General features: G+C 45.5%; 2 protein-coding genes across 2 annotated transcripts; one reads left to right on the top strand and one right to left on the bottom strand.

The window, feature by feature from the left end:
• Nucleotides 1-933: 933 nt before the first annotated feature.
• Nucleotides 934-24,219, bottom strand: SCNN1D (sodium channel epithelial 1 subunit delta). The gene is made up of 12 exons (XM_032232193.1): nt 23,888-24,219; nt 22,455-22,668; nt 18,155-18,348; nt 14,311-14,414; nt 9,821-9,984; nt 7,871-7,969; nt 6,544-6,661; nt 4,890-4,968; nt 3,342-3,399; nt 2,530-2,588; nt 1,476-1,551; nt 934-1,350 (listed from the first exon to the last, which is right to left on the bottom strand). Exons 1-12 carry the CDS (start codon nt 24,217-24,219, stop codon nt 934-936), a joined length of 1,914 nt encoding a protein of 637 aa, XP_032088084.1.
• A 28,302-nt stretch (nt 24,220-52,521) lies between these two features.
• On the top strand, nt 52,522-59,865 carry UBE2J2 (ubiquitin conjugating enzyme E2 J2). The gene is given in 13 exon segments (XM_032232249.1): nt 52,522-52,644; nt 53,786-53,825; nt 54,807-54,863; nt 54,866-54,908; nt 56,110-56,184; nt 56,186-56,246; nt 56,423-56,503; nt 58,801-58,833; nt 58,835-58,894; nt 58,897-58,986; nt 58,988-59,014; nt 59,016-59,033; nt 59,035-59,865. Coding segments are annotated over 12 exon segments (666 nt in total). The 5' UTR covers nt 52,522-52,644; nt 53,786-53,809; the 3' UTR covers nt 59,140-59,865.
• Nucleotides 59,866-64,257: the final 4,392 nt, after the last annotated feature.

Below are 64,257 nucleotides of genomic sequence, written 5' to 3' on the forward strand. Positions count from 1 at the left end.
GCGGATGACGGTTATCGCATCCTCTAAAGAACCCGGAGTTCCTGTTAATGCAGACGATATAGAATGTTTCCTTGAGGTATTTTTAGCGGGGGGGAACATTTGAGTGGTTTAACATTTAACCTGAGCACATCTGTGAAATGTCGTGGATCCAATTTATTCTAGTTGACGGTGCCGGGCTGAATCTGGTTTTCTCGGGAGAACTTTGAGTCAAAACTAAGATATACATACATACATACATACATACATACATACATACATACATACATACATTCATTTACGGAACAGCTCAAAATAATAATAATAATTAAAAAAAAACCTTGATTATCTGTAGGACAAATATTGCAACAGAAATAACAGAAGAAAAAAGAAACATGTTCAAGTCAACTCAGGAATTCATCAGCACACGGTGTGTCAACTGCCTAGTCTGTGGGGGAAAAGGGTGGGAGGGTGGTTGACCTCCGTGACTTTCATGAGCTCATTGAAGAAGTCCTGTCTTTCACTTCCAGACATAGTCACTGATCTGCCATGAGGGGCATCTGGAGAACCTGGAAGAGGACAATCCCCCATTCCACCACCAGGTGTTGAACGGCCAATCCCTTAGGTCCTATCCTTTGGGGCTTTGACATTTCCAACTGGGGAGAATTCACCCAGTGGTGAAATTCAGGTTTTTTTTACTACCAGTTCTGTGGGTGTGGCTCGGTGGGCGTGGCTCGGTGGGCATCGCAGGGGAAGGATACTGCCAAAATCTCCATTCCCACCCTGCTCTGGGGCCAGCCACAGACGGTATTTGCCGGTTCAACGAACTACTCAAAATTTCCGCTACTGGTTCTCCAGGACCTGTCAGAACCTGCAGGATTTCACCTCTGAATTCACCGCTCCCTTCGCAAGCTGCACTTCCTCCGCAGAGGAACTCTGAAAATGGCTTCGTGGCTGTTAACTCTTGGGAGGATCTTGGTGTGTCCCTTGATCTTCTTGGTGCTTGAATCGGTGAAGAACCACAGGAGGATATAGCTCCGGCATCTGATACTTGTTGTGTTTGGAATACGGAGGGAGTCCCTCGTCGGGAACGAAGGATGGGTTCTCATAGCTGGCCTGAGACTTCTCTGCATCTTGGTCCGCGGCCAGACCTTCTTCGATGCAGCGGTATTTCTCCAAGGTCAAACTCACACTTGGCACCTTAGGGGGCCTTGACATCTTGTGCCTCCTCTTGGCTGTCAGCCGCCGATAGAAGAAGATGAGAGATAAGATGGTGACGTCCACGAGGAACTCAAACATCTCGACCACCGAGAGGACAGAGGATCCAAACCAAAGACTCCACTGGCTTCCCATGTTGGACATCACCAGAGTCACCTGAACCCCAAATAAAAAAAATATGAATCATACAGTTAGCGGCTTCGAATGTTGTCGTCTTCCTGGCATAAAGCAGGTACATGAAAGAGGATTTCTCCTCCTCCCTCCCCTCCTGGCCAACTTACGTTATATTCTGGAGACTCATCCCAAGAGTAGTAATCTAATTGCTCATAGAAAATATTCACCTTGGCAATATCCTTGCTGAAATGGAGGGAAAGAAAATGTGAGCAAACCAAATTTCTCTAGCATAAGGTTTGTCCTTGAATCTGAGAGCCCTGATTAAAAACGTAAAAAAATTCGTAAGTCCCCGAAGGAAAGTAATGTTATTCCTATCAGCAAAACTCTGTCAAGGACCCAGAAGTAGTCATCTCAAACAATCTAAGCCCCAGAGCTCACTGCAACAGCATTGCCAAAAAGGCATTATTATTGTCAACCTAATTTTGCAAACCTTCTTCTCCGGTAACATTGTACCGCTAACTAGGGCATACAAAACCTTTGCCAGACCAATCCTCGAATACAGCTCGCCTGCCTGAAATCCACACTGTATAATGGACATTAACACGATTGAGCGGGTCCAGAGGTATTTCACAAGAAGAGTCCCCCACTCCTCTGCTCGCAACAGAATCCCTTATGCCACCGAAATTGTGAGTTTGGACAACCTGGAACGATGCTGCCTAAGGTCTGACCTAAGCGTAGTACACAAAATTGTCTGCTACAATGTCCTGCCTGTCAACAACTACTTCAGCTTCAACCGCAATAATACACGGGCAAACAATAGGTGCAAACTCAAGGTAAACCGTTCCAAACTTGATTGCAGAAAAATACGACTTCAGCAACAGAGTGGTCAATGCCTGGAATGCTCTACCTGACTCTGTTGTTACATCCTCAAACCCCCACAGCTTCAACCTTAAACTGTCTACTGTGGACCTCAAGCCATTCCTAAGAGGTCCATAAAGGGCGTGTGCATAAGCGCACCAGCATGCCTATCGTCCCTGTCTTACTGTCCCCATTTATTTGTACTTACTGCCTTTGTTCATGTCCATGTTTATACTTATACACATTAGTTTGTACATGTTTGAAAAGCTAAATAAATAAAAAAACAGCAAACAAGCCACATACCACCTGCAAATCACGGGTAGGATTTCTCCAGCTAAGGGACAAGAAAATCCCGTAACTCACCGGTTCATTGTGGTAATGTTGTGCCTGCGGTCTGCCTGCAGGGCTCTGTGAATCCATTTCTGAAAGAGAAATGCAGGGACTGAAATTAAAATCTGAAAGGGAAGACATGGGAAGGCACAAACCTGCACATTTAGTTGGGGAGAACTGGCAGGAATAGGGAGTTCAGCCAAGAATTCGGACTGGTCTCAGAATGATGACATGGGAACGGTTGCCGATGATTTTTTTTAAAAAAATCATTATTCTAACTGAGGCTTCCCAAGAGCTTGAAGCAAACTCCTCGTCCCAACAAAAAAACCCTTTTATTAATTGACTGTGAATTCTGCTCATTCACATCCAGCAAAGTCCTTCAATGGAGGATTTACGGTCACAGACCTTATCTGGCTTGGAGAGCTGCCAGGCTGATATTGGCAGAGCCTGGCAAGGAGTTTCGGAGAGTCACGAGTTCCTTGTGTGTCCAATCATACTTGGCCAATAAAGTTCTATTCTATTCTATTCTATTCTATTCTATTCTATTCTATTCCTGATTCTTCATTCTGTTCTGTTCTTATTCTTATTTCTGTGCTGTGCTGCGTTTTCCTCTCCTCTCCTATCGGGAGCTGTTTAGCCCTGTCTGTGCCCTGTCTGTTCTCAGCCTTCCAAGATCAGGAGGAGCATGGACAGCTTCCGAATCCTTTCAAGAACGGTGGGATAGAAGCAACTCCATAGGAGTACTTTTAATTGTTATGCTGTCCACTGTAAGTCATTATTACGTTCCCCTCTCCCCCGCCCCAGTTCCCAGTCTGTGCATAAAAAGAAAAAAAGCATTGCTTTACCTCAGATTTAGTTGATGGCCAGTTAGCATATCCCGCGGAGAGCTTATACCAAGTTTCCCTGCCAATGACATAGGAGTTGGCTGTTAATTCCATACCAATCCCGCAAGCTTGCATTCATATTGGCCTCAAACATTTTGCAATATTGTCAAGCCCTCCCCAAAGATTTGGGATTGCTGTAATTCTGTAAGGTGATGAAAAAGGAACTGGTTGCGTACAAATCTTTCTCAAACATCTGTATGTGGGGGAATTTTTTTTCCTCCTGCAAGATTATCTTCTTTTTACGTCACATCTGGAGCAACCAATACATTTATTTCTGAATTTCTTGTTTAATTACTCATATATATATATATATATATATATATATATATATATATATATATATATATATATATATATATATTGTCCTCCCACTGTATCACCTTCTTTAATGAAGATTTCCACCCCTCCCAGGTATCTTGCAAGATGGCACTCATTCACAGGATGTGGGGAAAGTTAGTGGTGTTGGTCTGGGCTCTGATTTCTGCTGGAAGCTAACAGAACATGTCACCCCACTATAAAAAGGGACTTGGACTAGCTCAGGGGGTCTCCAACCTTTTGGACCTCAGGGACCACTAAATACATAATTTTATATCCCGCGGACCACTAATATGATCTGCCTAATGACCGGCTGGATGGGTGTGGCTAGGTGGGCATGTGACTGGGTGGGCATGGCCAACTCAATGTCACTCATGTCAAGGGGTGCCTTGCCAGTCTCTACTCGCCATTCCTCACCTGCCCGCCAGGGCTCCTTAGTGCCCTAACAGGAAGCAGTTGCTGGAGCTAAGCAGCCACCAGGAGAAAGAGTTGGCAAAACAGCTCAGTTCAAATTGGATCTGACTGAGAAGGAGGCTCAGCAGAAGCACCTCACTGAGGACTACCAGCATAGGCTTTCCAAGCAGAGGGAAGACCTGCGGGAGTGCAAGGCCAGGTACTGGTGCCTGGAGGCTCAGCAGGCTGAGATGGTCAGCCAGTTCCAGGCCATGATGCAGCCCCACTGGAACGAGGCCCTCCGGCTCTTCACCACTAGCGGCGCTTCCCTCCAGCCTTCACCCAAAGCCCCCACCAGGAGCAGACCCCAAATTGGAATTTCTGCTCCCCTCCAACCCTCACAAAAAGACCCCGAAGGGGGAGACTCTCTGCAGAAACATACATTGCACATATCCATCCCAGGGGCTGTAGTTTGAGGACCCCTGATTTAGTGCAATATAAAAAATGCAAATAATTTTTCTGCAAACCCCCAAATTTTTCTCACGGACCACCAGTTGGTGACCGCTGGACTAGATGACCTGAAGGTCCCTTCCATCTCTGTTCACCTGAAATGTCCCTGAGGTGGAGAAAGGTGGCCCAGGGGAAGATTCCAGCCTGCAAACAGCTTATAGGTCTGCATGTACGCTTGGAGGATTTGAAGCATGGGGGGAGAGGAGATTTCACAAGACAGGGACCAGCAGAAAACGAGGGGAGGTAAACCTGTTATCGCTCCATCCACATGAACCTTCCCCTGCTACTCACTTGCACAGCTTGGGGCACTGCCTAAAGCAGATTAACTGGTGGTCGGTGAGCTCTTTGTACAGCAGATAGAAGCAGTGACCTGGGGAAGAGAGGAATGAGGTCAATAGGAGGCAACCACCACAGGTAAAACTGTCACTCGAAAACTCAAGAGCTGGGAGATCCCCAAAGGGGCCGAGCTGGGGCTCCGAGAAACCCGCGTTTCCTCTTTTCCAGATGAATACAGCTGGCCTGTCGCTTCCTATTTACAGAGCGGCAGCGTCTGGCTTTCCCTTCCCGTTTCCAACTGAATAACTTTGGGCCAGGCTGCTGTCCAAATGCTAAACGCACACGTGGGCGTCTCCACCGAGGCTTTGAAAGGACAGATTACGGAACTGTCCTGTAGCAGCTCTAAGAACCAAGCAAAGGTTACCGCAACCTCCCCTATTTTTCTCAGAATTAAACCCACGTCGATTTCTCAGTAAATGCATCGGCCCTTTGATAAATGCCCAGATGAGGAACCAAAACTAGGAGGACTAACACAACTTTTGTTGTAAGGTTGCAGCAATAGGATCTTGCGGGTCTTGAAGGAGGTCGCATTTCTGCTGCCTTTATGTTTCAGAGAACTAGGGAGAGCGAGGCTTCCCAAGGGCCCGAAACAAACTCCTTGTCCCGACAAAAAAAGCCAATTTTATTAATTGACTGTGAATTCTGTTCCTTCACATCCAGCAAAGTCTTTCAAGGGAGGATTTACGGTCACAGACCTTATCTGGCTTGGAGAGCTGCCAGGCCGATATCTGCAAAACTTGGCAAGGAGTCTCGGAGAGTCATGAACCAATGAAGCGAACTAATGGTCTCTTGCAAACTCCACTCCCCTTTCGCTCCTCTTTTATTTCCTCTGGGAGGGGCCATTCACCGTCCACCTATGGCCTTCCTCCCAAGTCGACCCCTGTTCTTTAGCTGCTCTCTTCCTCTGGCAACTCTGTGCATGGACACACTGGGAACAGGCTCCAGCTGTTCTTCTGCCTCACTGATGTCTGACGCTGAAGGCAGCTGATGACTGGCATATGGCCTTGGCCCCCTCTCTGCCTCCAATGCAGAGCCCTCATCAGAGCCTTCCCCAGACTCCAGGACTGGCCCATGTTCCACCCCAACCTCCTCACTGTCTGAATCTGCTGCCAGCTCCACTGGCCGCTGGTGGGCCACAACAGGTTCCTTCTGAGATGTTTCCTCCACCCCATTCCTTCTGTGTGCTGAGATATCTCTTGTCAAACCGTTGCTGCTGCTGCTTTTCCTCCCATCTCCCCCAAGGTTATTCTCACAGCCCATTACGGAACGGCAAAATAAACAGGAATTTGTAGAGGGAGATGTCCTCCCTTATCAAACTGTACTGTACCCTTGCAAAACAAAGGAGAGTATCAAAGCTCTTAAAATGTATAGTGTAAAAACTCATTTCAGCGTCAAATGGCACTGCCAAATGGAGACGGCGCAAAGAAAAGGTGGCTCAAAAGGGTGGCAGAGGCAATAATGTACTGTAGCCTAGAGTGGGAGGTTTGGCCATCTCCCTGCCCCCAAATCTGGCTAAAATACAGTGAAGCAAAGACATCGAACAAGCTTAGGGAGAAAGATGCGAAGGGAGCCAACCGGATCCATTTCCTTGTCCGTCTTGATTCCTTACCCCAGGCGGGATGTTTATTGTAGTTGCAATACTCGGCTCCAGAAGGTAAGGGGTAAAAATAATATCCACAGCCACAGTTCTTAACCATATGATGCTGGAAGCAGGAATGCAAACAGGCCTGCAAGAAGACAAGGTGAAATGGCAACGTTGGTGGGAGAGCAAAACAAAGGGGTGAGGGTGGGGTGAGTTCCTTTCATTGCGCTGAACTTGCAAGCTCAGATTCACTAGATTGCATGGGGAACATGGGTTAAGAGGAACAGCGAGGGTTAAATCCAAGCGGGGAACACGCATATGGTACTGCTCTGGGAGTGAGCAGGGAAAAGATCTGTTGACAAGAGGATAAGGTGCTGTTCTGAGCGAGGCTTCCCAAGAGCATGAAGCAAACTCCTTGTCCCGACAAAAAAAACCCTCTTATTAATTGACTGTGAATTCTGCTCCTTCACATCCAGCCAAGTCTTTTAAGGGAGGATTTACAGTCACAGACCTTATCCGGCTTGGAGAGCTGCCAGGCCGATATCTGCAGAACTTGGCAAGGCGCCTCAGAGAGTCATGAATTAATTAAGCAAACTAATGGTCTCCTGCAAACTCCACTCCCCTGTCGCTCCTCTTTTATTTCCTCTTTGAGGGGCCATTCGTCATCCACCTGTGGCCTTCCTCCCAAGTTGACCTCTGTTCCTTAGCCGTTCCCTTTATCTGGCAGCTCTGCACATGCACATACTGGGAACAGGCTCCAGCTGTTCTTCTGCCTCACTGATGTCTGACTCTGAAGGCAGCTGATAACTGTCAGACAGCTCTGGCCCACTCTCTGCCTCCAACACAGAGCCCTCCTCAGAGCCTTCCCCAGACTCCAGAACTGGCCCATCTTCCTCCCCAACCTCCTCACTCTCAAAATCTGCTGGCGGGCCACGACAGATGCTGAATTTCAGACCAGGACTACAATTAGCTTCAAAGCCTGGGCATTGGGAGGGTTGGGCCTGGATATTGTTTGAATGGGTCACACGTGTTAAATATATGCTGTGTATTTATACAGGGTAGTGATAGCTGCCAACTGGGAAGACTTGAAAAAAGAGGGACTAGACAAATGAATGGGCGAGATCATAATAACTGTACGGCATTGGACACTGTAAACTGATCAATATCATTTCCTAAGGAGTTTGGTGACTAAAAGGATGCAGCCACCTCTGGACTTTCCAAGAGAAAGTCTAGGAACTTTGAACTTCTTTTCTCGGTCGTAACCATGGCCAGGTTCAGCGGAGATGGGCCGGGATTCAAAGATGAGACACAAAGAGATAAATGAGGGACCGCACCCTCTTCGCTTTCTCCATACCTGCAGTGTATAAGTGCTGTTGTAGACTAATTTGATGTTGACATCTTCCCCGTTATGGGTACATACGCTGTAATTCCCACCCAAGCGTGATACCTCATCCTATGCCATTGGGAGAGAAGAAAACAGTGTTTTATTGCAAAATCCATTGTCTCCAAACCCAGCTGGTAGCTGCAATACTTCCTCTACACATGTCTATTTGGGAATGTGCTTTGTCTGCTTGCCTTGACTGGTTGTTTGGGAGAGTACATATAGTCAATAGCAGAGTTGGAAGGGACCCTGGAGGTCTTCTAGTCCAACCCCCTGCCTAGGCAGGAAACGCTACACCACTTCAGACAAATGGCTATCCAACCTCTTCTTAAAGACTTCCAGTGTTGGGGCATTCACAACTTCTGGAGGCAAATTCTGTTCCACTGATTAATTGTTCTAACTGTTAGGAAATTTCTCCTCAGTTCTAAGTTTCTTCTCTCCTTGACTAGTTTCTGCCCATTGCCGCTTGTTCTACCCTCAGGTGCCTTGGAGAATAGTTTGATTCCCTCGTCTTTGTGGCAACCCCTGAGATATTGGAACGCTGCTAACATGTCTCCCCTAGTCCTTCTTTTCATTAAACTAGACATACTCAGTTCCTGAAACCGTTCTTCATATGCTTTAGTCTCCAGGCCCCTAATCATCTCTGTTGCTCTTAGGGGATCGAAGGCTAAAACATATGAAGAACAGTTGCAGAAACTGGGTATGTCTAGTTTAATGAAAAGAAGGACCAGGGGAGACAGGAGAGCAGCCTTCCAATATACGTAGAGAACAGTCTACTGCTCTTAGGAGTAATGGGGTTCATTAGAGTCAACACTTGAAGGTTAAAACATACGATGAACGGTTGCAGGAACTGGGCCTGGCTAGTCTAGTGAAGAGAAGGACCAGGGGAGACAGGAGAGCAGTCTTCCAATATTTGAGGGTCTGCTACAGAGAGGAGGGGGGCAATCTGTTTTCCAAAGCCCCTGAAGGGCAGAGAAGGAATAATGGATGGAAACTGAACCAGGAGAGTTTCAACCTGGAAATAGGGGAGAAATATTCCGACAGTGAGAACCAAAGGAACAGAAGTGACCTTCAGAAGTTGTGGGAGCTTCATCACTGAAGACTTTCGAGAAAAGACTGGGCTGCCATTTGTCAGGAATGGTGTAGGGTCTCCTGCTTGTGCGGAGGGTTGGACTAGATGACCTACAAGGTCCCTTCCAACTGTTAACCTGTAAAGGTAGTCCTCAACTTACAGCCATTCATTTGGTGACCATTCGGAATCACAACAGCACTGAAAAAAAGTGTTTTTCACACTTAACAACAGTTCAGACGATCAAAATCCGGACATTTGGCAACTGGCATGTAATTATGATGGTTGCAGTGTCCCAGGGTTATATGATCGCATTTTGAAGCAAAGTCAATGGGGAAGCCAGATTCCCTTAACAACTGTGTTACTAACTTAACAACTGGAGTGATTCACTTAAACAACTGTGGCCAGGAAGGTCATAAAATGGGGCAAAACTCCCTTAAGAGCTGTTTTGCTTAGCAATGGAAGCGAGGGGCTCCATTGTAGCCCTAGGTAGAGGACTACCTGTCAATCACCTGCCAGGCATCCTATAGACCAGGGGTCGTCAAGCTTAAACTCTCACAGAGCCACAAAGGTCCTAACCGGAAGCTCCCCGTTCAATTCTGGAGCCGACCGGAAGTCTGGTTCCCCCACCATAGAGTCTCCTCCTAGAGCGGTGTCCTTTTTCCTCTACCTGTCCTAACTGAAAGCCCTGTCTATACTGGAACCCAGCAGCGATAGGGAGCCACAGCAAAGGGACGAAAGAGCCACATGCAGCTCCGGAGCCGCAAGTTCCCGACCCCTGCTATAGACCTGAGGATCTCCCTGCCAGCATTTCCAGTTCTTGAAAGTCATCTTTGAGAAACCGGCAATCCCACCTGTTTGATTCCAATGGTACTTTTAGTTCCCGGCCTGATGTCAAAACCTTCGTGCTCTAAAAAGGGAGTTTGGTTGTGACGGTGAATCATGACTCTCACGCCCGCCGTGGTGGACAGCAGAGGGATGTGGTCTTTTTGCTCCACTTTGAGAATGAGGGATAGGCCTGTATCGGGAAGCAGGAGGTTGGGGAAAGAGAAACGGGGAAGACTGTTTAAAATCAGGATTCGGCAGAGGAGGAGGGCATGGTTTGTTTCTATCGTGCTGGTGAGGAGGCTGATAGAAACCGAATCTTCCCTGCACGTGGCTTGCCTCTGATGTTGTGATTAGCAAGTGTGGGAGCAACACTGGCTGTGTGTGGGTTGTGTTTCGCTGGTGAATTATTCACGGTGACTCTGCAGCCTCCCCTGTCAATAGAGGAGGGTGTATCTGCCTTGAGGAGGATGCAGTGATACATGCGCTTCTGTGTTCTCCTGTACACATCATGGAAGTTCACAGATTTCAAATAGGTTAGGGGTGTGAGGAAATGTCTGTTCACATTTAGTGTAATTTTATCATCATTTGTACCATCCACACATTGACCTCGACTGAAAAGTTATTATTCTGCAATATATATTTTTCTGACCACTTCTATATCAAAAGGGCAGATCTTTTAACTTGTGTGTGTGTGTGAGAGAGAGAGAGAGACATATTATGGGGAGGGAGAAGAAAAGAGAAAAGAGAGGAGGAAGGAAGAAGGTAGAGAAGGGAGGTTGGGAGGACGGAAGAAGTAGTAGGGTTGTTGTAAAATAAGATGGATGTACGGAGTGGCAGGAAAGCGACCCCGATTATATTTTTAATTTATATAAATGGATTGTGATAAATGTTAAAGGATAACATATAAATATCAATAGCACTTATGAGAATGTATATTTGTGAATGTATATATGAGAAAGAAAAATAAAACTTTTTATTTTTAAAAAAACGATGTTTTTGGTCTCCCTAAATTCTGAGTTTTTTTATTTTTGGCTCTTTAGTGGTGAACATTAAATTGTGCAAAAGAATCCTGTTCCTCCTTTTGCTTTTAATGTTTCCATTGTAGTTCCCCTGAAGCTGCCTCTCTTATTAATATCGCTGGTGTTTCTTTCCCCAAAAATAAGACAGGGTCTTATTTTCTTTTGATCCCCGAAATAAGCGCTTGGGCTTATTTTCGGGGAGGTCTTATTATTTTTGAGGTGCAGGAGATGGCGAGCGTGGCCACCTCATGGCTGCTGCTGGGTTGCAATATTTTCAGGGAGGGCTTGTTTTCAGGGAAGGGCTTATATTTTAGCGCATGCGCTCAAAAGCCCGATTGGGCTTATTATCCGGGGAGGTCTTATTTGGGGGGAAACTGGATAACAAGTGCATCTTATATTGTTTTAAGCTCACTTCATATGGTTTGCTCTACTTTATTGTTTTACTGCCTTTAAAAAAAAAATATTCTCACCAGTTCTACCGGGCATCTTTTGTCAATCGGCAAAAATAATACAGCGATGGTTTTCTCTCTCTAGGGCTTGTAAAAACAAAAGCTCTGAAAGGCTCAGGGGAGATTTCATGCGCGATCTGCACTGAGATGGGAAAATCTCTGTGACTCACCCTATCCTCTTTCTTCGGCTCTCCCTAGAGTAACATGTTAGTTCTTAAAACAGTGTGAGCGGCGTCTCATAAACTTGCTGTCTGCCTGTTTAAACACATCCTGTCTATCTTATAGCTGCTATGCTCGGAGAAACCTGTACCTGGAATTGTGATTTCCCCAAATGGCTGCCCAGGTCTGTAAGCGCTGCTTTCATTCTATCTGCCTTGCCCTCCAGATTTTTTTTTTCTCATTGCTTCTCACTTTCTCTGTTCTTTATCATTAAGGTGACATGAGGTCATAGGATTCTGCTTCTCCAGTTACCCTTTCCTTGTTTAAAACCAGTCTTCAGTTTTACAGACACACACCCAGACACACATTTCCTCAAAAATAAGACTGGGTCATAATATTGTTTTGCTCCAAATGGACGCATTAGGGCTTATATTCCTATTAGGTCTTTTTTTCAGGGAAATATGGTACTAAATGCGTCCATTTGGTGGGCAACTGGGGCTTAATTTTGGCTTATATTATGAGCATTCTGAAAAACGCTGTTGGGAGGCAGGTACGTTAGCAGCATGCCCACTTGACCCCCAGGATCCAACCTCACCAGCAAGGACTCGCACCCAACAAGCTCCGGAGCAGGGGTCCTACGAGGAACTAACGACTCTCGGATAACAACGGCCACTCCCCCACCCCTTCTCTGGGGTCACGGCTGGTGAAGCACCTGAAAACCCTCTGGGCACATTTCGGTGAGGGGGACTCCTCCCTCCGGGCCCAGCCAGGTTTCAGTAATACATGCCAGGTCTGCCCCCTCGTCTAAAATTAAGTCCCGGACGAGGGGAGCCTTGTGAACCACAGGCCTGGCATTTAGCAACAGCAGCCTGAGACCAGGGCCCTGACTACTCGCGCCATCTGGCCTTGGAGTGGGACTAATAGGGCTGGAAGGAAAGATCTCTGTAACATAGCGAACCCTCCTTCCCCGGTAATGGCTCGCCCTAAAGTCCCCGCCATAACTGCCCCTCCCAGTTAGGACTGTAATGCTCCGGCCCACTCCCGCGTCCATAAGGCCCCCACCCTCCCCTTCAGCGATCGACATCCCTGGCAAGCCCTTCGAACCATACATTCTAAGGCTGGGGGTTGAACCAGGCCCCCCTAACACTTCTGCAGAGCACTCAGTGTAGGAGGTACCCGGTTATAGTCACAGCCCTCTCAGGCGTATACAATCATACAACAGACACTCCCCCACAAGAATTTAAAAACACAAATACAACTATATAATAAAAAGTGGGCACATACATACAACACAGTCATACCCACAATCATACCCCAAGCACTCACCATACATTAAAATGTATGGAGCACTGCGCAAGTGCGTTAACAAGCAATAATATAAAGAGGAGAGAGAACTGCTCCGTTCCTCTCTCTCCTCTATGTCCCGGCGAGACGTCCTCAGCCACCAGATCAAAAGTCAGTGGTGTATAAGGCGGCCGTACGTTGGCAAGGATAAGATGTAAAAGTCTAGTGTTCATAAGCGGCAACCGTTCAGTCTCACCCTTCCAAAGAAGGTCAGCGGGCCGTGTGCCTAAAAGTCTCCTTCCTGAAGCTGAAGGGCCCCAATCTGGGGGGCCAAAGTCTGGAACTGGCCTGAGCCACTCCAGTAGAGGAGGAGGAGAGCGCTGATGTTTTCGAAACCCAGTCCTTGCCGCTGTGGCCGCCATCCTCTATCGCTCCCACTCCCAACCCTAGCCCAGCCCTAACTCCACCTCAAGGCCCGACCCTAGCCCTACTTCCTGCCACTATCAATCTCCTCCGCACCCTCGGGTGCAACCAACCGCTGCCCTCGTAACTATTTCTAAATATCTAACTATAACAAGGTGGCGCAGTGGTTAAATGCAGCACTGCAGGCTACTGCTAGATCAGCAGTTCAGCGGTTCAAATCTCATCAGGCTCAAGGTTGACTCAGCCTTCCATCCTTCCGAGGTGGGTAAAATGAGGACCCAGATTGTTGGGGGCAATATGCTGACTCTCTGTAAACCGCTTAGAGAGGGCTGAAAGCCCTATGAAGCGGTATATAAGTCTACTGCTATTGCTATTGCTATAACTACTTATACCTATAACTAACTATATCTAACTATGCCTATCTTACCTAAATCTATAACTAACCAGAGCAACGGCAGGCAGCAGACGGGAGGGGAAGAGCAGATGTTACAGGCAGGACATCAGGCCCAGGCCAAGGCAGAAGGGAGTCAAAGCGGCTAGGGAGATGGCAAAGGGTTTCTAATGGCTGGGGCGGGAGGCAAGGAGCAATGTCCGGAATGAGCAATGGAAAATAAGACCTCCCCCAATAATAAGTCCAATCAGGCTTTTGAGCGCTTGGGCTAAAATAAGCCCTCCCCTGAAAATAAGCCCTTCCCTAAAATATTTAAACACATGCGCAGCTGGTCCTTGCCATTTCCTGGGGGGGGGAGGTAAGAAGATGCCCCACATGCACCTGCCATCCACGTGGAATGGCCTCACAGAAGCTGCTCCCGAACACCCTAGTTACTGCGCCCCTTCTCTTAGTGGTAGCAGGCCAGCGACGCTAGGGCGGGCAAGAGTGTGCCAGAGACAGAACTTCCAGAGCTCTCTGGATCAGCTGATCTGCGGGCCGAGGTTAAGGGGCCTCCTGCACCTCAAAAATAATAAGACCCTCCCTGAAGATAAGGCCAAGCGCTTATTTGGGGAGTCAAAAGAAAATAAGACGCTTTCTTACTTTCGGGGAAACGCGGTGCCTTGTTTTCCCCCAATGACCAATCAAATCCTGTAAAAAAGGAAGCACAGCAACCCCCAGCCACTGGCATTTTAATCTAATTTTGCATGATTTGGATTAATCTGCTTATTTTGGGGGGGATCTGTACATACCATAAACAATTCCTGGCTTGAAAGCTTTCCAGAACTTATCCGTTCCATTCTTGTTCAGGGTGAAGCAGTTCCCGTAGACTGGGTGGTGAAAATGTTCGTGATCGCTGTTGTGAAAAGACATCACAGAAGGAAAGGAGCATGAAAATAGGAGCCCAGAATAAATTTGAATTGATATATAGACATTTTTCTGGCCATGGTGATTGATAACAGTAGACCAGTTTTTTTCCAAATTGGGCAGGGTTTTATGTTTCATTTGCTCTAGTTGTAGTAAATGGGATAAACTAGAGTTCCTCGACTTTTGCAGCATGGAGGGATGGGAGGAGGTGGTTCCACATGAGAGGCAGACAAGTTCACACATACCCACCTCCATTGGCACAAGTACCCACCACTCATGAATATGGAGCTATGCAGGAATGCTCGGCGCTTCTGCGGCCCAGTTCTGAACAGGCCACAGCCTGGTACTGGGTCACGACCTGGGGGTTTAGATACCCCTGCTATAAACAGCCCTTTTTCATAGAAGATGGTCTCACCCCATATATGCCCTGCAGCAATTCATAAGCTGGGCTAGGAAAGCCACTGGCCTCATTGTACCGCTAACTAGGGCATACAAAACCTTTGCAAGACCAATCCTCGAATACAGCTCGTCTGCCTGGAATCCACACTGTATATGGGACATTAACACGATTGAGGGAGTCCAGAGGTATTTTACGAGAAGAGTCCTCCACTCCTCTGCTCACAATAGAATCCCTTACACCACCAGGCTTGAAATTTTGGGCTTGGACAACCCGGAACTATGCCACCTACGGTCTGACCAAAGCATAGTACACAAAATTGTCTGTTACAACGTCCTACCTGTTCATGACTACTTCAGCTTCACTGCAATAATACTCGGGCATGGATACAATGGATACAAACTCAAGGTAAACTGCTCCAAACTTGATTGCAGAAAATATAACTTCAGCAACAGAGTGGTCAACATCTGGGATGCTCTACCTGACTCAGTTGTTACATCCTCAAACCCCCACAGCTTCAACCTTAAACTGTGAACTGTGGACCTCAACCCATTCCTAAGAGGTCCGTAAAGGGGCATGCATAAGCGCACCAGCATTCCTACTGTCCCCATTCATTTGTACTCATTTTCCCTTGTCCATGTTTATACTTATACTTATTATCTTGTACATGTTTGACAAACTAAATTAAAAAAAATTAAAAAAACCCTGGAAGACAGAGCTAGCTAGAGGTTTGGTCAAAATCTTGCTTAGCACACAGATATAGCATATATTTCAAGATTTGTGGATGGAATGGAAAAGTCTTGGGTGCAATGCCAGGAGAGACTTTAAAAAAAACCAATTAGCAAACTTTTTTTTTATTTGCCACACTTCATGTGCAAATTTATCTAAATCGAGACCCCTCAATCTTGGCAACTTTAAGACACGTGGACCTCAACTCCCAGAATCCCCCAGCCAGCCCTCTGAGGAATGGGCTAGATCAGAATTGGCTGCAGTTTTCTGGGTTGAAATAAGCCACAGGTGGGCTCTGAGAGACATGATGGTATTGGGTCTCCACCCCACCCATTGTGGTGGGTTCCTGCCAGTTCTAACCTCTTCTATAGAAGAGGTTCCACAAATCTACAGTGTCGTTTAGGGTTCCAGCTCCCTCCCCCCGCCCGTCCGCACATCATCAAGATGAAGAACGAGAGGAGGAATTCTGGGAGTTGAAGTCCACAAGTCTTAAAGCTGTCAAGTTTGAACACCCCTGGGGTTTTTTTTTTCTCTAAAGGGTCAGGGGCGCAAGGGTCTTGTAACTTGACAGCTTTAAGACTTGCACACTTCAATGCCATAGTTCCTGAGCCAACATGACCGGAGGAGGAATTCTGGGAGTTGAAGTCCACAAGTCTTAAAGCTGTCAAGTTTGAACACTCCTGGTTTTTTTTTTTCTAAAGGCTTAGGGGTGCAAGGGTCTTGTAACTTGACAGCTTTAAGATTTGCGTGTTTCAAATGCCAGAGTTTCTGAGCCAACATTTTGGTTGCTAAGCAAGAGCGTTGTTAAGTGAGTTTCACCACATTTTACAAGTTACCAGTCACATGGCCAGCAAGCCACCCTGTCACATAGCTGGCAAGCCACTCCCACAAAGCAGGCCACACAGACAGAAGAGGTTCTAAAATGTTTTGAAACCCACCACTGGCTACATTGCAAGGAGAAACATGGTGGAGTCAGGAGAAAGATAAAAAACCTGGACTGCATCAATGCCTAATTCTGAATTACAATGGACATAGCTGTTCACCTGATTATTATCCAAGCATGCAGCTCAGCATTTCCCCTTTCTGACAGGTTAAATATTAAAAATTTCCCTTTTCTGACGGGTTAAACATCTATAGATATGGGTATCTATAGATATCTCAAATAAATAGAGAAACCTATCACTTATTTGTGCAATCCGACTTGCTTTGGGCTGGGTGGCTTCGCAATATGGCAAAAAAAAAAGGGGGGGTTAGCAAAGGTGGAAAATTGTACCTTTTGCCTTTCTTTCTTCCCCAGGTGAGTTGCAAAGGCTCTCTGCAATGTCCCCAGGACAATGTTCGGGGCAAGTGTCAGGAGAAGTTATTTAACCAGGTGTGGGCAGGTGCGCAATGGTTTTTATCAGATTGTTCTCAACCCAACAAGCCTTTGCGTTGGAATGGAAAAGCTAACGTGAGCATTGGGTGGTGCTCAGAACAGCTTCAGCCTCGAGAGATGAAGGAAACGGAGGGAGTTTTGGAGCAAGGGAAGGATGTCTCCCCTTCAGTGCCCTGGATTTCTCTCCCCCCCCCCCCCAGGAGAAAGCGATCAACGCACAAGTCATCAGAAATGACTTGGTGCCTGTGAAATTGGGGGGGGGTGGTAAATAAGTGGGGTGCGCTTGACAGATGGGATTAGAAGGGAAGACATAAAGAGACCCTGTGTTGTGGCCCGACAGCGGCCAGGGGAGCTGGCAGCAGATTCGGACAGTGAGGAGGTTGTGGAGGAAGATGGGCCAGTCCTGGAGTCTGGAGGAAGCTCTGATAAGGGCTCTGTGTCGGAGGCAGAGAGAGGACCAAATTTGTGTTTTGTGTTTTAAATGTTGGAAAAGGTAATAAATACTGTAGGAAGTTATCACTCAGCCCTCTCCCAGAAAAAATGAAATATCCTAGGAAATATTGAAAAGGCAGAATATTACAATTCCCTGGATGTGAAAAGGGAGATGCATGTTTTAAAGACAGAATAGCTCCCTGCAGCTTCCTGCCCCTACCCCCCCTTGTCAATGGGCCATTAAGATGCCCAAGCCAGTCCCTTTACATAATAAAGAGTTCTCCCCTTCAGCTCCAGGGAGATGGGATTAAGGCATGATTAGCCTTTACCCATTCACCACATGGCATCTGAGAACTCAACCAAACCTGGATTCAAAACGCAGCCTAGAGAGTTGCCCCTGCATGGCCCCATGGGAGCCTGACAACCAATCAGAAGACAAGCTCAAGATCAAAGGCCAGAGAGGGCCTAAAACCAGGGACTTTCAGTATCTCAGCCCTTTTTTCTTCTCTTCTTCTCCACCCAACATTGAAGCATGTGATCACCTTCTCTATTCAGGACTCAAGCCATTGGAAAGATGGTTTAATGTTCACCATTAAAACCATCTTTCCAAGCAGCCTCCATGTCTCCAGTGTCTTTTTCCCCACTTGGAGCTGAACCCAGAAGGACGTTTCTTTCAACAATTATATTTCACACAAAAAAAGCCCAGAAAGTTGAACAGGGGAAGCAATTCCATATTGGGGAGGTGGAAATCTTCTCTCCCTCCCCCCCGTCCATCGGAGACGCAGATGTTAATTACCTCGTCCGGCATGGCTCCCCATCATATTGGCAAGAATAGATCAAGTTTTTGATGTGATCTTCATTTTGGGACATTTTGATAATGGACGGGATCTGTGACATAATATTCATGTAATGGAAACGGTACCACTCTTGGACAGCGTTCACTCCAGAAATGTACACCTTGTTGTAACAATTTCCACCTGTTCTGTTGCACTTTGGAGCAGAAAAAAAAAGGGGGAAAAAGGAGGAGGATAAATAGGCTGAGATTCTAAGAAACTGTAATACGGGATAATTCTTGACTTATGACCGCAACGGAACGCCGCCTTTCTGTTGCTATGTGGGTTTTGCCCCATTTTTACGACCTTTCTGGACACAGTTGTTCAGTGAAAGACTGCCATCGTTAAGTTAGTAACACGGTTGCTAAGTGAATCCGGCTTCCCCCCCATCCCCTCCTGGATTTTGTCTGTCAGAAGGGATGTCGTGACCCTGGGACACTGCAACCGTTGTAAATATGAGTCAGTTGCCAAGGGGCTGAATTTTGATCACATGGCCATGGGGATGCTGCAAGGTCAGCAGTCGTGAGTCGCTTTGTTCAGCACTGTTGTAACTTTGAAACGGTCACTAAACAAACTGTCATAAGTCGAGGACTGCCTGTATAAGGTTTTGATAGATGCTACTGCTTTCTTGGACACTGCTTCCTACAATAGAGAGCCACAAATGGGACATAAGGGGCATTTGCCCTGTGATTAGTGGATTATTTGTTCCTCTCTGGCCTACCTTTTCTCCTATAGTAAATATTAGTATTATTTTATTATTATTATACTATAATTTTCCTCCTTTTAAATGACTTCTCTTGGTGCAAGCACAAGGCAGCGACGTTAACACTGCTGCCACTAATATGATATTAAAATTAAACATACATGGTAAAGGTTCCCCTCGCACATCTGTGCTAGTCGTTTCCGACTCTAGGGGGCGGTGCTCAGTTCTGCTTCAAAGCCGAAGAGCCAGCGCTGTCCGAAGACGTCTCCGTGGTCATGTGGCCGGCAGGACTCAACGCCAAAGGCACACGGAACGCTGTTTCCCTTCCCACCAAAGGTGGCTCCTATTTTTTTACTTGCATTTTTTAACGTGCTTTCGAATTGCTAGGTTGGCAGAAGCTGGGACAAGTCACGGGAGCTCCCTCCGTTACGCGGCGCTAGGGATTCAAACCACCAAACGGCCGACCTTTCTGATCGACAAGCTCGGCGTCTTAAGCCACTGAGTCACCGCGTCTCTGTTATGGACCACATAGCCACCCATAAATCTTGAATCCGGACGTCAAGATACTAATAGGATCTTCTCACTGAGCTGGTATCTCATGAGTTGTTCCATGGAAGCTCTGAGCAATACGCTTCTTGCCTTCCTTAAGCTATCCTTAATTGCCGGGTTTGTTGTTGGGGTTTAACAATAACACATGCCTTAAACCCTTGATTATTATTTATTTTACAGGTACAAAAGAAGGGAGGCGGTTGTGGGAGAGGCAAGAACTGTGCTGGGGGAAGAAGTGCCTGGCGCTGGACTGAGTCAAGGTTTTTTTTTTGTTTTTTTAAAAAGCTCCCATCATCGTGATAATCCCACACTAGTAAAAGCTTGCCTCACTTCCTGCAGATTGGATGGCCTGGGATTTCTATCACTCCCAACCCAGGGAGTAAAATCCTCCCAGTTTGGCCCAGTTCAGCCGAACCGGTAGGGAAGATTGTCGTTGTTTCTGCGAATTGTTAGGTTTTTTTTTTTAAAAAAGGCTTCCGAGGATCGCACGGATCAGCTGTTTTTCACTTTTTAAAGCATTTTTTTCCCTTGCCGGTTCGGGCAAATAGGCAGGAAAAATATGCTTTATAAAGCGGGGTGGTGGTGGTGGTATTGTATACTCTATGGATGATCAATATTAGCGGTAACGTGAACACATAATGCTCAATGATAATGATGTATTTAGTCATGTTTGATGGATAACCAGTGATGTTATTTTTAATTGCAAAAACTGATGCACAAAAGTTTGTAACCAAATGACATGCTTGACGAAATTGAGGAAAGTTTTTTATATGTGTTGTTTTGTTTTTGTTGGATTTAAAAATAAAAAATATATTTTAAAAAAGTGGGGGGGGGGGGAAGCTTCTGACGATTGCGCGGCTCACAGCTGATTGTCGGAAACTTCCCCCCTCCACACTTTTAAAAGCATTTTTTTCCTGCCGGTTAGGGTGAATAGGCAGGAAAAATATGCTTTATAAAGTGGGGGGGGGGGGGAGGAAGCTTCTGACGATTGCGCGGCTCACAGCTGATCATTGGAAGCTTTTTTTTCCTTTCACTTTTTTTGTTTTAGTATATTTTATTTTCATTTTCATTTTCATACACTCACATGTATATACCATACAGTATTAAACACTTTTTAAAGCATATTTTCCCTGCCGGTTTGGGCAAATAGGCAAGAAATAAAATGCTTTAGAGAAAGTAGGAGAGGAAGAAGAAGTGTGGAGGAGAGGTAAGGGAAGAAGAAAGAGGTAAGGGAAGGTGGGCAGAAGGGAGAGAAAAAGAAGAAGAGGAGGGAAGAAGAGAAAGAAAGAGAAGGAGAGAAGGAAGGAAGGAGAAGAAAAAGGGTAGGAGTAGGGAAGAGGTAAGGGTAGGAAGAAGGGGACGGAGAGGAGGAAGGAAGGAAGTAGAGAAGGAAGGGAGGGAGAAAAGAAAAGCAAGAGAAAACGAGGTGGTGTCTTAGCAGGTGCGAAGGATGGTAAACAAAGCATTTTAAACTATACCTTATAACCTTCCAAATGGAATAATAATAATATAAGAATTGCAAAGAAAAAGAATAATTATGTGAATGTATATCTATAATCTGTATGTAAGAGAATAAATGACAGTAAAAATATAAAGCATAATATAGGTAAATAATATTTGATCATAAGTAGCTAAGTTTAAATAAATAAAGAAATGTACATAAAAATGGATAACGAATAAGGAGATTATGAATGAAAGATAGAAATGTATAGTAGGAAAAACACTAACTGCAAAGAAACCAATTCGGAACTGCAGTATGATATACGATGGAACTTATTGTTCCTATGTTGTTTTTAAGTTATGTATTTGTTTTTGTTGATGTGCTTATGTGTTTAAAATAAAAAAAATTATCACAAAAAAATAAAAATAAAAAGTGGATGGGTGGGAACCTTCCGACAATCACACAGGATCAGCTGTGAGTGGCGTGATCATGGGAACCTTCCCCCGCTTTTAAAGCAATTTTTTTCCTGCAGGAAAAAAAAGCTTTAAAAAGAGAAAAAAGAGTTGGCCATGCCCATTCAGTCACATGACCCCCACCCCACCAGCAAGCCACGCCCACAGAATCAGTGCCAAAAAAAAAATTACATTTCACCACTGCTCCCAACTGACTGATTGACAATAGAAGCTCTTACCCAAGTGGGAGTTATCTCCTTGTGATAAAAGGTTATTTAATCAGGGAATTAAGAAAGTTAAGAAAGATAGCAAGGTTACTAGGCATAAGTTCTTTCTCTTTTCCAGATCAATGCACCGGGAACCCTGACTTAACGACCGTTCATTTATTGGCCATTCAAAGTTACAACGGCGTTCAAAAAAAATGCAACCTATGACCATTTTTCCCCGCAGTGACGACCTTTGCAGCATCTCCATGATGACGTGATCAAAATTAAGACACAGCTGCCTCATTTTTATGACGGTCGCAGTGCCCCGGAGTCACGAGATTCCTCTTTTGCGACCTTCTGAACAAGCAAAGTCAACGGGGAAGCCGGATTCACTTAACAACCAGGTTGCTAACTTATCGACTGCGGTGATTCAGTTGACAACTGTGGCAAGAACGGTCGTAAAAGGGGGCAAAACCCAGTTCACAAACGTCTCCCTCAACGAAAGAAACATTGGGCTCAATTGTGGTCGTAAGACAAGGACTGCCTGTACGTTCTCATCAGGGGTGGGTTTCTACCGGCATTATGGCAGGCAAAAAAATGTGTGCGCATTTACACCTAAAAAGGGCAGAACGTTAGAAAAGGGGGGGAAATTACATTTCTGCAATGGAGATTGTTCTGCGCATGCGCAGAACCAAAAATCAAGATGGCACCGCCAAGAATAGAACCGGTTCGGGTACGTGGGTGGCCGAGTTAGTAGCTACTCGGCCAAACCTGTCCGATCCAGGAGGAACCCACCTCTGTTTCTCATTGATCTTTTATTCAGAGGATGATTTTTTTAAAAAAAAAAAAGTCTAGTGGTCCATAAAGGAAGGGGTTACAATTGAGGGTGGGGAGAGGAGCTGTTCCACTTACCAGCCGGAACCCCACTTTGCCGTCCATCTTCAATAGGGCGATGTTACGATCCAGATGAAACGTGGAGCCGTTGACCTGGCCAGGATTCTCTTCCGAAAAGTCGATGCCGACGTCTTCCTTAGTGTTCTTAGGAATGCGGAAGCCATATAAATTGAATAAGGTTTCCCTCGCCAGATTATCCAGTTTAGCGATATCTTGATTGACTGGGCTGATCCTGGGAAGATGGGCAGACATGACAAAAGGATTATTAAAGCCAGGGGAAAATTTTTCCGAGATCTTGTTTGGGAGGAAATAGGCTCCTATTCCCTAAACACTAGAGTATGCTGGGTTGTGCTAATTATCCCATTAATTACGTTTGATTAATCTCCAGGAACTTTTGTACTCAACAGTCAACAGTTCAGCTGTCAATAGCCATGGCGTTGGCCTAATTACTCTCTGATCCCTCATTGGCTACGACACCCATATAAATCATTTGATTCGTTTATTCATCCAATTTGTAAGCTGTTTCAGTTCTCCCAGGGACGATAAGAGGTGAACAATACAGTGTTTTCCCAAAAATAAGACCCTCTCTTATATTAGGGTTAGGGTTAGTTCTCCCAGGGACGATAAGAGGTGAACAATACAGTGTTTTCCCAAAAATAAGACCCTGTCTTATATTAGGGTTAGGGATAGTTCTCCCAGGGACGATAAGAAGTGAACAATACCGTGTTTCCCCCCAAAATAAAGCCCTGTCTTATATTAGGGTTTAGGGTTAGTTTTCCCAGGGATGATAAGAAGCGAACAATACTATGCTTCCCCAAAAATAAAGCCCTGTCTTATATTAGGGTAGGGTTAGTTCTCCCAGGGATGATAAGTAGCGAACAATACCATGTTTCCCCCAAAATAAAGCCCTGTCTTATATTAGGGTTAGGGTTAGTTCTCCCAGGGACGATAAGAGGTGAACAATACCGTGTTTCCCCCAAAATAAAACCCTGTTTTATATTAGAGTTAGGGTTAGTTCTCCCAGGGATGATAAGAGGCGAACAATATCATGTTTCCCTCAAAATAAGACCCTGTGTCAGCCTGCCATGCCCCCGAACTGGTTCTATCGGTGGCAGCGCCATCTTGATTTTTGCTTCTGCACAGAACAATCTTCATTGCAAAAATGTAAATCCGCCCCCCTTTTCTAACATTCTGCGCATGCGCAGACTTTTTTAGCTGCAAATTTTTTCATGCACTGAATCGGCAGTAATGCCGGTAGCAAGCCACCCCTGGCACCGCCCCCTAGAGTCGGGAACGACTAGCACACATGTGCGAGGGGGAACCTTTACTTTTACCTTGAAAGAATAATATCCTTGGAACAATTATAACCATTAAGATGGTGAGGAGCTTTTGCGGAGTAAGGGAAACAACTTGGGTTCAATTTCCCAAAATTCAGAAGCGGGGAAACTTACCTATAAGGATTCAAACTGCAAAGAGTGATGGCGGGGAACATCTTCGGTTCTGAGTGAACTGACATTGACATGACAACTGGGTAGGCCCAGTACTGGTTGAAGATGAGTGCAAACTGCCAGTAGAGCATAGCAAAGCTGGATAGGAAGAGCAGCGCCCAGAAGGCTGTTTTCATCCTATTACCGCCCGAGCAGACCAAGCGAATGGTGCCATGGATTGTGGTGTTTAAGCAGAAGAACTCAAAGAGGTCCCTGAAAGAGCTGTAGAATTCAATCAGGGCAGCGTCCTCCTCCTTGGCTGCCTCTTCCGTTTCTTTGGGCAAAACCTCCCCCATTCTGTCAATCTGGAACAGAAGTTTGGGATTAGGAATTAGGGCAACCCAGAGGATAAAATACCAGAGTCAGGCCCTTTTCAGGGCTTTATAATCCTTCACTCCTCCTCTTTCTCCCCCCCCCCCCGCACTTTCCTCTCCAAGTTTGAGAATTCCCGAGAAGCATGATTAATCCATTCTACTTTGATGCCTGTCACAATTCCTCATTCTTACAAACCTTAAATAGGTCTCCAGGTCCAATAATTGTCCAAGAAAAGGAGGGAGGAATTTAAATCACAGGATACAACTTTCAGAAGTATTGCTCTATTTCCCAGATTTCAACACGGGCTGGTTACATGTGTCAGCCCCAGTTACGAATGGCAGAGTTCCACGAGTGGGTGGGCTGGGTAGAATTTTATTTTATTTTTATTTTGAAAGACTTGTCTAATCTACAAAGGGAATATAGCAGGCAGTCTGGAGAGAACAGCTGTTTCTTCACTCTGGGATCCAATGCTAAAATCGGGTGAGGCAAGATTTGTTTGTTTTTAATTATCATTTTAATACAGCTTTTTTTTTAAGCAGTGACAGCTGAGCTACAAAGATGAGACATCTATTTCGGAGGAATCCTGACAACAACTAAAAAAAAAATAACCGGAGCGAAGTCTTTATAAGATACTGCTCTCTGCTGGTTGCGACCAAAGAAAGCCGAATGCGTACCAGATGCTAGATTAAGCAGAATGAGGAACAATATTCAGGTACATATTTTCAAGGTCTTCCACAAAAAATGTTTCACGTCAGGACAAATTTGGGAGTTTCAGACTTGTAGGACGAAAGATTTTCAGGGGATTGTTCTAAAAATCTGCCCCCTCTGTGAGCATGCATGCTGTTGCCCGAGCACAGTTCCATTGTATTTCTTCCACAGGGGGGAGAGAGAGGGGGGGAAGGGAAGTGAGAGAGAGAAAGAGAGAGGGGGAAAGAAAGAGAGGGAGGGAAAGAGAGGGAGAAAGAGAAGGAGGGAGAGGGAGAAAGAAAGAGAGGGAGAAAGAGAGTGGGGGAAAGAAAGAGATGGAGGGAAAGAGAGGGAGAAAGAGAAGGAGGGAGAGGGAAAAAGAAAGAGAGGGAGGAAAAGAGAGGGAGAAAGAGATAGGGGGAAAGAAAGAGAGGGATGGAAAGAGAGAGGGAAAGAAAGAAAGAGATGGAGGGAAAGAGAGAGAGAAAGAGAGAGGGAGAGAAAGAGAGAGGGAAAGAGAGGGAGAAAGAAAGAGAGGGAGGGAAAGAGAGAGAGGGAGAAAGAAAGAGAGGGAGGGAAAGAGAGAAGGAGAAAGAGAAAGAGAGAAAGAAAGAGAGAGGGATGGAAAGAGAGAGAGAAGGAAGGAAAGAGAAAGAGAGGAAGGAAAAAAGAGAGAGAGAATAAAAGAGGGAGAAGAAAGAGAGAGGGATGGAAAAAGAGAAATGATATTACAAAAGTTTTTCCTTTTTATTGTTGCTAAACGTGATATTTCAAAAGCAGGGGGAAAATGAAGGGGCACAAAGGTGCATTTATCACGTTTTTCTTAGAACAATTAGCTGGACTCTGCCTTGTTTATCATTATTTTAGGTAGTAAAATCTCATTATTCAGGTTAAATTGCCGTGTGACACTTTGCTAAATAAGTGGGTTTTGGGTTGCTGTTTGGGCACTCGCTCTCTAAAAGGTTTGCCATCACTGTTATAAGGACAAGAACAGGAGAAGCATCTGCCTTTTACAGATGTGTCTGTAAGGAAATGCATTTTTGGATGTGGTTTTGCAGAAACGTCTATATCTGGACGGCAGTTCCTAAATTCATCCCGTTTCCATTTGCAGTTATCATTCTTTCTATGCTGACAGCCAGCAAAGCAAAACTGAACAAAAAGAAGAAGCTTTTTTTCTTGGTTTTGTGAGTGAGCAGAATTACAATTAATTCCTTGCAGAGAAAATCACTGCAATCAAATAATCAGTTGCTATATTTGTCTTGGGTGTGTGTGTGTGAGCAATATACACAAGAAGAGTGTGTCTTTGTAAGAGTCCTGGGACATAATTTTGAACGGCAGAGAAGTTACTTGAATTCACACCAAGTCGGCATCCTAATTCCAAACTCGGATTTCACTATGGTTCTCCTTTTGGGTAGTGGTGAAATTCAAAAAATTTTTACTACTGATTCTCTGGGCATGGCCAGGGAAGGATAGTGCAAAATCCCCATTCCCATCCCACTCCAGGGGAAGGATACCGCAAAATCCCCATTCCCTCCCCACTCCAAAGGAAGGATAATGCAAAATTCCCATTCCCATCCCACTCCAGGGGAAGGATACTGCAAAATCCCCATTCCCTCCCCACTCCAAAGGAAGGATAGTGCAAAATCCACATTCCCTCCCCACTCCAAAGGAAGGATAGTGCAAAATCCCCATTCCCTCCCCACTCCAAAGGAAGGATAATGCAAAATCCCCATTCCCTCCCCACTCTAGGGCCAGACAGAGGTGGTATTTGCTGGTTCTTCGTTCTCCAAACTATTCAAAATTTCCGCTACCGGTTCTCCAGAACCTGTCAGAACCTGCTGAATTTCACCCCTGCTTTTGGGCTTCCCCTCTCAGAAATGCTCACCTTTTCGGTGTTATAAAAAATTCAGACTTCTGCTCCTGCTCTACCCTGTTCCCCTGAAAATAAGATTTCCCCGGATAATAAACCCAATTGGGCTTTTGAGCGCATTGTGCTAAAATAAGCCCTCCCTGAAAATATTGCAGCACAGCAGCCCACCTTGAGGTGACCACGCTCGCCACCTCCTGCACCTCAAAAATAATAAGACCTCCCCGAAAATAAGGCCAAGCGCTTATTTTGGGGGTCAAAAGAAAATAAGATTCTGTCTTTTTTTCGGTGAAACACGGTGCCTCTTCCCATTTGACTTCTGATAATCAGAAGCTATTTACATTTCTGTTTTTACTCAGTAGAAAAGTTAAGCCGAATTCCAGGCAAAAAAAGAGTTACGTAACTGTTATATGATGCAAGCAATTGAGTTATACCAATGTCATCACCAGGTAAAAAAGCCACACACTTATTATCTGAACTGATGATATCATGTGGCCCAGGACAAGTAGCTACTGAATCATCTTTGCATTTCCAACACCACGTTGCAGAAAACACAGTGATTCAAAGGCAGGTTCTTCACTCATTATTCAACACTATGACTTCTGATGTAATGAAATCCTGTCGGAGGATGCATGTCTGAGCCGCCCACCAAAATTCACTAGCTAACAGGAAAAACCCTTCGTGGGGAGATCGTAAAAATCCCACCTACTCAGTGAGGTGAAATCAAAGCATCGCTAACTCGTGACGTGATGCACATGTCACGTGATCTTGATTCTATCCCTCTGTTGATGCAGCCTAGAACTGTGTTGGCTTTTTCGGCAGCTGCTGCACACGGCTGGCTCCTATTTAAACGGTTGTCCACTAGGACTCCAAGATCCATCTCATAGTTACTCATTCCAAGCCTCTTGATTCATTTCACTCATTCAGCTTCCGCTGGATCTATCCTTAATTGTAGTCAACAGTGATATCTATCTATCTATCTATCTATCTATCTATCTATCTATCTATCTATCTATCTATCTATCTATCTATCATCACTGTTGACTACAAATTATATATATATGTATAGATCTATACTAGTCTCCCTTTATTTATTTATCAGCACAAATAAAACATACATACATACATACATATATATATATATATATATATATATATATATATATATATATGTATATATACATATATATATATATATATATGTATGTATGTATGTATATATATATGTATGTATGTATGTATGTGTATGTACATATATATATATATGTTTTATTTGTGCTGATAAATAAATAAAGGGAGACTAGTATAGATCTATTTCAAGCTATTTAGCTCTCATCAGCTAGCCATACCCTTACTGGGATTCGAACATGTGCTGTATTGCATCTTAGGCAAACGTCTTAGCCATTGAGCCACAGGTCTCCTCCTTATCAGCTGAAGCCAGGGAAGAAGGTATATATTTAGTGTCACAACCCCTGGTAAGCCCCAATTATGGGAGGAAGCTAACTGCTTCCATCATCTGTCAATCGGCTCGTCACAAGAGTTATTTATCAGCACAAATAAAACACAAATATAACAAAGGCAACAGTAAAGATTGACAGATGATGGAAGTAGTTAGCTTCCTCCCATAATTGGGGCTTACCAGGGGTTGTGACACTATATATATATATATATATATATATATATATATATATATATATATATATATATATATATATATATATATATATATATATATATATATATCCTGTATCCTGAAGCGATACACTCATACACTACAATTAAGACACGTTTCGCTCCAGGTATATAGCAATTATAAACTTGTTTCGGGCACCAACAGCAGGGCCACACAATAAATGCCCAGGAAAGAGAACAAAATACCTCTATTCTTTTTGCCTGGTGTATCTTGTGCCCGCTGGAGATTGGCAGAGCTGTGGGAAGGCGTCTCCGGGGTTGGCCTGATAAAAGTATCAGAAAGGGATTCCGAAAGCGTTCCTTTATAACCACAGAAGATAAGGCCTAGGAGCTGTCCAGCCTTAGTATGCAAATGGGGACCGTTGAGTCATCTCCCCAAGGGGCTGGAGCTTCACAGCCTCCGGTCCATCCGCTGGGCTTCCTTGCCTTTTCAAAGGGAATCAGAAAGTGATTGGACCAGAAAAGCCAGTTAGGAGGGTGGGATGAGAAATTTCACTTCGCTGGAACGCTGATGGAAGGGATCTTAGGAGGGTTTCTAACAGGTAGTTTTGGGCCGTCTTGGGCTCCTTTTCAGAACTGCTCGGTCCTAGGTTCCAAGTTCACAGATGGTCTTTGAAAGTCCAGGTTCCCATCTCTTTTTGTCACTCTGAAATAATTCAGATGTTTCTTCGGGTTTTTTAATAGAAGCTTTAAGACTTCACTCCCTTTATCCCTTGAGATCCTCAAGTGGCTTCATGGAAGAGCTTCTCTAGGATGAGAGAGAATATAGTCAGAAATAAAGGGCATGCGCACTGTTAACAAAACCTGAATGTGTTACGTATCTCCAATTTAAGCAACTTTTAATCCTTTGTCTTATTCCCTCCCACATATATACACATATATATATATGTGTGTATATACCAATATCTAAGGGCATAATAAAAGCACACGGCAAAAAACCTATATCCGTATTCTACCAAATGTATTTCTTGTTTGAGAAGCTAATCAACACACCAGGAATGTTTTTATTTCTTAGTTTTTCATCTTGCCTTTATTATTTTTATAGCAGACTAATGAGCTTTCTCCCGAGATTTGATGTAATAACCTTACAAGAAACCTGGTTAAAAAAATATTATTTTTATAAATAAACCTCCCTTCCTCCTATTTTCTTCCATAACAACAATCATCCTGTGACGGTGACTGGCCCAAAGTCACCTGGCCAGTTTTCATGCCTAAGGTGGGACTAGAACTCACTGTCTCCTGGTTTCTTAATCTTAAAACAATGAGTAAAACCCTGCAATGAGTCTTCCAAAAGTACATGGGAGATTCCTATGCACAATTATGCACAGATTGAGATCAGGAGAGCCAGAAGCGTATTTGTTAACAGATAAAACTTAACGATCTAATCACAACACTTAAAATGCCTCTGGATGTGAACATTGCTGGCAGGGAACAGAACTGAACCCAATGATGTAATCTTAAATATTTTACAGCACCTATCTTAGAAGTAACCCTCTGCTCATTAACAATCATTGTTCCCCTGGGGCCGGGCCAGGGGTCGGCAACCAACACTTGAGCCACAAAGGTCCTAACTGGAAGCCCCCTGTTTAATTCAGAAGCTGATTTGAAGTCCGGTTCTCCTACCATAAGAGTCTCCTCCTAGCACGGCGTCCTTTTTCCTCTACCCGTCCTAACCAAAAGCCCTATCAACTGAGGAGCCGACCGGCGACAGGGAGCCACAGCAGAGGGACGAAAGATCCACATGCGGCTCCGAAGCCGCAGGTTGTTGACCCCTGCCTTGAGCTATCTGCCCAACCTCTTCTGCCTTTTTGTTATAAACTGCTTTTGCAGATAAGGAAGCATCTTATCGTTACTCACTTTCCATTTTATTGAGTTCTCAGATGAGGGTTAGGAAAGCCAGACAGGGTGGCTGTGTGCTTAGCAAGATAGATTTACTAAACAGTCCAACTGAAGAGAGTTTCCTGAAAAAATATTAAAAGAGAAGGTGTTGCAACGTTCTCTTGAACCTGTTGCAATGCCTGAACCTATTTCAAACTAAGTTCCATTTTGGAGGGCACGATAATCTTAACCTGAAACGTGACTAAACCAGTACTAAGCCATTCCTCATCAAGCGAAGTTACAGCAAGTTTTGGAATGCATCAGAAATGTCTTCCTTGTAAAACATTTATACTCGTTGATCTGATCGAATGGGTACAAGGAAATGGTGGGTTAAGCAAAAGGGTGCAGGTGTCACATTTTGAAACAGAGTGAGACAGACTGCAACTTGTGGAATGAATGGGCAATGCAAGCCTTTATTATATGACCGTGATGGAAAACCTATGGCCCATGTGCCACAAGTGGCACGTGGAGCCATATTTGGCTCCAGCATGCATGCATATGCCAGACAGCTGGTTTTTTGCCCTTCCGGAGGACCAGGGCAGGCTGTTTTACCCTCCTCAGGCTTCAAGAAAGCCTCTGGAGGCTGGGGAGTGCGAAAAAACGGCCCTAATGACCCAATTGGAAGTTGGGAATGAAAAATCAGCTGGAAGGTTGATCTGTTTCCGGCTTCCGGAGGAGAGCAGGGGGAGCAGGGGAGGCTGTTTTCCGCCCTCACCAGGCTTCTATTCTACTCTATTCCTCATTCTATTCTACTCTACTCTACTCTATTCTCCGCTACTCTACTCTACTCTACTCTACTTTACTCTACTCTACTCTACTCTACTCTACTCTACTCTACTCTACTCTACTCTACTCTATTCTATTCCCATTCCCAAGAAGGTTTTGGTGCTTTTGCTACATTTGGGGATACAGGAGTTGTTTTGTCTAGAAAAGGAACAGCACACACACACACACACACACACACACACACACACTGCCTGGCCATTGGAAATAGAATGAATGAGGGTCTTAAAGCTGCCACTTGTCCCTAAATATTGTGACTCTGACAACAACACTATTTAGACCAGGGTGCCCTGGGATTTCTTTCAGGCACAGGAAATGGCCTTGTAACATGAATTCTGTGTGCTCACTGCCTCTCTCCCCTTTGCGTCATAAGAACGATCCAGCTCGTATGTCATCCTATGGTTCAGAGAGGGTTATACCAATCGTGCAAGCACTGGATCAGTTGCTTCAAGCACTTTATCTCCCACTTCTATCCTGACTAATTTTTCCTTTGATGTAGCAAGCGCTGTTTACCCCTTGAGCAATACTGATTTTCCCCTTTGTATATGATAACCTTTCATTGCTACTCATCCCTTGTGCAAGGCTAAGTAATTCTACTTTTTTTGGGGAAAAAATAAATAAATAAACCCCAATCTTGTCTAACCTGTTGGTATATCTGTTCCGATCATCTGCAGGACAAACAAAATGCCTAAAACATAATTGCGGAAAACTTAGCAAAGAAATTGGGAAAGTTACTCTGAATTCACACCTGGTAGCTCCAGAGAAAAGAAAATTCCCAGGGTAATGTTTGGAGGGCCAGATTTTTTTTTCCTTACAGAGACCTGAAGGTCAAGGGAAATCATTCAGGTTTTTTTTTGGTGAATATTTAAAGATGAACTGATTTGGACACTTTGAATCAAATCCTGTTGGATTGGATGTCAACTATCCATTGGTCCAAAAGTATTCAAGATTGCTGAATTATTTTAAAGAAATGCACTTAGTCGAGTCTATAGTTCAAACATAGCTCATTTGGACATGTCCTTCGATGCAAGCTTTTACATGGGTATTTAAAAAGCTAAATTCACAGGTTTATGCTTATCCTCAGTCGGGTGATATTTCTTACTGATATTTCCTGGGATGTGATGGCTCAGTGGCTAAGACGCTGAGTTTGTCGATTAGAGAGGTCGGCAGTTCAGTGGTTCAAATCCCTAGCGCTGCGTAATGGAGTGAGCTCCCGTGACTTGTCCCAACTTCTGCCAACCTAGCAGTTCGAAAGCACGCAAAAAATAGGATTTGGTGGGAAGGGAAACAGCGTTCCGTACACCTTCGGCGTTGAGTCATGCTGGCCACATGACCACGGAGACGTCTTTGGACAGTGCTGGCTCTTCGGCTTTGAAATGGAGATGAGCACCGCCCCGTAGAGTCAGGAACGACTAGCACATATGTGTGAGGGGAACCTTTACCTTTATCTAAATTAATTCCAAATGTGAAATAGTTCCACTGCTGAAATTCTCGTTTCATCTCTTTCTTGCTAAAGAGAATCTTAAAGAATTGTTCTGGGAGAAGAATCCTTTTTGGGTCTAGGCAGCTAACCACCCATCTTTGCATAAAGATCAGCCCTTTCCTTTGGCCTAAAACAAACACCATTTAGTATTTTAGCACCCACAAATTTACAGGAAGGAAATTGACTTTCCCCTTGGGAATTGTTTAACTTTTGCTTTTGGTGCTAGAAATTATCTCCTGCTTTCTTCCAGGTAGAACTGTTCTCACCTAAGCCCCCTAAGATCAGGAAGCCGACTCCTCATCCTGATAAAAGCTTTTTTTTATTTAGGTTAAAGGGAATTCCTCTCCAGCCAAGTCCTGGCCAACAGTCTTTCATGAGATTTCACAACTACAGACCTTTATCAGGCTTGGAGAGCTGCCAGGCTGATATCTTCCAAATGCCACTCTGTAACAGACAATACTTGGCAAAAGTCAGGATCAGATCTTCACTCTAATGAATTGAAGTAATTCTCTCCTACAAACTCCACTCTCCTTTATTTCCTCTGGGAGGGGCCTTTCACCATCCACCTGTGGCTTTACTCCCAAGTCGACCCCTGTTCCTTAGCTGTTCCCTTCATCTGGCAGCTCTGTGCATGCGCACATTGGGAACAGGCTCCAGCTATTCTTCTGCCTCACTGATGTCTGACTCCGAAGGCAGCTGATAGTTGGCATACGGCTGTGGCCCCCTCTCTGCCTCTGACGCAGAGCCCTCATCAGAGCCTTCCCCAGAATCCAGGACTGGCCTATGTTCCTCCCCAACCTCCTCAGTGTCTGAGTTTGTCGTCAGCTCCGCTAGCCATTGGTGGGTCACAACAAGAACAAGAGGGCATTGCATCAAGGGTGGGTTCCTGCTGGCATTACTACCAGTTCAGTGACTGAAAATTTTTGTTGCATTAACAGAGGGATGCAATCAAGATCAAGTGAGGTACTAATACCACTCTGTAAAGTCCTAGTAAGGTCTCACCTAGAGTACTGCATCCAGCTTTGGTTACCACACTATAAAAAAGATGTTGAGACTCTAGAAAAAGTGCAGAGAAGAGCAACCAGGATGATTAGGGGACTGGAGACTGGTTACAGGAACTGGGCAGGGCCCGTCTAGTGAAGAGAAGGACCAGGGGAGATAGGAGAGCGGTCTTCCCATATTTAAGGGGCTGCCACAGAGAGGAGGGGAGTCAAGCTATTTTCCAAGGCACCCGAAGGCCAGGCAAGGAATAATGTATGGAAACTGACCAAGGAGAGATTCAACCTGGAAATTAGGGGGGAAAAAATCTTACAGTGAGAACAATCAACCCATGCAACAGAAGTTGCCTTCAGAAGTTGTGGGAGCTTCATCTCTGGAAGCTTTCAAGGAGAGATTGGACTGCCATTTGTCAGAAATGGTGTAGGGTCTCCTGATTGGGTGGGAGGGATGGACTAGATGACCTATGAGGTCCCTTCCAACTCTGTTCATCTGTTAATCTGGAGTAGTCTGCTTCTAGAATATCAATGGTTGGGCAGAAACATATAGTTATTGGCTTTCTGGTGCAGATAATTCAGCTCAGCCATTCGTGGTAGCCAATGAAGAAAGCAATCTTTCTTTCCTTTTTTTCTTTTAAATCCTTTTAAGATGCCTTGTGCTTAGAGGGGAATGCCTTAGCTGAGAATACACTCCCTTTCTGTGGTCAAAGAAGTATTTCAGATGGCCTGGGGAAAGTGTACACGTGTGCTTATCTGTGGATTCATTAAGCGATGAACCCAAAAAATTGCCCCTTAAAACGTGATCACACTCAAAGGGATTCTTGTTTTCTTTATTGGCCAAGAGACAATCTCTTGTGTTTAAGAAGAGAAAAAAAGGGCTAAACTTTTGAGCAAAGGGACATCTGAAATCATTCATAGTTCTGGTCTGTTGGATGCTAGCTTTGACCTTAGATGCAGAAACCGGCATTCTGGGAAAGGCGGAGAATTTATTTTCCACTGCCATATGGGAGATTCCATTCTATACCCTACAACAGTGATTGGAAACCTTTTTCTTATGGCGTGCCACAATTGTGTGTGCTATTGCGCATGCACATGGGCCCACACCAATCCAATTCACCCTGACCACCTGCACATGCGCACACACCCCCTCCCCAAGCTCCAGATGCTTTCCTGAAGCCTGAGGAGGGCAAACACGGCCTCCCCCAGCTCTCCGAAAGGCCGAAAATCAGCTGGTGGGCTTGCGTCGGAGCTTATGGTTGGCATGCCAGCAAATATGGCTCTGCGCGCCACCTGTAGCATGTGTGCCATAGGTTTGCCATCACGGCCCAACAATGAGCACCTCTGCATTTGTGGGGCGGCAGAGGTAGAAGACTTGGCTCACATCCTGATTGATTGTTGCTTCTATAAGGGGGTGGGAGACAGGTACCTTAGTCCATATACCAAACGAATGACCCATTGAGGTCTCCATATCAAAACAACTTCCCTTATGTGCAGCCAGAACCCAAAAATAACATTTAACACAGCACAATACCTAAACAAAATGGTTCAGTTGAGATCTGCCTAGGTGGGACTGATTGGGGTAGATTGTAAGGGTGATAGCGAAATATAATTTTATGTCATTCTATTCTGTTTTACATATTTATGTATTAAATTATATTGTATCTTGTCCTATCACTTTTGTATTTTACCCTACTCTTATTTTAAATTGTTCGTATAGGATTTTATTGGGGATATGTGTTTGATTTTTGTGCTTTGATATGTAGGCTAATCAATAAAGCTTATTATTGTAACCGCCAATCCCAAAATTCCAGGCATTGACATATCAATAAGCAAAAATGTCAAATATTGTAGAAGGGGTTGGGAATTTCTTTACTGAAAACTGCTTGCAAGAATGAATATTGATAAAAGAGAATATTTTGTAGTTCAGGGTTGAATTGCAGAGTTCTTGGTGCTTGTCTGGTTTCCATGCAGACATTTCATTACCAAACCAGGTACGTCATCAGTGCTAGTAGCGTGTCAAATAAGAGCAAACCCCTTTCCCTACCTAGCACCAAGAAGCCCTGAAGAATGAATATGCTGGGGAAAAGAGGGTTGAAGGAGATGGTTGAAGAACACACATTTTCCACAGCCGAGACGACAATGAGCTCCTTGTGGCTTGGATGAAGCAGTCATGCGCAAACAAGCAAGCACCACGAGACTGGAAATGACACATCACACCTGCATCTCAGGTGGCAGGAAAATGCAAGCAAGCGACCATGTGAATTGTTCTCCGACCAGAGTGCCATGGCAGACACGCTGATGTGTCATGTTCAGGTTCGTGATACCCCTGAAGAGCTTTTGTCTGGAGGAATGAAAGCATCCTTGGAATGAGGCAGCAAAACATGAGCCTCTTTAGCGGGGGTGGGTGGGGGGAAGCAGGTTAGGTTTCAGTGCAGAGACAGCCCCAAGCCAGCTGGTGATTTGCTTCTCAGAATTCCATAAATGGAGGTGAAAATAAAGCCCCCCCCCCCCTCCCACCTCAGACTTTCCTCCAGGGAAGATGGTTTGGGCTCAACCCCAACTCCATAATGTTGCAGCACAAATTATTTGCCTCGAGCTGAGGACGATAAGTGATTTACTGCAGGTCAAAAGGTGTACAGTATGTATAACTGGCTCAGCCCTGTAGCTCCTGGAGGGTTAGAGGAATTCTATCCCACTGCCGGTGTTGAAAATGCATTGACTGGTTGAGAGCTTCAGTGCATGGAACTGTTGTGGCCTGCCAGCGGCCACAGCGAAGCCGGCAGCAGATTCGGACAGGAAGGAGGTTGGGGAGGAAGATGGGCCAGTCCTGGAGTCTGGGGAAGGCTCTGATGAGGGCTCTGTGTCGGAGGGAGAGAGGGGGCCAGAGCCACATGCCAGTTATCAGCTGCCTTCAGAGTCAGACATCAGTGAGGCAGAAGAACAGCTGGAGCCTGTTCCCAGTGTGTGCATGCACAGAGCAGCCAGACAAAGGGAACAGCTAAAGAATAAGGGTCGACATGGGAGGAAGGCCATAGGCGGACGATGAACGGCCCCTCCTAGAGGAAATAAAAGAGGAGCAAAAGGGGAGTGGAGTTTGCAGGAGACTATCAGTTCGCTTCATTGGCTTGTGACTCTCCGACACTCCTTGCCAAGAGTTGTGCAGATATCGGCCTGGCAGCTCTCCAAGCCAGAGAAGGTCTGTGACTGTAAATTCTCCCTCGAAAGACTTTGCTGGATGTGAAGGAGCAGAATGCACAGTCAATGAATAAAAGGCTTTTTGTCGGGACCAGGAGTTTGCTTCCTGCTCTTGGGAAGCCTAGGTCAGAATAGGAACAAGGTTATGGGGTCCTCCGGTGGCACTGGGTTTCAGCCTTTTCTTTCCCTCCCTGCAGGTTCATGGATCAGCCAAGTGCAGGTGAGGGAGAGGCTGCAAAAAAATGATTCCTTGTGTCTTTCAGAGGAATTGCCTAAGGATTGGAGAGAGTGTTAATCCTTTGTGTTCCACAAAGATGATTTAAATCAGGAAGGACAGCCAGGTTTAGCCAAGTGTATATTGCACATCCTGGCACCAAATGTATGTTTTTCATTGCTTCTTCAATCACAGAGTTTTATATGCCATACTCTGTTCGTTACACTTTGTTTGGTGAGATGGAGAAGCAGTCTCACTCCATCTTGGCTGCATGGCCATCCATAGACACGAGGCTGACCAGAAGAGTTTGATGGTCAGAATAACTCTGGACGAATCAAAGATCATTCTGTTTCAATATGCAATCAGCCAGCTGGACTATTTTGGGACATGCAGTTATTATTCTTTCAGAAGAGTCCCAAAGCCATGTCGAGAAATAGCCCACCTGCAACTTACAAATGACAAAAGATGCCATTCAATCAGAATAGAGCTGGAAGGGACCTTGGAGGTCTTCTAGTCCAACCCCCTACTGGAGATGTTAATTGTCTTTCAGAATAGATAGGATTATCTAACAAAATGCACAGGTACAGTATAGGTGGCACCTTGCTCAATAGCAGTAACTGGGAGAGGGATCTTGGAGTCCCAGTGGACAATCGTTTAAATAGGAGCCAGCCGTGTGCAGCAGCTGCCAAAAAAGCCAACCCAGTTCTAGGCTGCATCAACAGAGGGATAGAATCAAGATTACGGGAAGTGTTGATACCACTTTATTAGGCCTTGGGAAGGCCACACTTGGAATATTTGCATCCAGTTTTGGTCACCACAATGTAAAAAAGATGTGGAGACTCTAGAAAGTGTGCAGCAAAGAGCAACAAAGAGGATTAGGGGACTGAAGGCTAAAACATATGAAGAACGGTTGCAGGAACTGGGTATGTCTAGTTTAATAGAAAGAAGGACTAGGGGAGACATGATAGCAGTCTTCCAATATCTCAGGGGTTGCCATAAAGAAGACTATTCTCCAAAGCACCTGAGGGCAGAACAAGAAGCAATGGGTGGAAACTAATCAAGGAGAGAAGCAACTAAGAACTGAGGAGAAATTTCCCATCAGTGAGAACTATTAATCAGTGGAACAGAATTTGCCTCCAGAAGTTGTGAATGCCCCAACACTGGAAGTCTTTAAGAAGATGTTGGATAGCCATTGGTTTGAAATGGTATAGGGTTTCCTGCCTAGGCAGGGGGTTGGACTAGAAGACCTCCAAAGTCCCTTCAACTCTGCTATTGTATTGTATTGTATCATCCTATGCGAGGGCAAATGTCATGGACAAAAGTAAGGGCTCTTGGCTGAGCGGAATTTGGGAGGCAAGTTAAAAAAAAAAGCATAGGAACTAGAGTGTTGAAGTGGGCAGGAGACGATGAATGGATGATTCTCTTTTTTGTCATTCTGATTTGCCTCTTCCTTTCTTTCTCTCTCTCTCCCCTTTAAAGCATAGCAATTAAAGTACTGAAGCGGGCAAGAGTCCATGGATAGATGATTTTCTCCTTTTTGTTTTTCCTTCCTTCTCTCTCTCTCTCTCTCTCTCGATCTCTCTCTCTCTCTCTCTCTCTCGTTTTCTTTTTTTAGGTGGGTGACATGATTAGAAATTAGATAAGATAGAAAGGAAAAGTCTTTAATAAAGGGTGACAGGATTAAAAGCTAGAATACGTGACAGAAATAAAAGGAGGGGGAATACTAAGTGTATACATTTTATATAATAAAACAAAAGTAACAACAAAAGAAAGATGGAACAATTGAATAATGATAGATTGCAACATAATATAAAGGTGCATCATTATTAGAAAAATATAAGACGATTGAATGTAAGAATTGTGATTAACTTTATTAGTTTTGCTTGTAATAGAATGTAAGACACACAGGGGCCACACTGTTTACGCATTGATTTGATATAATTGTAAAAAAGAAAAGAAAAAAAAAAACTTTATTAAAAAAAAGGAAGGGCTCTTGGCATCTGTATCCTGAAAGCCTTCCAAAGTTTTCTTAAAAGCATTTCAATCTCAAAAAAAAATTGTTGTTCAACCTACCTGTTGAGCACTTGAAAGCATGTGGCTGGCATCTCACTGACCTTAAAAAAAGGGTGCCAGACAAAATGACCTTTGTTCTGATGCCATCTGATGCTTTTTTAAAAAAAAACCCAGGTTCCCTTGGATATCCGTAGATCTGTTACTTCCCTAGTTCTGCTGATTCACCGCTGATAACTAAACAAATGCGAAGAAGGGGCCCTTGTAGTTTTGCCAACCTGACTCAGCAAACTTGGAAAGCTCTTGGTGACTCCAGCCGGCCTTCAAGAATTATGAAATGTTTTGACGAATTATGAAACACCGTTCTGATTAATTCGTTTACATTTGGGACTTTTGCCTTATTTAAATATCCTGACGTTTGGGTTGACTGTCGCTTTTATCTCCTGGCCCTGTGCCTATCTGTGTTACGTTAGCTTGGTGCTCAAAAACGAAACGAAAGAAAACCAAACCAAGTGAAGGTTCTCCCACCAAATTTAATGATCTGAAGCCTACAGAGTGCTGCTGAGGGCTGGGGGAAAGCAAAACGCCTCATTTTTTTGCAAAAATGGGATGTGGGGGCAGGGCTTTTGGAGGCCAAAAATGCTGTTCTCAGGTGTACAAGACGCACCAATGCTTTTAGAGGTGTGGGGGGGGGAAGGGGGGGAAGATGCATTTTCTACTCCGAAAAATACGGTATATTGTTTGATGCCTGGGAGCTAATCTGCACAGCATGACTCGTGTGCTTGCTGTAGCTAACCACCTTTCCTCTTTCTTCCAGCAATTAAACAACTTAAATTCAGGATTGGCAGTTTCAGGATTTATACTAGGGCCCTACCCAAAAATTACCTTGGAAAGGGCCTGTTGAGGCAACGACCAGAAAATCAAGAAGGGGAAGCTCTCCAGCTCACTCAGTGAGGGAACATTTAACAGAACCAAGGCACATGCAATTCCCACTTTGTGCAACAGGATATAAAAGCCTGTAGCTCCAATGATCCACCGTGATTATTCCCCTTGCCTGGGGAGGTTCTCAGTCATCCAGGTCATGGTTGTCCCAAAGGTGCTTCTTCAAAAGGCAACTGAATATTTTTTCCCCTTGATATATTTCAATTCTCATCCTAGAAGCTTCTTGGATGAGAAGTGAAACGGCTTCAAGGAAAACCAAAGTTCGGTTGGTCTTTTGAAAAAGCACCTTTGGGACATTATTCTCCTGCCTTTTCCACTATGTCGAAAGGTAAAGTTTCCCTTCACACGTAAATCCCCCGGATCTCACCCTTTAATCCTTCCGTTTAGCCAAATCAAGTCCTATTAGCTGTGTATCAGCCTTATCTCTAAGAGGCTTGTCCCGTATTACAGGGAGTCCTTAAAGGAAAAGATAAAGATTCCCCTCACACATATGGCTAGTCATTCCGACTCTAGGGGGCAGTGCTCATCTCCGTTTCAAAGCCAAAGAGCCAGCGCTGTCCGAAGACGTCTCCGTGGTCATGTGGCCAGCATGACTCAATGCCGAGGCACATGAATGCTGTTACCTTCCCACCAAAGGTGGTCCCTATTTTTCTACTTGCATTTTTACCTGCTTTCGAACTGCTAGGTTGGCAGAAGCTGGGACAAGTCAACTCCATATACGGGCGCTAGCAATGCGAACTGCCGAACTGCCGACCTTTCTGATCGACAAGCTCAGCGTCCATCATGCCTAGGAATACACTAATGTTGAAACGACAAGCAGAAAACAAAACCACAGAACGGTACGGCATCCATCAGCAACCCAAGATGTGCCACCTCACATCGGTCCTCTTAATTTTGCTCCCCATTTCTTTCAGTGGAACAAAAACTAATGACCTTTTAGTGCACTCGTTTCACTGGAAAAGATTTGGGATGTGGAAAATATCTGTGAGGGTGTCACCCAGTCGATAAATATTTAGTTTATATTTAACATTGAAATGTTTTGATTAAATTTTATCTGAGTCAAATCTGAAAGGCTGTTTTTTGCTGCGGGAGGATTCTTTTCAGCAGAAAGAACCAGTAGACCACATTTAAATAAGAATCACCATTGTAATCCATGAATTCCTCAGGAGTTGAGCTCAAACTGAAGGAGAATTTAGTTGAATTATAGCAATATTTTCCTTACCTTCAGCTTTGACTCCATGCCAGTCAAGGGGACAAAACTCTGCAGCTGGAATGGATCCCTGAAGAAGGAAAGGACAAATCCCTAGGTTCTTTTCTGCCTTGGCGAAGTGCATCCATCGTCAAAATAGCTTGGCAGATCTGGAGAGTTTCGGCCTCCCTTGGGAAGAGGAGTGATCCCTGATCCTATAGTTTGATTAATCTGCATGCGGGAGGAAAACAAGATGTGTTGAAATCTTTTTTAAAATGAGCCCTGGCTGCCCTAGCAATGCACGTGGATCACTTAATAGCAGTATTAAAATACCAGAGAAATGACTGTAACTTGTCAAGCAGCATTAGCTATCCCAAGGGGTGAGCTGGATAGTGGTGAGAAATAAGGCGTTTTCGGTAAGCTACCTTGAGTTGATGGATGCCTCTTTTATCCTGAAAGATGATTGTCATATTAGGCCAACGCAACTAAAGGGCCTTTTGTAGTAGAAAGGAAAGTAGATAGGTAGGTAGGGTGGCAGAAGAGTGGGGAGGGAGGGAGGAGCAGATTGCCCAAGCTAATTGCTACCCATAGGGTAGCAAACTCGGGTATTTACTTACATTAATGCTCTGCATAGAAATGTAGAACTAATTTTAAAAGCCCGTGCTAGAAACTTTGCATATGCAATAGAATTAGATAAATGGCAGAAACTATGGGATAGAATATTAAAATGACTTTGTCAACTGCATCCAAAGAAATTTGTACAAAATGCTTAACAGATGGCATTTTGCACCGGCAAGATGGGCCAAAATGTATAAAGATAGATCTGCTAAATATTGGAAGTGTAATCAACATTGGGTTTCTACATACATATGTGCTGGACTTGCCCAAAGCTTAAAAATATTGGACGAAAATACACACTTGGTTGAAAAAAAATGATAAAGCGGCATATAGACTTGAACCAGAGATATTTCTGTTGGGCCTTCTACCGAGAATATGATAAAAAGACGCTATATCTAGTTTTACGTATACTAACTGTAGCCAGAATTGTATTTGCACAGCAATGGAAAAAGGATGAGAATGTAATCAAGAAAATACCAGAATGCACAGAAATGGACAGACTAACTCTTATTATTAAGGATAAAGAAGAAACTGATATTTTTTGATGTGGGATGTATTTTATCAATGAGAGATATAAAAAGAGGAATGTCAACGTGGAGAGAATGTGACGATGAAGATGTTATGTATGATAATTATATTAATATAGTTGTATTATAATATATATATATATATATTTATATTAATATTATTATGACAAGTGTAATAACAAATATGTGGATTATGATTGCTTAAGCAATTGTACCCATTGCTATCCTGTCTCTCCTAGTCCTTCTTTTAATCAAACTAGACATACCCCATTCCTGCACCCATTCTTTATATTTTAAATTATAAGAGACCCCCTCATGTAATACTCCCAATATATTTTTCTATTGAAACTGTCCTTTTTTTCTACGCATCATGGAGTTACCATTATTCAGTTACTTGTTAACAATTAATTTTAAAAAAAGTTTGAAAAAGAAGCTCTGAGGCAGCACAGGGCACCTTCAAGTAAATAGCATATTTTTCTGAGTGTGGGTGTTGAAAAGATTCATTGCTACTTATTGGAACAAATATTAAATATAGTTTGGAGTTACATTATCAGTGACTTTACTTAAACTATACAGAGCCCCTCTCAAGGTAACACTCCTGACTTATGTTTCTATTTTCTATTGAAACTTTTCTTCTTTCTATGGAGTTACCTTATTCAGTTACTTGTTAACAATTTAAAAAAAAAAGTTTGAAAAAGATGCTCTGAGGCCTCACAGGCACCTTCAAGTAAAATTGGTGTTGGGTCACTTTGCATATTTTCCAGGTGTGGGCAGCCGAAAAGATCCATTTTTGCTACTTATTGGAACAAATGCTAGGTATTAAATATAGTTTGTTCTCGACTTCTGAGGTGGGAGACCCTTATGGTAGCTGAGGGGGAAAGCTTTTGTGTGTTCCTCCATAGCAGAGGTCTTCAAACCTGTCAACTTTAAGACTGGTGGACTTCAACTCCCAGAATTCTCCAGGCAGCATGCTGCCTGGAGAATTCTGGGAGTTGAAGTCCACCAGTCTTAAAGTTGACAGGTTTGGGGACAACCCCACCCTCCCCCACCCGCTTCATAACATGGCGCTGTCTGGACCGGCTCGCTTCATCCGGGCGGTTTCCACGGCAACGGCCCAGCCAAGAGCGGGAAAAGAAAGGACAAAGGGCCCTCGAGCGGCCTCCACCACCCCGCGCACGCGCATACACTAAGCATTTCCAACGAATGAGATGTGAGCAAGGGGGGAGGGGTAGAACGCTCCGCCCTGGAAAAAAAAGCCGATGACGACGATGAGGATGACAAACGTCACGCTTCTTGGGCGTCGCTCTATGGCAACCCGCCCTTCTTTCCCCTTCCCCCCCTCCCACCATCCCAACCGGAAGTTCCCCTCCCTCGCCGGAGCGGAAGTGGCGAAAGGAAAGCAGGGAAAGCCGGCCTTTAGTTGGGCCTGCCCTGGGCGGCCATCTTGGAGGGTCGTGGTGGCCGGAGCTGGGCAGCCGCGTCTGAAAGGGAGACGACCAGGCGCCGCCGGCGGGTTGAGAAGCCGGCGCCCAGCTGCCCTCCTTCCCCTTTCCCCCCTCCCGCCCCGAGTGAGAGGATCGGAGCCCAGCGAAGAGCGGTAAGGAGGAGCCGGGAGCCGGAGGCCCTTTGTTATGGGGCGGGCCCCCCAGGGGGCTGACTCCCATCGGGCACAGCCTGGGCGCCCTGGCAGGGAGGCATCTTCATCCTCCGGGCGGGGAAAGGTGGTTAGTTGGGCGGAGATCGGTTAACAGTAACAAAGTCGGAAGGGACCTTGGAGGTCATCTAGTCCAACCCCCCTGCTCACGGCAGGGGACTCTCTTCTAGGGATTCGAACCGCCGACCTTTCTGATCGACAAGCTCAGCATCTTAGCCACTAGTCAGAAAAGGAGGTGAAGTGAGGAAGTGGGTCGTATGAATGCAGCGGTGGGCGGGGGAGGGGAGCCCAACACGTGTACTCCAAACGGCGCTTGGGTAGTTAGTTGGCCAAGGAACACCCCCCCCAAAAAAAAACCCGGGTTGGTTGCTATGGAAACCGTAGCATGGGCTTTCAGGATGCTCATCACCCCACCCCACCCTGCATATATCTAAGCTTGAGGTAGGCTGATGAGAAACTCCCCTACCCATCATTCCCGGCAGTGAGCAACTGGGGCTTCTGGGAATTGTGTTCTAGGGTTAATTAATGAGCCGGTCTCTGGCTGTGATGAAGCTATTTGCTATAACTAGGATGGCAGAGTTGATGGTGGGGTGGGGGAGGACTTAGCAAAAGCAGACAGAAAAAACATGATGGGTTGGTTAGACTCCAAAGACTCCCATCGGGCACAGCCTGGGCGCCCTGACAAGGGGGCGTCTTCCCCCTCTAGGCGAAGAAGGATGGTTGGTTCATTGGTTGGCCGGAGTTCAGTTAACAGTAACGGAGTCGGAAGGGACCTTGGAGGTCATCTAGTCCAACCCCCTGCTCACGGCAGGGGACCCATACTAGGGATTCGAACTGCTGAGCTTTCTGATCCACAAGCTCAGCATCTTAGCTGAGGGCGTCTTTACCCTCTGGACAGGGAAGGTGAGGGTGGGTGGCCAGAGATCAGATAGAAAGAGGGTGAATCCAGGAAATGGGGTCTTGTGAATGCAGCCAGAAGGGGGAAAGGTTTGAGAATGCGTTGAGACCCATAGAAGTTTGAGAACACATCCCAAGTCCCAATGAGCCAAAAAATGAGACTTTAGAGGGAGGCTTGAATCAACAATCAGCATTTAATCCTTGATCAAAGTTTAAAGACATGACGGTCAGTTGTTCCAAACATACCCCAAGGATATGCGGGGAGGAACCACACTCCAGAGAAGGTGTAACTCCTTTTTATCCAGCCAGAAACTTGTTGTAAAATAACATCCTGGCTTCCTAATTAGATTTGTGTATGCCTGCGAAAAAGATACAATACTCCTCATTAGCCCTACAGGGTTGGACTAAATGACCTCCAAGATGACCTCCTTCATCCTTATCTCTTTCCTTGGTTCTCAGGATTGGCCATTTGGGCCCCTGTTGTGAAGGGAACAGATCAAAGGTGAGATAGAGTCTTAGGCAGAAGGGGGAGGATCTGATCAAAGGTGAGGCATATCTTTTGATAAATGCCAGGTACTTTACAGACCCCAAGGACAGCTCCCCCCCCCCCTTAGTTGCAGGAAGTACAAAACATAATATGCCTAATGTGGCATATTTGTGCTACAACCTCAAAGGGGCATAACAAAAGGCATGACACGTGTTACAGGAAACAAATACTCACAGCATGTGAGTATACATCAGCTAGTACAGTATTATTTAGTATATCCTTGTTACTATTCCCCTTCATTGGGGGAAAGCCAAACATGTGAGAGATTTTGGAGTCCTAGTGGACAACCATTTAAAGATCAGCCAGCCGTGTGCAGCAGCTGCCAAAAAAGCCAACACAGTTCTAGGCTGCATCAACAGAGGGATAGAATCAAGATGACGTGAAGTGTTAATTCCCTCTTTATAAAGCCTTGGTAAGCCTTTGAATACAGCATCCAGTTCTGGTCGCCACGATGTAGAAAAGATGTGGAGACTCTAGAAAGAGTGCAGAGAAGAGCAACAAAGAGGATTAGGGGACTGGAGGCTACAACATATGAAAAATGGTTGCCGGAACTGGGTATGTCTAGTTTAAGGAAAAGGAGGACAAGGGGAGACATGATAGCAGTCTTCCAATATCTCAGGGGTTGCCACAAAGAAGAGGGAGTCAAGCTATTCTCCAAGGCACCTGAGGGCAGAACAAGAAGCAATGGGTGGAAACTAATCAAGGAGAGAAGCAACTTAGAACTGAGGAGAAATTTCCTGACAGAACAATTAATCAGTGGAACAGAAGTTGCCTCCAGAAGTTGTGAATGCCCCAACACTGGAAGTTTTTAAGAAGAGGTTGGATAGCCATTTGTCTGAAACGGTATAGGGTTTCCTGCCTAGGCAGGGGGTTGAACTAGAAGACCTCCAAGGTCCCTTCCAATTCTACTATTGTATTGTGGCTTATTCGCTGAACGATCTCTTTAATTGATTTATTTGACTTCCCGACTCGCACAGTATAACTTTGGGCGGCTTGCGGTGGAGTGGAAACATACAAAACCCAAAAGAATTCAAAACAAAACACAGCAACACCTGGAACCACAAGAATAGCAGAGGAACAACATAAAGGGAGGGGGGGAATGGCTGAGGTCACCTATTGTACAATCCATTCACAAATAGCCTTTTCATTCTGAAGAGGTTATAGAGGGATCCAGGTGATCCTTTTTTGGGGTCCTGGCAGGTAAGATCTTGTTTCAACCCAAAGCTGGAGCTCTCAGGATGAGCTGAGGGCAATGGAGACGGGCATTGTGCCATGATGAGGCTTTATTAAGTCTCAAATCTTGAATTCAACTTGGAAATTGTTAGGGAGTCCTGTGGAGCTCACGGTGCACAGGTGTTAAGGTGCACCTCTAATTAGTTGTGTTGCAGCGGCTTCTGACTCCTGGATTTCGAGGGCCCACGCAAATGCACATTGCAGTTCAAATGACACGCGACCAGGTGTGAGTGATCTTAAAAGCAGGCCTTAAGATTGTGGGTTGTGGTCCGTCCAAGTACTTGTTTCTATGTCAATTTCCTGTATGTTACTGATCAAATCTGTTGAAATCCATATCATATCTAATCTGGACCATGATAAATGTCTATTTGAGTAAAGGGTATATTGTCTATTTGTGGGATTTCTTTCTCCCCATACATTTTTTAAGTCTATTTCATCAATCATTTTAAAACAGGATTTTGGAAGAGTCTTTCTATGTAGTTTTGTTGTTTTTTGTGTTTTATAGTCCATGTTCTGATCTACAATTCCATTAAAATCTCCCATCATACAAATATTAGCATAGTCCAATTCAATTCCGGGATTGGGCGGCTTATAAATCTGTTAAATACAAATACAATACAATACAATTATTTTCATGTGTGATTTCCTATAGAATTCATCTTGATTGTCATTAGAGCATAAATTGCTATTAAAATATTTTCTTATTATTGTCCATAATTTCCACCATCACGAATCTTCCATCGTCATCTGTATAAATTTGTTCCGCTGGAATTGTATTTTCTCCCAACATTTTCTCATGGGCCACCAGTTAGTGACCACTGCTCTATCCCAGTGATGGTGAACCGGAACGACCATGCACACGCATGGAGTGCCGAAAACCCAAAGACCAGCTGACCGGTGTGCACATGCCTGTTTTTTGGCAGTTTTTCAGGCCATTTTGGGGGCACTTTCAGGCCATTTTTGGCACAAAAAAACAGCCCGAAAGTGCCCTCAAAATGGCCTGGAAAACGGCCTGTTTTTAAACCATTTTTTCGGGCGGTTTTCTGGTGCCCGCGAAGACCAGGTGGTTGGCATGCTGGAAACCAGAAGAGCAGCTGGCGATGGCGCACATGCTCACCGAGAGGGCTCTGTATGCTGCCTCTGGCATGTGTGCCATAGGTTTGCCATCACAGCTCTAGCCCTTCAGCGGAAGCCCAAAATGGAAGATCTCCTAAATTGCATCTCGGTTTCCGATCGTGGGAATTCTGCCCCATCCAGAAAGAAAACAAGAGAACTCCCCAAATGGAGCATACTCAAAAACCTGTAAGTTGTTTGGCTTGAGCCAAAGCTTATTTCTCACTATCCGGATCCTCAGATGCCTTCGGCCACCGGGAAAGAATCTTAGTTTGCTTATGATAGGGGTCAGCAAACTGCGGCTCTGGAGCCGCATGTGGCTCTTTCCTCCCTCTGCTGCGGTTCCGTCACCGGTCGGCGCCACAATTTTGAGAGGAGCTTCCGGGGGGGGGGGAGAGAGAAGCACAGTGCGCCAGAAGAAGACTCTATGGCAAGGGGAGGGTTTTCCGGTTGTCTCCACAATTGGTAGGGCTTTTGGTTATGACAGGTAGAGGAAAAAGTACACCGCGCTAGTAGGAGACTCTATGGTGGGGGAACTGAACTTCCGGTCAGCTCCAGAATTGAACAGGGGGCTTCCGGTTATTGTGGCTCCCGGTTTTTCTGTGGGAAACGGGTCTAAATGGCTGAGTGTTTACGTTTGCCGACTCCTGGCTTAGGATGTAGTAAAATATACCTGATTTTCAGGCAACATTGACTTGGTATAAAGCTTCAATCGAGTCTTAAGGCCGATTCCGAAATGCGTGGATTGTCCCAGTTAATAGGTGCGCATACATTTTTGTCTGGTCTGACCTTGTTCAACTGGTGATCAACAAAGGAAATGCTTTCCTCCTCCATCTGGGTCACCATTCCAGCCTGACTGCCACATAGGGCATGGCACCGTCTTGTTGTCCCCAGCGCCTGTCCTTTTGAGCCTGGCTGGAACAGACCAGTTCTGTTTCTGGGAAAGCAAAGGTTAGAATTCAGGAGAAATTTCCTGACAGTTAGAACAATTAATCACAACTTGCCTCCAGAAGTTGTGGGTGCTCCCATCACTGGAGCTTTTTAAAGAAGAGATTGGACAGCAATTTGTCTGAAGTGGTATAGAGCCATGATGGTGAACCCATGGCACACCTGCCACAGGTGGAACGTGGGGCCATCTTTGCTGGCACACGAGCTGGCACTTTTGGCGTGCATGTACATGCCAGCCAGCTGATTTTCGTCCCTCTGGAGAACTGTGGGGGAGGCTGTTTCCGACCTCTCCAGGCTTCAGGAAAGCCTCTGGAGCCTGGGGAGCAAAAACTCCCTCCCTGTGCGAGGTGGGGGTCACATGCGCAGGTGGTTGGAGCACATTAGATTGTGGGTGTGAGCACACATACCTGCGCGATAGCACACGCCCCCACAATTTTGGCACGTCTTTACAAAAAGATTTGCCATCACCGGTGTAGAGGGTCTCTTGCTTGAGCAGGGGATTGGACTAGAAAAGAGATCAGCCACCTGCGGCTCTGGAGCCGCATGTGGCTCTTTCATCCCTCTGCTGCGGTCAGCTCCACAATTGATAGGGCTTTCAGTTAGGAGAGGAAAGAGGATGCCACGCTAGGAAGAGACTCTGGTGGGGGAACCAGACTTCTGTTCAGCTTCAGAATTGAACGGGGGGGGGGGGCTTCTGGTTAGGACCTTTGTGGCTCTGAGTTTAAGGTTGGCGACCTCTGGACTAGGAGACCTTCAAGGTTCCTTCCACTGCTGGTATTCTGTTAGGAGACTGTCATAACTTTCTTGTTTACAGCAGACCAGAGCAGAGAACTACAGAAACAAGAAGCAGGGAGGAAGATAACTTCTTCTGCTGGGTGTCTCAGATTAACTAGGCCTGCCAGCGGGATGGGGTAATCCCAAATTCTTTCCTTGCAAAATACAAGAGGCCCTCTTCTATAAGGAATTCTCCATTTCTCACAAGGAAAAGGATCTTGTGGAATTAAATAACAAGGACGCCCTTTTCTTTTGACGAAAACTTCCCCACACTAACAATCCAAAAATTGTTATTGGAAATTAAACTGGTAGGCTTTTTGTGCTAGGGAAGAGAATGAATATGTTTTTTTTTTTAATTTTATGGTGTGTTTGCATCTAAGGAGAATAGAGTGTTTCTTTTTTCCCCCTTTGGGATTGTTTGATTCGTGCCTCTGCTTCCTAGAGTCTAGCCCAGCTCCCTGGTGACCTCCTCAGATTCACTGTTTGTATTTGTGATTCAGCGATACCTGGTGAGATGATCCGGATTTTGCCCTTCCGTCATCCTTAGTCAACCAGGTTGTGAGGTTTCTTCGCCTGGTAATTCTGGAAGGTACCTGGATGAGAGATAGGCAGGCTGCGCTATTTGGATGCTACTTGGGTAGAAGAATTGATCAAGGCAGTCAAATCAATTTGGGGCCAAGTTGAAATGATATTTGGATCCAGTTTGCAAGCATGCGAAGTCAGTCCATCGTGTCTAAAGAGGACCTTGGCATCTAACAGGCCGTGGGCTGTCCATGATGTGTCCGCCGGTGGCTGGCGAGGCCTGTACGGGCATGAAATGTTCTGCCACATATGTTGGGCAGATGTGTGTGGGCACCATTGCTGCAGCATTTGTAGCTCTGGCTTTGCGGAGTGCTCGCTTCTCTTGTGCTATGGTGGTTCTTTCTTCGAGAACAGGGGTCGGTAACCTTAAACACGCAAAAGAGCCATTTGGACCCGTTTCCCACCGAAAAGAAAACACCGGGAGCCACAACGCCCTTCCCATGCTTGACTATTTCCTGAGCGCCCACAAAACTAGCATATGTGTTTGAATTAACGTTCCTGTTCTGAAACTTTTCTTGGATTTAACCATGGTTGGCCGACTGGGGTGTGTGTGTGTGTGTGTGTTGAAAAGCTCAATAAATCGTGTGCTGTTCGGGTGTCGCACATTGGCGGTTGTGACGCATATTTTGAGCGACGGGGAGCCGCAGCAGAGGGATGAAAGAGCCACGTGCGGCTCCAGAGCCATGGATTGCTGACCCCTGTACTAAAAAGAATAGAACAAGGGACAGAGAGGGGGGTTTAAACAGGAAGGGGTTTGGGGTTTTTATCCATATGAGGATGATGGGATGCTCTCCTGTTGCCTTTAGGGGGCTCCTGGATGAAGGGAGGAAATTGTTTTTATGACTGTTGTTTCCCTGGTTAGAAGGAAATGGTTCTTATGACCATTATCTTAGTAGAAGGAAATGGTTCTTACGACTGTTGGCCCTGATGAGGTTAACACTGCCGACTCTCACATGAGGCTGTTTTTAAGAGTTTCCCAGCTTTGAGCAGTTATTCCACACTGATGGACTACACTGGGCGGTGGGGGGGGGGATGCAGTCCCAACAGCATCTTGGGGGGGGGGGGGAAGAAGGCAAATGTTTGGCAGCCACCAGAAGCAACCCAGAACTGCAAGGCAAACAAGCCAGCCGGGAGACGTTTCCAAGCCAAATCAAATCCATTTCTTTTAACATTTGCAAGAGTGACGAGGAACAGACTTTGCGTATTCCAGTGAAAGACCACGCAACTAAGGGTCCAAAGTCCAATCGAAGCCATCTCAGGATTTAAATTAATGCAAAGGGAGAGAGGGAAGTTCACCTTCCAAACCAGAGGTCAGCAACCCGTGTGGCTCTGGAGCCACATGTGGCTCTTTCATCCCTCTGCTGCGGCTCCCTGTCGCCAGTCGGCTCCACAATTGATAGGGCTTTCGGTTAGGACAGGTAGAGGAAAAAGGATGCAGAGCTAGGAGGAGACTCTATGGTGGTGGTGGGGGGACTGGGCTTCCGGTTAGGACCTTTGTGGCTCTTTGAGTGTTTAAGGTTTCTGACCCTGACCTAGTGCAGCGGAAGGAGTACCCACTCTGAAGTCATACCTGGGTCATTCAGGCTGACATTCATTCAGCCTGGCTGTGTAAAGCAGAAATTGGAATGGTGGCCACGGAGCTGGAATGACAGCAATTATAACTTTATTGTTATAATACAATAGCAGAGTTGGAAGGGCCCTTGGAGGTCTTCTCTTCCAAACCCGGCCTAGGCAGGTAACCCTATACCATTTCAGACAAATGGCTATCCACCATCCTCTTAAAGACTTCCAGTGTTGGGGCATTCACAACTTGTGGAGGCAAGTTGTTCCACTGATTAATTTTTCTCACTGTCAGGAAATTTCCTCAGTTCTAAGTTGCTTCTCTCCTTGATTAGTTTCCACCCATTGCTTCTTGTCCTGCCCTCAGCTGCTTGGAGATAGCTTGACCTCTTCTTTATGGCAACCCCTGAGATATTGGAAGATGCTATCATGTCTCCCTAGTCCTCCTTTTCATTTAACTAGACATACCCAGTTCCAGCAACCGTTCTTTGTATGTTTTAGCCTCCAGTCCCCTAATCCTCTTCGTTGCTCTTTTCTGCCCTCTTTCTAGAGTCTCCACATCTTTTTTACATCGTGGAGACCGAAACTGGAGGCCGTATTCCAAGTGTGGCCTTCCCAAGGCCTTATAAAGTGGTATTAACACTTCACGTGATCTTGATTCTGTCCCTCTGTTTATGCAGCCTAGAACTATGTTGGTTTTTTTGGCAGCTGCTGTACACAGCTGGCTCCTCTTTAAACGATTGTCCACTAGGACTCCAAGATCCCTTCTCATAGTTACTACTATTTGCCTAAATGTAGAACCTTACTCTTTTCACCATTGAATTTCATTTTATTAGATAAATCCTTCGGCTTAGTTGTTCCTTATGTATTTTCCCCTCTCTGCCTTCAGATGAGCAACTCCAGCAACAAGCGCGCCCCCACCACGGCCACACAGCGACTCAAACAGGACTACCTGCGCATCAAAAAAGATCCAGTGCCTTATATGTGCCGAGCCTTTGCCATCCAATATCCTTGAGTGGTAAGAATTTGGAAGTGGGAGGGGGGGGCACTGCTGAACCTGAAAAGGCGTTGGGAGAGACTGAACTCCTTTAAGCAAGAATGGGGGAAGAAAAGAGTGGTAGGAAGTTCTGTAGAGCAAACTCAAACTCAAGGCCCGCTGGCCGAATACGGCCCACAATGTGGTGTCATCCAGCCCGCAGGATTGTCCTGGTCCACCCATTGCGAAGAGGAAAGATGAGGCCTGTGCTGCTTTGGCCCAGTGTACCCAAGAGGATACCCAAGAAATAACATGCCAGCAGCTTGGGGAGTGGTGTCAAGCTGGCCATGCCCATCCAGTTGGCCATGCCCACCCTGAGGTCAACCACAGCCCTGATGAGGCTCTCAATGAAATTGAGTTTGACACGTCTGCTCTAGAGGCTAAAATTCCTGATCAGGCTCGTTTTTCCCCAAGTCTCACCAACTACCTAGTAGTATTTTCCCACTATTGGAAGTTGGGATATTATTTCCCTGGGCCTTTTAAAAGACATCTCTTCAATTTCTGGAATAAAACTCCCACGTCCGCGAACAGGGAAATGTGCAGGTGTACTAAGAAGAAACCAAGTAGCGGCAGACACGAGAAAACGGCAGTCAGAAATGATACTGGAATTTAGAAATAAGGCTATGGTATAACACAAAAAAGGGGCGGGGTGGTTCAGTGGCTAAGATGCTGAGTTTGTCGATCAGGAGGTCGGCAGTTCAACGGTTCGAATCCCCAGTCCCCCATAACAGAGTGAGCTTGTCCCAGCTTCTGCCAACCTAGCAGTTTGAAAGCACGTACAAAAATGCAAGTAGAAAAAATAAGAATCACCTTTGGTGGGAAGGTCACAGCATTCTGTGCGCCTTCGGAGTTGAGTCATGCCGGCCACGTGACCATGGAGACGTCTTCAGACCGCGCTGGCTCTTCAGCTTGGAAACGAAGATGAGCATCACCCCCTAGAGTTGAGAACGACTAGCGCGTATGTGCAAGGGGAACCTTTACCTTTATAAAATAATCTTATTAGTGGGCCCTGGGCACAACAGAGCAGATTCCATCTGGGAATATTTTGGAAGGACAGGACCCCCCTCGTTCCTCACTTCTGATTTGAAATACGACTTTTGTAATTGTACTTTTTTTTTTGCAGGCATTTGTTGTACGAGGACCTGAAATGACACCGTATGAAGGTAAATCGCAGCTTGGCATCAGAGTAAACTCACCCTAAACACAAGACTCCTCATGGAGAAGTTGGGAACGTGTGTTTAGTCTTGCTTGAGAACAAAGAGAACACCCTGTCTCTTCGTTTAATATTTTATAATCATGTGTGTATATCAAGAAGCATCAACTTCCAAAAATTGATTGCCAGGAATGTTTGGAGTTGCCAGGTGAGATTCAGATGCGTCAGAGCCTCGGTGGCGCAGTGGTTAGAGTGCAGTACTGCACCTGCTGACGGCAGGCTGACTGCAGTTTGGCTGTTCAAATCTCACTAGGCTCAAGGTTGACTCAGCCTTCCGTCCTTCCGAGGTGGGTAAAATGAGGACCCAGATTGTTGGGGGCAAGAGGGACTCCATACACCGCTTAGAGAGGGCTGTGGAGCACTGTGAAGCAATATATAAGTTAAAATGCCCTTCCTTCCTTCCTTCCTTCCTTCCTACCTAGTGGTTAGAATACAGTATTGCAGGCTAACTTTGCCCACTGCCAGCAGTTCGATCCTGATCAACTGACTCAAAGTTGACAAGCCTGTTTTCTGTGAAAACGGGACACACATGGCGGGGTATCCGCAGGCCAAAAATGGCTATATAAGACGCACGAACATTTCCACCCTCTTTTAGGGGAGGGGAAGTGCGTCTTATACTCCGAAAAGTACGGTAAGTCTTAAGTACTTTGCTATTGTTGAGAAAATATACGGGTGAAGGGCTGGTATCTGGAAGCTAGGATCGTAGGAGTATAAAGGAGGTGGCCAGAGTAACTCATCAGGCAGGACTTGTTTTTAATCTCTGCATATTTCAGAGAACTTTCTCGAGTTGCTTGTAACCAAAAGGGCGCCACACTTAAATCTTCTAGAAGTTTCCTTCTCAAACTCTGTTTCTCTCTCAATTTCTTTGGACAACACGCTTTGCTGTGAAATTTAAAAATCGGGTTTCTTTTCCCGCTATCCCTCTTTTCAGGTGGCTACTACCATGGGAAGTTAATTTTCCCCAGAGAATTCCCTTTTAAACCTCCTAGTATTATATGATCACACCAAATGGAAGATTTAAATGCAATACAAGGTAAGAGAGTTTGCTTAATTTATTTCCTTTTTTTTTGTTTGTTTGTTTCTTGGCCATTGATTTAAAAGTGTCTCTTTTCACCTCTTGTACTTAATATTGGGAAATATTTCACTAGAGATGACTTGATCTCGTGGTACCACCATGTTTGAAGCAAATCAAGTATCTTCACTTTGAACGTGATTGCTTCCACCCCGTGCATTCTCAGTTGTTGCCTTGGATATGGGGTAGTCCTTGTCGTACGACCACAATTCATTCCCCCAAATTTCCGTTGCTATGCTAAGGCAGCTGCTAAGTTGAGTTTTGCTCCATTTTATGGCCGTTTTTTTTTCCTTAAGCAAATTGCTGCTGTTAATCATACGATCGTTAAGCAAATCTGGCTTCCCTATTGACTTTGCTTGCCAAAAAGTGGCTAAAGGGAAAGGTTCCCCTCGCACAGGTGTGCTAGTCGTTCCTGACTCTAGGGAGCAGTGCTCATCTCCGTTTCAAAGCCGAAGAGCCAGCGCTGTCCGAAGACGTCTCCCTGGTCATGTGGCAGGCATGACAATGCGGAAGGTGCGCAGAACGCTGTTCTCTTCCCACCAAAGGTGGTTCCTATTTTTCTACTTGCATTTTTGACGTGCTTTCGAACTGCTAGGTTGGCAGAAGCTGGGACAAGTGACGGGAGCTCACTCCATTACGCAGTGGTTTCGAACTGCCGACCTTTCTGATCGACAAGCTCAGTGTCTCAGCCACTGAGCTTGTCTCTGCTAGTGAGTCCTCCGGGATTGGGCGGCCTAAATCTAATAAATTAAAAATTGATAAACAAATCTCACGGCACTGGCTCTTCAGCTTTGAAACAGAGATGAGCACCCCCTAGAGTTGGGAACAACTAGCACATATGCGAGGGGAACCTTTACCTTTAGCTAGCAGACAGACGTTAGAAACTTAAAAGCATAAGGAAATGATTAATAACACTGAAGATTTACTAAAATGGATAAGCAAATATTATGTGATTACTATTAATTTTATGAATATGATTGTTGTTGTTATTATTACCATCTCTTAAAAACAACCGTACTCAGACAACACACTGTTTATATAGACATTAAATTTTGATGTTTAACATTGTTAACGAAAAAACAATGTCCTGGTGACACATTTTCTGTATCTCTGCTTTGACGGAGCTTCGGTGTTTCTGCTCTCCCCCCTCCTCCCCCCGTAGGTTGTGTCTTTCCATTACTGATTTCCACCCCGACACGTGGAACCCAGCTTGGTCCGTCTCCACAATCTTGACAGGTCCTTAGTTTTATGGTTGAAAAAGGACCCACTCTGGGCAGTATAGAAACAACAGAATTTACGGTGAGTCCGGCTCTGTGGCTTATTTGTTCGCTGCCGATTTAAAAATCGGCCACGGAGGAATCCAGAGGCAGGGATGGGGACTCTTGATCTCTTTTCCATTCAAACGGAAGACTCCAAGACTGACTTTTTTTCTCTTCTTCTTCTCGTTCTCTTCTCTCCTCTTCTGGCTCCCTCAGAAGAGGCAATTGGCTTCGCAGAGTTTAGAATTTAACATAAAAGACAAAGTCTTTTGCGAATTGTTTCCCGACATGGTGGAGGTGAGTGACAGGCTAGTCCTTTTCCTTGGGCGATATTTGCAATTGTTCTTTTTTTAAAACGAAACAAAACAGAATTACACCCGGTCATTTTTAAAAAAAAAAAAATTGGAGACATCCACAATCCAGGGCAATCTTTGTTTCACCTAGAACTCTGAGGGCGAACCTGTGTCACGCGTGCTACAGGTGGCACACGGAGCCCTCTCTGTGGGTATGTGAGCCGTTGCCCAGCTCCGCTCCACCGCACATGAGCCCATGCCTCCTGCCAACCAGCAGATTTTCGGGCCACTGCCGCACATGTGTGGCACTGTTTTTGGTCCCAGGAGGCTTCAGGGAGGCCTGCTAGGCCCAAAATGGGGGTTGGGGGTGCATGCATGGGGGGGGCACATGGGGTGTCACTCGGGATTGAATTGTGAATGGCGCCACGCGCGCGCCACGCACACCACTCATTTCTAGCCATCCCTGACCTAGAAATTCAGCCGTCCTGGAAAAGGGTCCCAAGGCTCTTGATTGTGTCACACACACCCCCACCCGAGCAGGGGTGTCAAACTCAATTCCATTGGGGGCCACATCAAGGTTCTGTTTGTGGGGGGCGTGGCGAACTGTTACTTGTCGAGGCCCTTTCTTCACTGGCAGAGGGCTGCAGGAGGCAGTCGCGGCCAAAAACGGAGCCCGGGCAGGATTGCGCGCGGCCTCCCCGGACAATGTTTTGTGCTGGCGGAGGGCTGCAGGAAGCTGTCGCAGCCAAAAACGGAGCCTCGGAGGGGTGCACACGGTCCTCCTGCGCGTCATTTTCGCTGGAAGAGGCAGCTGCAGAAGCTGGTCCTTCGCTGTTTCCAAGAGCAGCCCCGTGGGCCAGATCTAGCACCCTGCAGGCCGGATCTGACCCATGGGCCTTGGGTTTGACACCCTTGTGTTAGAGGATGACCATGGACCTCTGAACACCAGACCAGAAAGTTTCTATGAACACATGCGCATTGTTCTGACAATCTGGGTATTCATACTATAGCGGGAGGCTCATTGGATCCTTCCATCTGCACAAAAAGAGAACTAAGGCAGTGACCTTTTTCTCCTCACGTGCGACAGCGTACGCATGTGTGGCCATACCCATAATTCAATGTGTCCCCCCTACGCATGTGCACATGATCCCCCTGTGCGTGCATGTGATCCCCCGCACGCCCCCTGCACATGTGCGACCCCCACTCCGGGGCCCCGTTTGAGCCTAGCAGGCCTCCCTGAAGCCGCCTCCTGGGACCAAAAATGGGGCAGGAGGGGTGCACCACACCCCATGCATGCCTGTGCGTCTCCCACATGCATGGCAGAAACCCAAAAATCAGTTGACTGGTGGCGGTGCATGTGCTGTGGAGCTGAGCTGGGCAACGGCTCGCATGCCCGCAGAGAAGGCTCCATAGGTTCACCATCATGGAACTAGGGAAAAACTAGGGAGTTTTGCCTACTTCTGAAAGCTCTGAAAAGGTTTTAGTTCAAACCAGAATCGTGAAACTGCTGCAATTTTTCAGAGTATAAGACGCTCCGAAGTATAAGACACACCTAGCTTTGCGGGAGGAAAACAAGGAGGAAAAAATCTGCCTCTGTCTCCCAGCAATTTGCCTCCTTGCAACAAACAGCACAGACAATATACACTGTTTGTGGTGTTACATTTCAGACTAGTATAGATGCTGTTAAAATTGATATGGCTTTCTGGAAGTATACATTATTCTCTGCTAATTAAAAGAAGATACAATAGCACTGGGCCTCTTCAGATCAAGCATTTATTTTAAAAAGCTCCTTCATTTTGTTCAGTTGTTGAGAACAATAATAAAGCGGTCTTTAAAAAAATAAGTCTAATTATTTGAACATTCTATAGGCATTTATAGATATTGACTTACCTCCTTGCAGCAAACAGCCTGTTTCAGTTTAGCCTGATTGGAAGTAAAAAATAAATCTGCCTCTGCCTCCCAGCAATTTGCCTCCTTGCAGCAAACAGAAAGTTTCCCTTTCAATTTCAGCACCGCCTATTGCTGCCTCTTGCAAGCCCCATTTTCTCCGTTTGCTGCAAGGAGGCAATTTGCTGGGAGGCAGAGGCCAACGGGTGGGTGGACGGGGCTACATTTGGTGTATGAGATGCACCCAAATGTTCACCCTCTTTTAGGGGAGGAAAAGGTGTGTCTTATACTCTGAAAAATACAGTAAGTTCCATCTCGAACTGAACTTCGGTTTGCTTCACTGAACCTGGCCCGTTTTGATGTTGAGCTCTTCCTGCTCTCTCTCTCTCTCTCCCGCCCTTCGTGGCTGTCCAGGAAATCAAGCAGAAACAGAAGGCGCGGGACGAATCTCCACAGCCGGCCCACGACTCTCCCCGCTGCCGGAGTCATCCCCGACGGGGAAGCCCACCACGGTTCAGAACGGCTCTGCCGATCCTCAACGGGCACCCGCCTTTGGTGGCGGCCAACAACCCCCTCGGCCTCCAGCAAGCTAACCGCCACCCACGGACTCCTGGGTGGAGCTTTGGCGAAACTTGTTCGTGATCGTGGGGCTTTGCGGCCTTCGCCTACACAGTGAAGTACGTCCTGAGGAGCATCGCGCAGGATGTGAGCGACGCTGGCGTTTCTCCTCCTCCTTCCAAGTCTGGGTTCTGAGACCAAAATAACAGTAGCGGCGGGAAGGAAACCAAACCAAACATTTGAGACTTTGTGGGTCTCGCACTCCCGACTGTGGGCTAACTGCTGTGATGTGTACAGGGGTTGTTTTGTTTTTTTCCCCCCTTCCCCACGTTTGTTTTAATTACTGGTTTTGGCCCATGGAATTAAGTTTCGTCGGAGGGGAGGGAAAACCCCCCGTTTGGGATGGAAAAGGATGGGATGGGATGGAGCAAGGAAGAGGACGCACACACATTGTCTCCCATGAAAAGAAGAAAGGGGAAGGGGGGAAAAAAACCCACTTTCTGAAACTTGTAGGATCTAAATTTACCGGCCTACGAAATCCCCCCGTGTTTCTTTTTCTGCCTTTTTTTTTTCCCCCAGTGTACTCTTGAATCCGTTCTAACATCTCGGAGCTTTGGGGAACTTGGGCGGAAGCGTCCCCCTCTTTTAAGGCAACGTGGGGGCGATAGACGGGTTCGGGAGAGGATGGGGCAGCCTTGCCCGTTTTAATACTGGCGGATAGCTGAAAGAAGGGATGGGGGGGAGGAGCAGAGGAATAAGGGGAGCGCTCTTCGTTTCCTTAAGACGCACTTTTAGATCGCCTCGCTTGACAAGTTTGGTGTCTGCTGCTGAAACAGGTTCCCAAGCCCAGCAGATTGTTTGTGCGAATGCTTAGATCCTCGAGGAAGCCTTTCGCGTCCTAAGCCGGCGGTGCGGGAAGGCGAAGTTCAAAAAGTTCTTTTTCAGAGTCGAGCGTGGAATCGAGCCTAAAGCGTTTGCTCTTTGGAATCGGCGTTGAGCCATCCCATAAAGTTAGGAGTTTTGGTGCTCACAGACAAGAGACCGTTTTCGCAAAAGAGAAACCGTTAACCGCGGGCGCCAGGCCAACCCCAGTGGCCGGCGGCTCTTGTCTGAGTTGACGCGAGGTGTGTTTTAAAGCAGGCCCCTTCTTGGCCCAAGCTCCTCACAACAAAAGTACAGGGTTTTTTTCTCCTTTTTTTTTAAATGCTGGCCCAGTGAAAAACTTGCCCTATTGCTCTTTGAGAGAGAGAGAATGAGAGAGAAAGGAGAGAGAATGAGGGAGAGAAAGAAAGAGAGAGAGAAAGAATGAGGAGGGAGAGTGGGAGGAGAGAGTGGGGGGGAGAGGGGAGGGAGAGAAAGAATGAGAGAGAGAGTGAAGGAGGGAGAAGGAGAGAGAATGAGGGAGAGAGAAGGGAGAGAATGAGGAAGAGAAAGGGAGAGAATGAGGCAGAGGAAGAGACAATGAGAGAGAAAAGAATGAGGGAGAGAAAGGGAGAGAAAATGAGGGAAGAAGAGAATGAAGGAGAGAAAGAAGGAGAGAATGAGGAAGACAAAGAGGGAGAGAAAGAGAGAATGAGGGAGAGAGACGTGATACTGAATAACCAGCTCTCTGGCCTTTTGATGAGCATTTCTTTAAAAAAACAAAAAGTTTAAAAGTTTGGTGTTCTATGTTCCTTTTATCCCCCCCCCCCCTTCCAAAAGGACCCTGTTTGATGACTTGGGGAGGGGGGGGGGTTGCAATCATGTTACGTTTTGTCATTCATCCTCCAGGTTTTGCTGCTATAAAGAGAAAGGAAATGACAAAAAGAGTTGACACCGGGTAGGATTTGGGGCTGTTGTCTGCATTGGTTTCTCTTGCTCCAGTTGAAGCATCTCTCTCTCTCTCTCTAAAGCAGGGCTCACTCCAAAAGCTAGGATTTAACATGCTTTACATGGGAGAAGTTAAACAGATAATATTCGCGGCACGGACACCATACTGATTTTCAACCAGAATAGCTGGAGCTTTAACATTCCTCATGCTGGGACAGGGAAGAAACTCCACAGTTATGCTTATGGAATTGGTAGGATGGGCCCTGTCCATCCAGCTTACAGCTCGGCTTGGGGTCAATATATAGGCTATGGAAGATAGATAGATTAAAAAAAAAAAAACACGAAAAAGAGAAAATCTAAGCCTAACCCATTAAGCGTGGTTTTATCCACCCCACTCCGTTGGGATTGCCGAGGTCTTGCAAAAACGTCCTTTTAAAGCGCTCATGAGGTATTTTTAAAGATGAGATTTCTGCTTTCCGTGAAGTTTTGAGTTATTGGTTTTATCCAATTTTTGTCACACTTTTTCTTCTTTTCCTGAAACAAATTGGAAAGTGTGACTTTTACGGAATGATTATCGGGAGTATTGACCGGGGAAGGCCACCGAAAAAAGGATGAACTAAACCATAAGGTGTTCTAACTGGACGACGAGTGAATTCATCTATTTTTTGACCAATTCTTCTGCCAGTAGGTGTGGTTAATTGTCATTCCCCCCGGTAGCTCTGTCCGCGAAACAAGACATTTGTTAAAATAAACCTTATCGTTGGCGTATGAATGGGAGAGAGGGAGAGATGACTACGACGGAAAACCATTTTAAGAAAGCCTTCTCAATGTGCCAGGTCGCTGATGTGGGACTACATGGCCCCATCGTCCCCCGGGCAACCTGGGATCCAGGACAAACTGGAGAAGGGTACTCGGGTGGGGGAGGCGGATTTAAAATATGTATTTCCATTTTTTAGAAATGCTTCAGGGACTGTGTGATGGTGTCCCATCTGCCCTGTCTTTTGATGAAACTTGGTGATCATCTTCCTCTTCCTCTTCAAAAGCTTGGCCTTCTGTTCACATTTTGCAGCCTGCGGTTGTCACGAGATCTTAAATGTACATATTCATGCAAAGGCATTTCTTTCTACTTGAAAAAACAAACAAACAAGCATACATTGCGTTCTTTTAGTACCTTTAAAAAAAGGGGTAGAGAAAAGAGGCCTGTTCAGTTCATCAATGGAGCTAAGCTTGGGGTTTGTTTAACCATAGTTTGTTGAATAAATCACTGTCTTGAGTTCACACTTTGTGCTCGATTGCGTGGGGTGGCTTGACTTCCATATTAAGGCACTAGCTTAAATCGGCTTAATGAATTAATTGGACTGCTGTCCAAAAGTGAACTTTTTAGAGAGATGTGGCTCAGTGGCTAAGATGCTGAACTTGTCGATCAGAACGTTCGGCGGTTCGAATACCTAGCGCTACGTCGGGGTCGGAGCGCCCGTTACTTGTCCCAGCTTCTGCCAACCTAGCAGTTCGAAAGCACGTAAAAAATGGAAGTAGAAAAATAGGAACCACCATTGGTGGGAAGAGAACAGCGTTCCGTGCGTCTTCGGGAGTTGAGGTCATGCCGGCCACAGGACCACGGAGACGTCTTCGGGCAGCGTTGGCTCTTCGGCTTTGAAACGGAGATGCGCACCGCCCACCAGAGTTGGGAACGACTAGCACAGATGTGCGAGGGGAACCTCTACCTTTTGATAGCCCCTTCAAAAGAGCAGAATTTTTCAGGGAATGTGTGTTGTGTGTGTGAAGGGGAAGAGAATGTATGGGTTCTAAACCAGGTGGAAAACCTTATTATTTTTAATCCAACAATATTTGGTTGGTCAATTGCAGAAGAATCCTCTAGTTGTAGGAGTGTCCAACCTTGGCAAAATTTTAATACCTGCCTGACTTCAACTCCCAGAATTCCCTAGCCAGCCATGCTACCCTATGCTGGCTGGGGAATTCTGGGAGTTGAAGTCAGGCAGGTCTTAAAATTGGACATACCTCTGCTCTAAATTGGAGATACCTGCTCTCTAGTGTGTTACGATCTCAGCCAGCAGTCAGAGAACCAGTTGGGCCTATTGGGGGTAGAATAAATATTTATTTAGGCAATTTTCAATTTCAATTCAATTTCAATTTAATAAAATTTGTATGCCGCCCACTCCCTTGGGACTCTGAGCGGCTTACAGGCAAAATAAAAGAAGCATTTAAAAATTTAAGATAAAAGATACAATTATTAAAATTCCACACCATCCATTCTGTCTAAGTGGGGCTGGATATTGATCAAGAGCCCCAGGCCTGCCGGAACAGCCAGGTCTTGGTGGCTTTACGGAAGGCCGGGAGAGTGGTAAGGATCCGTATCTCTACGGGTAGTTCGTTCCACAGGGCCGGCACAGCTACAGAGAAGGCCCTCCCCCAGGGGGCCACCAGCCGGCATTGTCCAGTCATCGGCACCCGAAGGAGGCCCAACCTGTGCGATCTTGTTGGTCGTTGGGAGGTAAGTGGCAGGAGGCCAGGTCCTAAACCATGTAGGGCTTTAAAAGGCAACAGAGATTGTAGAGGGGGAATTGGGACCAAACAGAACTTCTGACTCTTTGCAAGATGTTGCAAGCCAATAAGTGGGATTCATTTAAGTGGGATGGGTATTATTTTGCAGGGACATGATAGATATAGATATGGAAAGTTGATGTCCAGAAGCTTCCAAGTATTGGATTCTGGGGACAAGTAATAGCAGAGTTCCACTAGTTTGGGGCAGATTTGAATATGCTTGAAGCAACTCAGTGCTTGGAAGAAGAATCTCTGTAGACTCTTAGAAATTTAGTGTACCACACTGGGAAGTTGAAACAGGTGCCAGGAGAAGGCGGGGCAACTCACGCTCTATTGTTGCCAAGAAGTAGTCCTCACGTAATGACTTCTTGCTCAGCAACCATTCGAAGTTGCAACAGGGCTCAACAAGATGGCCGGTCCTTGAAGTTGTGGCTGTCGCAATTGTCCCTACGGTCACAGGATGTTGATTGCGGTGCTTGGCAACTGGCCTGCCTTCACAATGGTCACCGCTTCCCATAGTCACAATCCCTCACCACTTGCAATCTTCACAGCCAGCTTCCAATCAATCAAGTCAAGGAGGAAATGCAGCCGCTCCCTGATGTTGTGCTGAAGGACTGCATGATTCCTTAATGACCGCAAGCTGTCGTCGTACACCGAAGATCGCATTTAATTTTGTTGCACAAGGGTGCCATGACAATAAAGAAAACTAAACTAAGAAGTTACACGGGAGGAAGGACCATTTTTCACGAAGGACCTCTGACTCGGAAGGTCTTTTCAAACGGAGCTATTTATTTATTTGTTAAATTTCTAGGCCGCCCAATCCCGGAGGACTCTGTGTGGGCCACCTACTCATTGATGTATCAACAGATGCTTCTGCTTTAGATTTTTTTTTTTTTATTAAAAAAAGAGCTTAGATTCTTAGGCCTGGTTTCAACTTGATTG

This window comes from Thamnophis elegans, chromosome 15 (genome assembly GCF_009769535.1).
Source record: "Thamnophis elegans isolate rThaEle1 chromosome 15, rThaEle1.pri, whole genome shotgun sequence".
In the NCBI taxonomy this organism is placed as follows: domain Eukaryota; kingdom Metazoa; phylum Chordata; class Lepidosauria; order Squamata; family Colubridae; genus Thamnophis; species Thamnophis elegans.

Excerpts from the sequence above, each read along its gene's own strand:
- SCNN1D (XM_032232193.1), bottom strand. The coding sequence starts at position 24,219 with ATGGGGGAGGTTTTGCCCAAAGAAACGGAAGAGGCAGCCAAGGAGGAG. Across the intron at positions 18,349-22,454 it reads GCAAAGTGGGGTTCCGGCTG|TGCAACAGAACAGGTGGAAA; the intron begins GTAAGTGGAACA and ends TCTGCTCCAAAG. Across the intron at positions 6,662-7,870 it reads ACAGCACTTATACACTGCAG|GCCTGTTTGCATTCCTGCTT; the intron begins GTATGGAGAAAG and ends GTCTTCTTGCAG.